The 55,000-nt window shown below is 40.0% G+C and overlaps 2 long non-coding RNA genes across 5 annotated transcripts; one reads left to right on the top strand and one right to left on the bottom strand.

Moving 5' to 3' along the window:
* Positions 1–12,787: 12,787 nt before the first annotated feature.
* Positions 12,788–18,242, bottom strand: LOC147846164 (uncharacterized). Its single transcript, XR_015481535.1, has 3 exons — positions 16,186–18,242; positions 15,100–15,477; positions 12,788–14,509 (listed from the first exon to the last, which is right to left on the bottom strand). It is a non-coding gene; the product is annotated as an uncharacterized LOC147846164 (long non-coding RNA).
* Positions 18,243–24,917: 6,675 nt separating this feature from the next.
* Positions 24,918–49,284, top strand: LOC141381339 (uncharacterized). 4 transcript variants are annotated; one of them, XR_015481533.1, is made up of 5 exons: positions 24,918–25,141; positions 28,756–28,892; positions 29,646–29,717; positions 29,823–30,079; positions 48,876–49,284. It is a non-coding gene; the product is annotated as an uncharacterized LOC141381339 (long non-coding RNA). The 4 variants fall into 4 exon arrangements; XR_015481532.1 differs by lacking the exon at positions 48,876–49,284 and adding an exon at positions 34,076–36,161; XR_015481534.1 differs by lacking the exon at positions 48,876–49,284 and adding an exon at positions 25,684–25,739 and having other exon boundaries at positions 29,823–31,724.
* The last annotated feature ends 5,716 nt before the right edge of the window (positions 49,285–55,000 follow it).

Genomic DNA, 55,000 nt, shown 5'->3' with positions numbered 1-55,000 from the left:
CTCTACCCCTAGTTCGCTCTACCCCTAGTTCGCTCTACCCCTAGTTCGCTCTACCCCTAGTTCGCTCTACCCCTAGTTCGCTCTACCCCATATAGAATATATAATATTATTTATATAATATAATATTATATTAATTAATAACTACTAAATCAGTTTACTTGAGGTATTGAATAATTGACCACATTTTGTTTTAGGATGTGTTAAATTATTTAATGTTCTTCAGTTACAAAACATCTGGTTTAAGGGTTAAGTTTGAGGGAAGGTTGTTATTTACAATTAGGTTTAACTTAAGGGTAGACATGGTTTAGTCAATTTTTCTTCAATGCTTTAAGAAATGATTTGTTGCTTGAGCACTTCGGTTAGGATTGGTTAAGAAACCCTTGTGGTTAGTGTTAGGTGTAAGACAGTGGTATATTCTGATCTACAAAAAAGTAGGATGAAGTGGATTCAAAATCTGGTTAAGACAATGCAAGAAAGACCTGAATATTGAGCAATCTTTGTGAAAGATCTATGATTTGTGTGTGGATGGAAATGATGCAACTGACATAGCATCCAAGAAAATGACATTGATCCAAGATAACAGGCTGGTGTTCAAAGAGATAAAAGGATTGTTAAACTGATGACAGTTTTCAAAAGGTTGCACTAAGGAAATCCAGATGACCAAGATGTAGATACAGATGAAACTGACACACAAAAGATCCAATAGATGATCTGACATTAAAATGGTCCGAATAATCAGCAAACCCCTTTTGGTTGGGTTAGTGCAGTTACAATTTATAAAAAAAAAAAGTATGAACATGATCCAAATACATGCCAAGCTTCCTGTTTAGGGGTGGGAGTTGGTTAGGGCCGTTTCATCCACATTAATTTAGTTACTGCTGATGTTAGGCCATATTTGCTGCTATATTTTTTCTACTTGCTTCTTAATGAGGAAACTAAGGATGTTAGACCTTTTTAGGTCATGCACTCCCAGCCTTTCTGGACTTCAGGTTCACACAGCAGTCTTGAGTCCATCCACACAGTCCATATGGGACAGGACACAGGTGAGCAAAGAGTTAGGTTAATTTTTAGGTTAAGATTTAAATGCCATTTCATTCTCCCCTTTATATAGAACCAAGCTTGATCTAAACTCATTTAAAAAGCAAAGAAAAAAAAAAACCATTGTGGTTGCGTGTATGGGTCACAGCAATATTCCAGTACAGAAAAAAGTAGATACACCATTCAAAATGCTGGGTAATAAAGATGATCCAAGAATAGTTTGATGTTTAATTCATCCCTACTTTTAGACTTAGTTCCTAAAATTTATAATAGCAGTCACCAAGCCTCTTTAAAAAAAATAACTGCTTAATGCTAAATTTTAAAAAGCATGTTTGATAGTCTAATTTATCAAAGATACTATAAAAATGTCATCTGCTCAACTCTCAAAGAAATAACTGCTTTCCCACTATCATGCCAAACCTTTGTAAGAACCCTTCAGTACAGTTACAGTGGTTTCTCCACTGAGCCTGGAACCATGTAACATGATTACAAACTGTTCTCAGCCTGGAATTTTAAGCATGGTTAGACAACCGTGCCAATAAATTCTTAGTGTTGATGTCAAGGCTGTTACCAAGCTACCACAGCTGGCTCAGAAGCATGCTAGCCAGACATCAACAAGTAAACACAATTTAATATAAGCAATTTAGACAGGTCAGGCAATAGTTTAAAAGGGTTTAAACCATAGAGCAGTCTCTGGAAGAGAAGTGAATAACTCATGAATAATTAAGTTATTTCATTGACTTATTTTATATTGTTTTTTTCTAACCAGTCATCTAAAATAATGAAATAGCCTATTTTTTATTAATGGCTTGCATTTAATAATTTGATTTACATCCTGAGCAATTGAGACCTTTAATTCGCCTCACTGACGCAAGTTTATTGCACGCAGCACTGTATTTGGTAGCACAAATCTCGCTCTGATCCAGGAGAGAATTAAACCAATGACTACATGCAGACTTTTTCCTGCTGCACATTGAATAAAGCAATTAAGAAATGTTTATCATCGAAGCCTATGGTAGAAAGTCAACTTTCAATCATTTTTGACTGTTCTAAAGCTTTACAGAGTGGCACTGCGGTCCAAGGTACTGTTGTATGATTTCTTAGTCTATATGCTCTGATAAACTAGTCACATCAATTAATTTAATAAACTAATTGTCGGTAGTGCTCTCAAAATAATCACTAGGTTTTGACATGTTAGAGCAATTTTCAGCATTTCAACTGTAGGCCATTATGTGATTCAGTTATAAACAAGTTTGACATTTATGGGGCTGTGTAACGCTTGTGTTGTTTTGTTCCCTGATCTTTAATATATAATGGGTAGCTATGCAAATATTTTCTAAAACTGTCAAGCTGATAAATAGTGCTTTATATCCTGATGCATTCACATTCGTTTATTTCACTTGCTGAGTTCATTTAATGTTTAATACTTAGCCATTAACAGGTATCAAACTCCATTCCAAAAGGGCCACAGCTCTGCACAGTTTAGTTCCAACCCCAATTAAACAAACCTGATCAAACTAATTGCGCCAACACGCTTACCCGTAGGTTTCAAACAAGCCTAAAGGACTCAGAGTTGGAACTAAACTGTGCAGGGCTTCAGCCCTCCAGGAATTGAGGTCGACACCCCTGGTTTAAAGGGTTATATTTTACCATCAAAATGTAGCATGTTATATAATTAACTTATAGATTGTAAAAATTAAAGTTGAGTGGCATTAAAGTGCCCGCTCACTTTTGACAAGGCTCAAGCAAAATATATTTCTGCTATTGTAATAAAATTTAGCCAGAGGCGCGCAACATGACCTCTATTAAAAAAAAAAAAAAAAAAAAGGTGCTGTAAAAAGTCAGCTATTGAGTTTAATTCAACAAAGGGAGCGGTTCACATTGCATTAAAGGCAACTACTGATGGGTTGTATAATGTTTCAGAGCTGTTGCAGTATGAGTGGAAAATAAAACCGTGTTAGTGCTGCCTGGCCCAGTTTGGCACAAAATGGAGCAGTTCCATTTAGAGAATTATTCAGCATGAGTGGAAGAGCAGCTAAAGTTTATGAAAAATTAATCTGGATGTAGAGATTCTCATAGCACAAAAACAGCACTCCTAAAGGCGCATTTATACTTCTGCATGAAGCACACAAGTATGCTTCAGCACAACCCGTGCATGGTCACACAGCCCTTGCTGTGGCAGTCAGACACTGATGCACACCTCAATGAATAGAGCAAGCTGTGATTGGTCAGCTTTGTAGCGCTGACAAGTGTGCCCTAACCTAGTCCTCATCTTCAGTCAGTAATTTGGGGGCTATTTCTGACAGCAACCTCTGTAAAGCCAGCATCTGCAAACCTCAATTTCTTCATCTTAATGTTGACAAGCCATCAATAACTGATGCAGAAAAGATTCATGCTTTCATGACCTCTAGGTTAGACTACTGTAGAGTTACCAGGCGGTTGCCCTGCTGGCCTCACTAACATGTGTTTTTTGTCCCTCAGGAGGTCTTCTATCTTTCCCTTTTGGAATTTCCAGAGGGGACCCCCCTAGAAGAAGGCACCCTCACCGGGCCCGGTGTTTTGGGGATATGGGACATTGAACTTTTGTAAAATATAGCCTATTTCATTGTGCTTTTCAGCTATGCACTAAAGCTCTTTAAATTTTACCACATCATAAAAACACACTTGTGTGAGGACACATAACTTTAAACTTGCAGTTTTCCCTGATGCAACTGTAAAGTGCTGCGCAGCTGCAGACAGAAAAAAAAAAAAAAAAAAAAAAGTCACCTAGTTTCTGCTTTCATTCACCCTGAAAATGCTCTGTTTGCAAAATTTGATTAATTTCATCATATCCAAATACTTTATAAATAATATTTGAACATTCTCCGGTGTTTTTTCGAAGAAAATCTCAAATTTTCAGAGAGGCTTTTGAAAGCGAAAGTTTAATGGCTTTAAAACAGTTTGATATAGTACTTAATTGTTATAGCTAGCTTTTGTTAGTTTATGGTTTTATTCATTTAATGCGATTTTATTATATCTGATATTTGTAATTGTTTAAATTATTTCAATATAGCTTAGGCTGTTTTATCTAGATATGACACTATTGTTTTGAGCCTACAAAAGTGACACTAAATTTGTAAAGTTTAATGTCTTTCTGTTGTATTCATAGTGTAGTGTATTCTCCAAAATAAATAAAAAAGCAATAAAAAAAAGAAAAGCCGCTCGGCATCAACAGAGCTATGAAGAAAGCGCTCACACACATACAGGCATCTAAATGCGCACAAACACCTTTTAAAATTGACAAAAGCCTTTACTGTCTGATGTGTCTTTGTGGTGTAAAGATTATTATGCGTTATTGAGAGGACACACCAAAGAAAAGTTACTTATAAATGAAAACTTTTATGCAACAGCCTTACATTTAAAAGAGAACTACAAAGGGCGATCATATGCAAAAAGACCAGACTATAATTTGTTTCAGATGTTTTCTTTCCCTCATTTATTTATTTGCTATGCGTTTGGCGCATGTACTCGTGTGCCCGCCTCTCCTTTCACTCCCCCCGAAGCCCCGGCTGGCCCTCTTTGGCCCAAGGTATTCGGCGGGCCGAAAAAGGACAGCCGCTGGCCCCAAGAAAGCCCTGAATTGGCCCAATTAGGCCCCGGAAGTGACAGTGGAAACGCGACTGGCCTTGGCTCACCCTGGCTCGCTCGCTTTAGGCGCGATAGTGGAAACACTGCTACTGATTCCTTTAAGGCCCTAATGACACACGAGTCTTCGCATCGATCATGAAGAGCCAGTCTGTACACCAGCCGGTGACCTCTCCCATCTGCAGCTTCTCCACAATGGGTGTCCACCATTCTCCAGCCTCCAGTGATTAGACGGCAGCTCTGTACAGGAAGTTTGGCCAGAGGAGGAATGGTCATGCCCAACTGAGCCTAGTTTGCGTTTATTTTTTCCCTTCGCTTCAGTCAGTCAGTAAACTGGCTCACTTGGTTTGGGGCTTGTGGAGCTGTACATGGACTGATTTGCTCTTCAGGGTTTAAACTTTCAGCAGTGAAAATTAAACCACACTGAAATGAATCTCTGAAAACTGAGCTGATTTAAACACCTCGTACCTGATCTGAAAATAAAGCATGCACATCCGCTTTAAGATCCTTAGCCTGAACAGATATAATAGATGGAAGTTTGTATTGATGTTCAAGAAACTGAAGCAGAGAACGGAGATGCTACAGAAGGAAGGATTCATTTACACAATGAGTGAATGGGTGGTCCAAGGTAACCCATATGCCCGCAGCACCGAGCTGCCCAAAGAGCCGATTTAATTTGCATAAACCTTATAAAGGAGCTACCTGGCAAATGGAGTTAAGGTTCTGAATGGATTTTAAACAAGTCAGATATTTCCCAGTGTTTACTATATTATGAGAGCACTGCAGATAATTACATGGAGTAATGTCTGGCAGATAAATTGTGGAAAATGAACATCTGCAGTCCGCTGTGGAAAGGAGGGCGGGGGGGAATAAAGGAACAAACCATAATTTTCATTGCTTAACAGAGCCTCAACCTGAGGGCTTTTGATTTTGAAAAGACTTCCACTACCATAAGGAATTCTTGATACTCAAGATTTGATTCAAATGGATAAATTTGAGATATTCTTGAAGAAGAAACTGGGACTGGTTAGGTTAAAATGTTAATAGATGAAGATATTGCAATACTCCCATGGAACTGAGGTATTTTAAAAGAGTCAAGTGTGGTTACTTTCACCAAGCAGTTCTGGGGTTAGACGTTCTAAGAGATACAGAAGATCTTATTTTCAAAACAAGCCATGTACACTAGATGTTCTGAAGGGTTAGGGTTAATTTTTTTCTGAAAAGTTCAGGGGTTACAAGTTTTAGAAGATTTGATTTGAAAATGTTCCCAGGGAAATATTGGATCTTAGGGAAAATTTGGTCACTCTGAGAAGTTGTAAGGTTATGAATTTGAGAAGATCTGGTGTTTTGAGAGATCCCTATGGAATTTCTGATCTTATTCGCTAACCCTAATCCTATTAAATTCTAGGTTACAGGTCTTCAGTAGATCTGAGGTTTAAGTTGATGACTTTTTGAAAAGTTCTCGAATGACTGGTGTAGGTGGTGTTGGTGAAAAATGTGCTGTTGTGTGGAGGTGCTAATCACCAGTAGAAGACTGGGCTTCATTTAAGGCCTGTTCGCCCCAAGGCCACCGTCCCTGCGTGCTGTCCAAGTGGACCCAGGGGGGCTGAATACTCACCACTCCCCCAAGTGACCTTTTGTTAACACCGCAAGGTTACCCAGGTCACCCGAGAAGAGTCTGTAGGGATCTCTATTTGGGGCCTACTCTGGCTAATCCAGAGACCGGACTCCCAAGGACCCCAGATTTCTCCAGGGAACATGAGAGCCCTTGCCCAAATCAGCTGAATCTAACATGTAGATTCAGGAAGAGAAGTTAGCCATGAACTGATTACTGGCTTCTCCTCCCCCTTGCTGATTTTCTCTAGAGTATCTCCAGTCAACAATTAAGGGGTTCTGAATGTCCAAGAACTCCCCCAAATTTGACCAGAGAAACCCAATCCTGACCTCCTACTCATTACATAAAATGATAAAATTTTAAGAGGTCAAGTCGAGGTTCAGTCTGGCGGATATATCACAATAGATATATCATCCTTCTACCAGACCGTTCCCCTAAGGTAATGCAAGAACCAAACCGACATCATCCTTAATAAGGACAACCGTTGGGAGCATTACCCTGAAGAAAAACAGAGTCTGGCCCGTTGACCAGGTGTTGAGACGCAGCATTTGGGCAATGGTGAGTGTTGTCATGACCATTTGTTTGTTTGTGTTTTTCTTTGGTCTTGTTTGCATATTTTCAGTCAGAGTTTGATTATCTGATGTTTAGGTTGTTTTCCCATACGTTGATTATCATATTTAAACTAATAAAGCTCTTTAAAATTGTGTTTTATTAGAGAATAATCCATATGCAAATGACTCATTACTATTCGTGATTTAGCACCAATCACGTTTGTTCTCTGTTGAGTGTGCTTTAGCTCAGTTTTAATCCCTTATATCTCAGTTGTCTTTTAATATTTTGTTTTCATTTTTCAGCATTTCAATCTGTATATTATGTAGAAAAAGTGTTGAATAAAAAAAATGTCATTACAGATAAAAAAATATTTTATAGGTTACCATCAATGAGGAGTAGAGCTGATTTAGTGGGGTCCCTCACAATCGCCTCATAGTTCAAGCTGTATATCAGCTGTCTTATTGCTAATTGATTTATATAAATCACTTGCAACTACAAGTTAAATGACAAATCTTGTGATTATATCAATATTAATATTGATTATCACACTGTAATGATCTGAGATGACTTGCATAATTTAGTAACTAGTAAATCTCAACAGTTGTGTTTGACAGTTGCATGCATTAGCATATAGATTTGCTTATTTAACATCTGTAGTTATAGAAGGATAAAATATTTAAATGAGATGTTGCAAGATATATAAAATACAAACTAAAGTTTAACAATTCTATTTTTTATATATCATATAATGTTCAAATATTATTATTGTAAAATTTTATTATGATGAGAAATCAACAATTAGATTAGTTAGACTCAATTAGAAAGAAAAAAAACATAAAAAGTATATAGATATATGATCATATAGATAAAGAATAAAGAAACTTAATGAAATAAACTAAATAGATAAAGCAGATCTGCAATATTGGCTAAGCATTTGCAACAATCTTCACAATAAATTAATTAGTAGCACGAATGTTCAAGCGATGGGCATTTACTATATTACATAAACATTTACATCATGTTGGCACGGGCTTTTACATTTTTGGCCAGAGTTTGATGCATTTACATGTATTAAGCAGCAGGGGTCGCCAGCTGGTGTCGTTTCATACAAACACTTTAAATCAGCCAAGTGTTTGCAAAGAAATTGTGGGAATTGTGGGGGATTCGATGCTTTGGAGAGATTAGTTTCTTCCATCACTGGGGGAAATGTCACAATATTCAACAGCCATGTGAACATATTAAGGCTATTAAGTAAAAAATAATAAAATAATAAAACCCTTCATTTGGTCTCTTCCACTTCCCATGATGCACCACAGCACATATACAAAAGGTTACTCCTGATGTTGCTCTGGTTTCTAATATGAGTAGAAAAGAACGAGCAACTATAAGCAGAAAGAGGATGTGACATAGTAATTAAAATAGATCTCTTTACTTAATGGGAAAACATGGAACAGGATTATGAAATCCGTGTCAGGAGTATGAGACAGTGAAACATGTATTGATGTCATGTGGTCAATTTATATAAGAAAGACAAGAAATGTTAACTCAGCTGATAAGTTTCGGAAATGCGGAAATAAATATCAAAAGTAAATTAGAATGTGCAGAAGAAAGGAAGGAAGTGTTTGATGAATTTCTGGACTGGAAACTGGACTGGAAAAAAAGATTATAGAGTAAAAGAAAATAATACAGAAGGGGGCAGTAATGCAACAAACAGGATGCTAGCTGCCGTTAAAACCTAAAGAAGAAGAAGAAGAAGATGATGATGATGATGAAAAAGAAGATGATGATGCAGAAGAAGATGATGATGATGCTCTGGTTTCTGCACTGCTTTCAGAAACTGCTCAGAGGACCCGAAACTGGACATGTTGACTGATTTGAGTGAGTTCAACCCAATGGAGCCAGACAAAGGCTGTTTTATTATCTCTTTTATCATGTTTGGCTCTGTATATAGCAGGACTGCACATTTTAAATGTTTTATGTGGTGGAATTAAATGAGTAAATGCACAGTAAATGTTAGTGTAATCCATTTCTGCAGTTGTCTAATTTTTCACTGTTATTAGACTGTTTGGTGTGAAGGTGATATACTAATGAATATTCCTACACCATGCCATTGAGGTGAAGTTAGTTTTATATGTACACATTCATTTATCCAACTGGTGAAACACTCCAGATATAGTTTACCATGGTGCTTTGAATATTAGTCTTGAAACTACACGTAAACATGACCTCAAACCAACATCAGCAGCACTATTTACTTGACCGTGAACACTGCTGTTCTCTGATATTTACTGGCTGCTCATATGATTTCACTATTTAGAATTTGCAAAGAATACTCTTCTGAAACTATATTATTAAGGAGAAAGTCTGAATGTGTGAATGTAAAAGCAGCTTTACCCCAATCGGCATGCGTTTGCTGACGTTCTGTTCAGAGCTGCTGTATTTCCATGTCAATGTTGGTCAGTTTATCCAGAGGAGTTTTAGCCATGATTGTGTTTCTGCTTTATATAGACTCATACTGTACACTCTGAAAAAGCTGCTTAATAACACCAAAGGTGGTTCTTTGGCTCGTAATGATAGGGGAACCTGGTTCTTTGTAGTAACTTAAGAGAAAGGTGCTATATAGTACTTTTTATAGTACCTTTTTGGTGCCATATAGCACCTACATTGTTAAAAATTATAATAATATATTTGCTGTTTGTTTGTTTGTTTGTTTGTTTGTTTGTTTGTTTGTTTGTTTGTTTGTTTGTTTGTTTGTTTGTTTCGTGATTTTGTCGGGAAATACCAGCAGCTGTGGTTTCCAGTAATCTACTGTTTAAACATTTTACATTCATAAATTCAGTTTACAGAATATTTATGTTAAAAATACATTCTACAGTGTGTATACTTGATAAAATAATTAGACAATAAAAGTGTTCCTTCTGAAGATCTCAGCAGAGGATCATTGAACAGCTCCACCAACATCAGGAGCTTCACTCATGACTGAGCTTTGACTTTATTTCTGTGATGTGAACAAAAGCTCTACATGACATGCTGCTGTTCATTTCACCATGAAGAGGTCAGCAGCTGCTTATTTTAACACTAGATTTATTTTGGTTGCTATAATTAATTGTGTTGATCACACTATCAGTATAGCATGAAAAGTCAAAAGAAAATAAAAGTCAGTCTCATGAGATTAACTATGACATCAAAGCTGTCATCACCTGCTTGTGTGCTCATTCAACATCTTGTAAGCTCGGTGTGAGAAATGATTAATATGTGTAATTGAAACCACTGGAGCTCCAGCAATCAATGGCTGTTTAACAAGCGTACATACATCATTCATTTCTGAGAATGTTTGATCTACGGCAGAACTTAAAAACACACAAACTTCATCAATTAGCCTTTTAACCTCAACAATAGTGACAAACAAAGAATAAAAATCAACTGAGAACAATACAAGACACTCTACTGAAATATCACAATCAAAAGAACTAAATAAAATAAAGGCAAAGAAATAAATTGTAAGAGCATTCAGCTGTATAATTTGTTCATGCTGCAATGCATGCTGGGAGTTTTGTAAGGAAAGGCAATGCAGCTTTTTACTTTTAGCAACCATGGTTAAAGTTCATATCCTCATTCTTAATATCTATTTGTCTTAAATGTGCAGCTAGCTCTCAAGGTTTTGTGTATGACTTTTAAAATGCTAGAAATTATATCTGTCACAATAAAATACGTAGAGTTTCTCATTGATCAAGAGCTCAACTAAAGGAGCCTCTGAACTCCCTGATGGTGAGGTCAAATTAAACGTTTTCAAGAACGTGTAAAAATCTGTTATCAAATATTTTAGCAAACTCAAAAAGTCAAACTGTGATCAATGAAGCTGCTAATGCTGTTGGTGGAGGTGTTTAATCCTGTTTTAATTCAGCTGATTTGCTGTAATGCTGCTGCTGTATGTGTTTATTTCTTATTCTCTCCTTCAGGGATTGTGCTGGTTAACAGTAGTGCTGTTCATCAGTGACTGAATTCACTCATGTGCTCATTTACTCTGTCTAGTGGACTAAACTAATCAGCTTATTTAGGGACTAGTGAATGAGGGTGTATGGTGAGATTTCAGACACTGAACTGGAATTACTTTCTGGAAAACAAACATTAGATCTGTCAGAGTTATTTTCTGCATTTTGTACAGAAATGAGCTGTTAATCATTGAACAGCTTTTCACTGTAGATTATACTTCACTGTAGACTTTTACCATTAAAATCACAGACATGTCTTACACTGTACTTTAAATTAAATTGTAGCTTAAAATCTTCAAAAACCTATATTAAATGCTGAATAATAACAAACAAAACACTTTCAACATATTTTACTTGATTTGGAAGGAAGGTTTTTATATTTGTATATTATATTAAGCCGTTTAATGTGTATAGCCATACACCCATGTCAAAATTAACACTGGATTAAATCTAGATATCTAGATGCTCGATATTGGTGTAGTATTGGTGTATAAGTGCACACAGATGTGTGTATTTTGAATTTATACAAGAAGAATCCACAGAGCTCAGAAAGTACTGTACCCCCAAACCCCACACAGCAATATAATACTTTTGGAATTGCTGTTAATGCAGCCTTAATGCTGAATATATATTGAATATATACTGAAGTATAAATAACAGCGTCAGACTAAACTACTTGAGTCAAATTATACTTAGTGCAAATATACTTCTTATTTTTACATATAGTGAAAATAGCATCTATCGTTATTTGCACTTACAGCAAGTAGCCACTGATATTCAGTCATTTATTTTACTTTAAGGAAAACAGATTACATATTATGATGGAAATGATTTGCTTGCAGCATTGCAGTAAGTAAAGCTCTGAACAGAAGCCATATTGAAAACAAGTAATTAACGGAAGCTGTGAATTACAAACACTAGTAACATTTGTTCTTCAGCTTCCGTGTTTATGACACATTTTTACAAGGAATTAATGACAACAAGACCTGATGTTGTGCACAATTACAGTGAACAGAGCAGGGAGTAATTAGCGGCCAATAGTGTGCTGCTGTCAGCATTACGAGGTGTGTGATGGAAAGCAGCATGCAGTGTTTTAGACAGGACTAATGGAGGGTCAGCGGCTCCAAACACTGACACAACACACAGCTACTGGCACTCAGACACCACAGATGTGGAAAATAGACGTCATTAATTGACTAAGTGCATGACAACGATAAGCATATTTGCTGCAATAAACACAATGAACTGCCAGAACCGTCACACGATTGGGTAAACAAAAATTGGGGAAACTCATTTGTATTTTAATTACTATTATAAAAAATAGCTGAATTAAATGTGTGCGCATATATGTCTGACCTAGAAGAACCTGTTTCATTACTCGTATGTGGTAATAATGGGCCAATGGAGATAGCAAACATTTATAAGCAGACCAAAACTAGATCATTTATTTGACTGAAATCTCCTTTATTAAGATCAGATCAGCTGATCATTTCAATTTTACATTTCATTACTGACAAAACGTGTTCTCATACAAAAACTCAATGTACTCCACTTCCTAATGTTTTATGAAGCCTGCCTCAAAGTTATTTTCTTGACCTCTAAACTGGCTTTGCATATAGCTGAACATCCACCAGGCCAGAGGATCTGAGGCTCTGCAAAAGTCTGCATCTTCATCATGCATCTGATGTTTAAGCAGTCGTAGCAAAAGACCTCAAACCTGACACACTGGTCAAAATCTAGTTATCAGGTACAAACCCACAAACCTCTCATATACTTAAAGATTTTCTACTTAAAGCTTTTTAATATTATATTTGTAGGTATACATTAGAGCGGTCAGTGCTGAAGCCAAATCTAAAGCTAATCTGAGAAAATAATTGGTTATTTTGGTCCAAAATTAGTACACCCACATTTATATGTTGGTGGAAAACTTTCAATCATTTAAAAATGTAATTGTTTTTCCTTTTTTCCCGGATATTTCACATGAGTTTGAATGTATTATCTTTCTATTTGTAAAGATGTTAGGTGGCTAAAATATTATTTTAATAAACACTGTTTAATAAATCTGATTCAAATGCACCAACATACATGACCTATATTCACTGAGCAATGGATGAAAATATTAAAATGGGCTGTACTCATTTATGCTGAACACTATGTCTTACATTTACATTTAGTTATTAAGCAGACGCGTTTGTCCAAAGTGGCAACTGAGGAGGCATTCAGTGATTCAACAAGAGGCAATACACACAACAAGAGCTGGTTTCACAAAGTACCTTCTTTGTGCTTAGATAATTTAGTGCTAGTGTAGGAGATAAGAGAGAGAGAAAGAGAAAAAGAGAGTTTCTACAGGTGGTTTCTTAAGCCCACTTACCTGTGTGTGGCACTCTCAGAATTTATAGTATTTTGCGTTGGTGTGTGGTGAGGTGGGGGAGAGAACAGGGGTCTTAGTTTCATTCACCAGGGTTTAGGTGATCTCAGAAAAGATGGGGTTTTAGTTGTGGTTTAAATGAGACCAGTGAATCTGCAGTACATGTGGGAATGGGAAGATCATTCCACCAGCGAGAAACAGTGAATGAAAAAGTTCTGGAAAGTGACTTATAGCCCAGGGCCGAAGCAAGCTGAACTGCCGCTCTGGTGAGGGAGGTGTCACAGACGCCGCCCTCTCTATTTTGCCACCCTGGCGCGAATATAACTGAGGACGCGGGTGGTGAGGGACGTGTCTCTATTTTGCTGCCCTCACTATTCTGCCGTCATAGGCGGCCGCATAGGTCGCCTCCATGGAAGCGCTGACCCTGTTATAGCCACATATAAATAGTATTTAATTCAAGACAGCTGTTTGTCCAAAACATTCCTGACATGCTAGTGCAGAATTTAGCTTGCTCTAGAACTGTAGACTCCTCATCTGAGAACTCTCCTCTTCCTCTGGGATAGGCAATATCCTTTGAGTTGTCTCCATGGACAGCTCATTATTACTTCTATGGTGTAGACTCAAGTCCTAATGGTGTCTGCCTTTATGTATCTCTTAATATTTGGGACCCTGCTGATGGAAAGCATCCGTCTTGGTTTCCTGATACTTTTGTGCTGTTCCTGAAATCTTTCAACAGCAGGAAAATAAGGGCCTGGCGGTTCTGCATCCCAGATGATGTACAGATGATTCCTCCCACTGTTGACCTCTGTTTCCTGTGGAGCACAAAACGGATATCCAAACCTCACACAGCACGATTGTAGATTCCTGTCTGGAAGCCGACCCTTGGGGACAAAACCTTTTTAAACAGGGACGACAGATGAAAAATAGCCTTCGGGCTAATTCTGGTGCATTGGCAGAAATGCTAATTAATGTACATTGTCCCTGCCAAATAAACAAATAACTAATTAAATAAATGAAGAATGCCCTATTTTAGGATGTCATGCAGAAGTCAGGCCTGATATGATTATGACAGTGGATGAACCAGTAACACTTTACAAAACAGGACTATTGAACAATTGTACATAGTTCATGTTGACTCACAGTGGAATAACTACTGCATTAGTAAATGATGAACAATAAATTAAAATGCTGTGCAAACATAGTTTAATCACATTAGTAAATACATTAACTTTTGTGAAAGGAATTAAGAAATGAGTATCAAGACAAGCATGCTTTACACTACTGTATCCACTGACCCTGGCAGCAAACCAGGTTTCAAGCCTGGCAAATAAAAAAGAGAAAAGGCAGATGTGAATGGAAATGCTTAAGGGGAGATCTGGAGGATGCTGAGTGTAGGATGGAAGCTACACATTTGTTTTTAAGTATTCAGCAGATGCTTTTATCCAAAGTGAAAACACACACCCAGAGCAGTGGGCCGCCAGGGAGTCAACACCTTGCTCAAGGTGATCAGCCCTGCAGTGGTGTTGAGTGTTGAGGAGAGCACTGGTTATTCACTCACCCACCAACAATCCCTTTAAATTACATGTCCAACTGTCTAACCCTAAACTCTCCAGGCCAGGGGTCATCAATCTTGGTCCTGGAGGGCCGCTGTCTTGCAGAGTTTAGCTCCAACTTACCTCAAGACACCTGCCTGGAAGTTTCAAGAATACCTAGTAAGACATTGATTAGCTAGTTCATTTGGGTTTGAAGGTTTCGAGCTGAACTCTGCAGGACACCGGCCCTCCAGAAACAAGTTTGGTGACCCCTGCTCTAGGCCAGGTGCCCTAACTGGCTGACCCAATTTTAACATAACAGTTATATAAACACATAAAACTAATCCGGGCTCACTCTGAAAAGGTAGTCCTATGGACGTTTCTGGAGAGCGTGAAATACATCCCGGGAGGTATGTATTTTTGCATTTTTTTGTTTTCACGAATTTACGAAAGGCTGCTGTGTGTGCTTTTTCTTATCTCAAATTACTCTCACGAGTGCCGTTTGTGTCTGCTGTTCTCGCGTAAACCCACCAGAGGCTGCTGTCGACTGATTGTCTGTCAGACTGACTGAATGACTGAATGACTGACCGACCAATCGATCAACCCACCCTCTGTCTTCCCTAAACACAACCAATTTTATCGATTGACCAGACCCCCCAATTTTTTCCCTAAACCCAACCAACGGTTTACAAAAGCCGTACAGAAAAAGAAAAGTCCTTGTCAGATTTTTAACACATTTTCAGACTTTACCCCAATCTCACCATGTTGTTTACTTGTTCATTTTATTTTTTGGTTTCTGTTTTTGTCTTACCTGATCTCTGGAACCGTATTTTCCCAGACTTGATCCTCATCATCATCGTCGAGGTCAACTCCTCTCTACATCTCCAGGCCACTGACGTACATGATGAGCTAACTGGACAAACTGGTTGTAGCAGGAAAGTTGTCCACACTGAGGTAAGTGGTCAACTGGTAAGTGCCAAAAGGAACGGCGTCATACCGCCCCATAGTGTTTGTTTAAAAAAAATTAAATGCAGCCAAACGTACCTCCGGCCACATAATTCGGGGTCTACGTTTCATGGGACTACGTTTTCAGAATGAGCCTGTGTTGAATAAAACTCAAATAAATCTTGAAACTGATCTGAGAACATCATAATTCATATTTTTTACATCGGCCTTAATAGTGCTGTGCCACATAAGCACAACACACCCTCAATACATATATGGACTCTTGTGATTTTGCAGTGAAAGCTAATCTTAGAAAATCAATGTAAATATTGCAAGTAAAGTATACTTGTTGATCTAATGCAACTGCACTGAGTTTTTAGATATAAATAATATTAATCTTGATAGAATCATTTTGTTATAGAAATTGTATTTGTTTTTTTTTGTTTTTGTTAGCTTCATCAAAGTGTAGTTTTTATCAGAGAAGATATGAGTCAATCAGCAAGATTTCTTGACATTTACGTGGTCTTGACTATGTCATCTAAAAGAAGTTACCGTAACATTAACTCCTTACTTTATAACCCTGGTCTAAATGTGGTTAAAAACATTTACACATTAAAATCATTCTCTTGGGAGCTCACCTGTGGTTTTGCAGTTGTTTGTTGTTCTCCAAGAGCTCTGTAGAGCACATTATCTCTGTAATGTGATGGTTGTGAGGAATTTTAAACCTGACACCTTACTTTAAACAGTGCAGGCTATATCATCTGGGTTATCTACCCTAACTTTGACTCTTTTCCTGAGTGGGATGCTGTATCATGTTCCTAGTGGCCCTGTTTCCTCAACTCCACCTTCATCTTTTCTAGACCTCTTCCATTCTACAATCATCACCGGAAAACTGGCGTCCAGATGTGTTTTTCTCGTGCTCTTCTGATCTCCCCTTGCAGAATCTGATATTCTGTGGAGCATTTATGAAAGACGGTGTGTTTCTGGTTACCGAAGCTGTGTGCAGCTGAAAGACAACACATTAGCATCGCTAATGGATCAACGCCCTCAAAATGGCTAAACAAGTCAAAAGTTGAAGCAGCCAGGTTTTCCATTCATCTGTAAATAAAACCTCCTTGGAGTACTTAGTTAAATTTAATCTGTTACTTCTGAACACATTTTAAACAACTGCTGCTCATATTAGATTAACAAGTAGCATAAATGGTGCTTGCATTAAAACATGAATGCTCTCTTAAAACAAAAAGTGGACCAACATCTCATGAATAAAGTAAAATATCATCAGCATTTATAATTTCATCACCTAAAATATCATCATCACGTTTAGTTGTTTGTCTTTAAACATTTATGGATGGCTGGTCTAAAAATGCACTACATATTACTAGTGCTAATCCACTAATCCATGCCGCAATGCATACTGGGTGCCAGCATAGTGCAAAACTCCCAGCATGCACTTCAGCATCAATAAATTATGCAGCTTAAAGTTCTTACTATTTCTTACTCTGCCTTTATTTCATGTTGTTTTGGGGGTAGTATTTCAGTAGAGGGTTTTGTATTGTTCTGGGTTGTTTTTTTATTTTAGTTTTATTTTGTCACCATTGTTGAGATTCAAAGACTGATTGTTGATCTCTGTGTGTTTTAAGTTCTGCTGTAGTTCAAGCATTTTTGTAGTGAATGGTGGATTTAGGCCTGAACAACAGTCATTGATTGCTGAAGCTCCAGTGGTTTCATGGATGCATGTTATTGAGTTCTCACACATAACCAACAAGATATTGAAGGAGAACACAAGCAGGTGAGGATGTTTTATGTCATAGTTAATCTCATTAGACTGATTTAGATTAACTTTACTATACTAATAGTGTGATTAACACAATTAATTATAACAATTAAAACTAGTATTAAAATAAGCAGCTGAAGAGCCCAACTAAAGCAGCCGCATCTGTGTTTTTAACAGAAGTTTTCTGTAAACTGAAATTAAAAACAGTTGATAACTGGCAACTACAGCTGCGGGTATATCTCCGTAAAATCAAGAAGAAAAAAAAAACAGCAAAACACTGTAAAACGTTTCTTCTGTCACCATTGTGGAGGATAGTAGCATCTGTGTGCAAGTCCAAGGAGAACTGAGAGGATCTGATGTATCTTCTTTAGTTTAAAAGTTACTAATGCAGGGAAGGTCTGTTTGTTTACATGTCACACATGGACACAATAATGCATTTATTGATTTTACATTGCTGTGAACTGAACTTTGTATCAGTTCAATAAATGCAATTGTTTTCCATAAATTTTAACAGTTCTATGAAATTTTTGTATTTTTTTTTTACAGAAAAAAATCCTGGCAACCACAGCTGCCCACATTTTTCCTTAAATTTACCGGATTTTTTTAGCAGTGTGCCAGCAGGAGGTCATTATGTGGAGTGAAGCCAAACTATATATATATATATCTTTGAGTCCATGCGCATTAAACTGACTATATTTCATGCATTATTTTATAAGATGTGTTATGTTAAGAGAAAGAGTCCTATTTGACACTCTTTCTAATCAGTTGTAGCCACGAGTGGCTTCTTTATTTGCATAAATCCAGATTCTGATACCTGACACTGAGCAGGTTTTTGCTTCCTTACCAGAAGATATTTGACCTGCATGGAAATAAGGAATGGCCAGCATGTCGATACACCCTAGAGTGAGGTCCTGTCATAACACATTAGTGCTTCACGCCTCTGGATTGGGCATTCAGGAGAATTGTACATGTCAGTCATGTCCTGTGATTGGATGTTTGTATAATTAAGTCCAACTCCGGTGGCCTGGTCACGCTCTAACAATGGCCGAGGCCCGACGGGGTCCAAAACACACAAACTGTTGAGCTGGAATGTGCCTGCAGTCCCCGAGGGCTTCTGGAGCTGCAGGACTGTGTGCTGTTGTGCTCTTTAATTACTCTGAGCTTACAGTTCCAGCCCCTTCCCCAGTAATAAGGCTACATTTTCAGTCAAAATAAGAATATGAACCTCTGTTTTCTTTGCTCTAATTAGCCCTTGATTGATATTGTCAGCACAGGACGAGGCTGACCAGCAGATTGGGGACAAAATGGGGATGAAATTGGCTTTAAAATCACCTAACGTGCAATTTGAGTTTAAATCATGAATGTAGATTATTACATGGGAGCTGAACATATCTGGATGATATTCTTTCACATTTTTTTCTTTGTTTTTTCTGAGCTGAAACAAAAATAAAATGCAAAATAAAAAAATATATATTTCTCACAGCAAATGATTTAAAGGATACAAAGGGTCAGGGTTAGTGCTTAGATTCATGGATTTTGGATTTCTGAGCTGTGTAAAAGGAAAACACTGTTCAGCCTGATTTAAGACAACCCACCTTACACAAGTTTTTTTTTAATTAAGACGTGACTGTAATTACCATGCCCAATGATTACACAACAAAATAGAACAGAATGAAAGTAAATGTGAAAACAGAGACAGATTACCGTCCTGTGGTGAGAATGATAGTATAATCGACACATTTTCTGTGAACGTGTGGAATTTGCCTCAATTAAATCTTCTGCGTTTGTTGAACATGCTGATGTCATGAGGCAAAAACTCAGTTGTAGTATCCACATGACCACACTGCACCCAGAGTTTCAGAAAATCTACACCCTGGTCGGAGTTTGCAGAAAGTTTCAGTTTCAGTCAGCTGCTTTTAATGTGGACAAATGGCTAAACTGCATAGAAAAAAATGATGGTTAAAAAAATACCCGTGTTCATGTGGGCAGGGCCTAAGTAAAAAACAAAAAAAGATAGTAATAATCTGCAAACAATTAACACAATCTGATCATGCATGATATTTTATTTTTAAAAACACAATCAAGAAGATTTTCTGGATAGAAATATGACTGTAAATTTTGATTAGAGAAGGAGTTCTGCTGTGCACTGGCGTGTGGAGAAATTCAGGAACAGGAGGAAATGATGCCACTGTTTGCCAGCTCCTGCCCTGAGTGTGGTGTGTGTGTGTGTGTGTGTGTGTGTGTGTGTGTGTGTGTGTGTGCGTGTGCGTGTGCGTGTGCGTGTGTGCGTTATGTGCGTGTTATGTGCTTTAACACTGGGCTGTACACACACACACCACAGGTCTGAAACATAATAATGCTCAGCTGCGATTTACACTCTGTTACATGTGAGGGTTTGCACAATGCTGAAGGCAGATTGAACACAAACAATAACACACACACACATACCCGCTTGTAAAGTAGTGGTGGGCAAAGCGAGGCTTCGTGAAACACTGAAACAGTAGAAGCAAATGTGTCGAAGCTTCGAAACGTTTCAAAACCTCACTCTACAGTGACATCTAGTGGTCATTTTTTTATATATTGCACGGAAACAGCTTCAGCAAAGAACGATTGAACAAATTGAGGGATTAAACCCCACTTTGTTAGTGAAATCCTTCAAGTAACATAGTACAGTGGTTAAGGTGTCAGACTTTCATGCAGGAGTAGTAGGTTTCGAAGCCAGTCTGTTGCAGTTGTTTTGAAATGCTTTAATACCAGTTGGTAATGCTTTGCTCTTGTATCGTTTTGTTTCAACATTGGTCTGATATCCGAATAAACAATTTGTGAATAAATATGTCTTGGTTTTGTCTTAAAACAGGGTTGTTGCTAGATCAAAAACGGTGGCCTGAAGTTATCAAGAATTATTTATATTATTCATTAAATATCCCATTTATTGTATTTTATTAATGTCTACCCAAACCCTAAACCCAACCATACTGTAAAAATATTTATTATTGTTTTACAGTTTTACAAAAATGATGATAAATTGATGGCGTAACTGTAGCTGTATCCTATTTAGGCTACACAAAACAGAAACATGATTAAAATACATAAAACCATGATTTCAGAGTATTTGTACAAGTCGGGATTCGAACCCAAAACATCATGCTAAGCATAGAATCAATTAGCAAACCCACAGTGCTCTAAGCCATATGAGACAGAGATAATTTGGAGACCTTGGCAGTCAAATTAGGATTCGCCAGGTCTCGAAACGTTTCTAAGCTGATCGATGCTTTGAATCGCTTTAGTCACGTGACTAGGTGTTTCGAAACACTTTAGTCACGTGACTTGGGTGCTTCGGATCATGCTTCGGTGCAGTGATTCGAAACACTTGCGCTTCGGGATCTCGACACTGTGTCGAAACATCAGTTTCACGTCAGCCATCCCTATTGTAAAGCTCATATTTCTCGAGCACCCTTAATGAATTAAGCTGTCAGTGTTGATAGTGCTGCTGTAACTCTGTTTTAAAGGCAGTGGGTCTGGGTTGAGTTTGCTGTTTACTTGTTTTTCATCAGCTCCACTGAACCAGGACCTCTCCAGGTCGACACTTCTATCCAGAACACCTAGTATCCCCCTTATAACCGTGTCAGTCAGTGCTCGGTAATTGTAAGTAAATCAAGCAGCCACCACAATGGCCTGTAGTTTGCTTAGTTAAAATGATGAATGTGCTGTGCCGCGGGCTCAACAGGAATATTGTTCTCAAGACATGACGCAAGGCGCACACGTTTATGCTTATTAACAAATTTCTTTAGTTACAGGAAACAGAATTAGTCTGTGCATGCATTGAGTTTAGGAGCAAAAGTATCTGATTAAATAATTAATATTTATTTAAATAATATTTATGTTGTAGTTTAGTCTTGTCTTCCTGTTTCCTTTTGTTTCATTTCATGCTCAGTTTACTCATTCTGAAAACATTAAACATTTTGGATCATATTTTATGTTTTATTTTGACTGAAAATACATTACTGTGGAAATGACTTTATTTTCACCCTTCAATAATCATTATTCTGATTAAACATTGGTGTTTAAGCTATATTACAATAAAACTAATGTGATGTTTTCAATCTTTTTCCAACTCTTTATTAAAATGTGACAGCCCTTTACTTAGTGTAATCGTAATGCATTTAAAAATAAAGCAAGACTAATTTACATTAGTCGAAGCGGCACCTGCTGTAACGTGTGTGTTGACAGGATTTCAGTGAGAGCGATCGAGCCACAGAAACAGTGGATGTGTTCTGCAGAGAATATACATGACCCCTGTAAACGCTGCAAAGACCACCAGCAGGCTTTTCCTGTCAGAAATTAATCTCAAGGGTGCAGGAAAAGCCTGGTCAGCCTCCAGGGTAACGCAATGAATTCATTAGCTGTGGTTTCTCTGGCCTGGTGTTTAGTATACTGAGCACTAATGAACAAAAAAGGTCCTTTGTAGCAAATGAACTAACAATAAAAACACTATAAAATAATATGATCACACTGACAGAAGCCTTAATTGTTGAGCTTTTTTTTCAATTGGTTGTTTTCCAGTTGGTTTTCTGAGTTGAAGCAAAAATACTGGTTAGTTTTCCATTGCAGCATCTGATGTCCCAATATTTTAAGCTTTCTAAGAGGCACGTTTGACTACAGGAGCTATGCACGGGTTTACTAACTGAAGTCTAATTGCATGCTCCTGCATAGCTCAAACCCCTACAAGACACACCTTAGCCAGGTAAGCAAGCTCTTACTAGTCTTGCTGGAAATGTCCTGACAGCTTCCTCCTACTCTAAACCCAAATCAAATCAAATCAAATCACTTTTATTGCCACATCATCAGCAGCACGTGCGTGTGCTATGATGAGTGAAAAGCTTAGGTGCTGGCTCCAGACAGTGCAAAACACAGACAGTGCAAAACACAGACAACAACAACAGCATACTCCCAAAAAAACCGGACAATGTAAAGTTGACAGCGATATGTGCAATGAATAGGTGTCCACATAGCTGTAGGCAGTATTGTTTCAAGTATGGTTTGGTTAAAGTGCAGTGCATGCTACATACTGATGGTGTGCAGTGAGGGGTATGGAAGAGTCTGTGTGTGTGGGGTGGTTTAAGTGTTCATCAGCCTGATAGTCTGAGGGAAGAAGCTTTCCTTCAGTCGGCTGGTGCATGACCGGATGCTGCGGAACCGTCTGCCTGAGAGGAGCAGAGAGAAAAGTCTATGGCTTGTGTGGCTGGAGTCGCTGATGATTCTCTTGGCTTTCCTCATGCACCGCCTGGTGTAGATGTCCTGGAGGAAGGGAAGCTCACCTATTACTACACGTCCAGCAGTTCCCAGGAAAATAAAGCTGTCATGGAGGAGAACCTGGAAATCCCCCCCCCCCCCCCTGACTTTCTTGATGAGTAGCCTTTTATCTGGTTTCAGTAATTCGCTCATTTATTTCACATCTGCATTGTGTAAACCACCTAAAGTGATCCTAGTCAAGTATAAAGGTAAAGTATGGGAGTGGGGTGAAATACACTTATTTTCTCTTATTTATGGGCGATAAACAGACTAAAAAGGTCATTCAGCTTTTCATTGTTGCTTTGATATCGCTTTCTTTTAATTAATTTCTTATTTCAAAGCAAAAACAAGATTATTTGCTCATCCCATTGACAGATTATTTTGCTTGTTTTGGGAAAAGACTTACTTGACTCATTATTTCTGAAAACAAGACAATATTTTTCTTGTGTAGAAAATGTTTCTAGGTCATTTTTTTAGATATTTGGACTGAAATAAGACAATGACTCTAAGTAAGATAATTTTTTCTGCAGTGTGGTAATTATTAATTGTGTTGGTTATGTAATTTAAAGGCCAAAAACCACAAACACCAGCAAAAATCTAAAACGTACAGATGAAACAATAGATTGAGTGAACAGACTCAGTTAGAGTAGGATTAAGGATTTGAACAGTGCACTTTGCAGTGTTCACTGTTGAGGGTGTCTGTGTGCTGGAACTCCAGCATCTCCTCAGACATCATGGGAATGGAAAATCTCTCCAGTGGCTTGAAAACTCACATCAGTGCGTGAGTCTGCCCTCTGATCCTGCCTCTCTCTCACACCCCTGCTCTCAGACGGCAAAACACACACAGATTAAACGGGCCCTGGTGGCAAACTTTGACCCTTGCCATTCTGAACGATGTTGTGGTCAGAAGATGTCAGTACACATGTTGTAACCTTGCTCAAAATGTCTGGCATGAAGAATCCAGATCTGGGGTCTGATTTATAAGTGTGGTGTATGCACAAAGTGGCAGTGGAAACATGCTTACGCCACTTCCCACACAAAAGTTGTTATCTACGTTCAGAACTAAGATCTGTTCTGTAAAGCAGATACACAAAGGTTACCATGTGGACACAGTAAAATTCAACACTTCAAACACAATCTTTCACATTACGCTAAATATTGTCTTTGTTATCTATTTCCACCTGCGGATGATCATGCTGAGGACTCTAGATCACGGAGTACTACTCGATCAGATGTAAGACCTATGAAGAGATTATGCCAACCCTATAAGATCTTCAAGGCTTGGCATGTTACATGGCAAACAAGCTCTTCAGATGCTTCGTGACAGCAATGAGGAATTGTCTTTTTTCAGAGGAAGAGTTCGATCTCCAGGAAGAAGGTCTGTTTGTGGAAGTGTATCCAGCACTTTCACTTGCTTATGTGCACCATTCTGTTAGCAAGTAAACTACTCAGTAGTGGATGAGCGGACTATTCATGCCATTCACCTTTAGTATTTTCTCAACTTTCTCTGAGGGTCTGAATCACTTCAGTATTCATGATCGTGGACACCCCCTGGCATACGGCCTCTCTAACAAGAAAGTGTCTTGCAGAAGTTCAGTCACCATGTTGCTTTCTGTGAACGAGTGATCAGGGGGATTTTTATGACCACCAGAGTTTAGTTTTAAAATCTCAACCAGTATTTAGAGTACACATTTAGTATCTTTAGTTTTTGAAAAAACACATACTTTTCTCAAAAATGCAAACCCCAAACTTATTTTAATGGCACAGTTTGCGCTGAAAACGCTGTTATGCGAATGTAAAAAGTAAAATGACTTTTGCAGATAATATGTTAAGAGGAAATTCAAAACAGCTCAAATATCACAGTATGTCATATTTTCTCCAGGCCTCCAAAAGCCCCTCAGACCCCAGAGGGTTAAATAGTGTCGTGCTGCATCTTCAGGAGAGCTGAGTTGGCTTTTATCTGCTGTTCTCAAGGAAATTTCCCAAGATTGCCACAATGCCACACACACACCATAAATGATTTGGCCACATTTTACGCATGTGTACATTTATATTTGATAATGTCCAATGTTATCATTTATGTTGTGGTTTGTGTATAAGTTTGCTGGTTGATTTGAATGTGTGGTGAAAGGACTTTTATTATGACAGCTTCCTGGGTATAGCAGGTGAATCTGGCGGCCATTTTAAAAAAGAAAGGTGTTTGGTACTCAGCAGGTGTTGAAGAAAGCTTGCTCTGCTTAAAGTTTGATCTGCTAATAGCTTCTGTTACACATCACCTGGAGGATTTTGTGTTTTGTGTTCTCTGTTACCAGTGAACAGTCTCTGACAGAGAACTTGAGCGGATTACCCTTTTTTGTTTTGTTTTGTTATTTCCACTGCAATCCAAACATCTCAGAGAAGAAACAGCGGGTGAGACTTTTTCTTTCATGTTTCTTACATCTCAGTTTTAGTTTGGATCTTTGGACTTGGACAGTGTTTTATATTGTACACACACACACACACACACACACACACACACACACACACACACACACACACACACACACACACACACACACACACACACACTGGACTAATTGGTTTCATTGACATCTTGTATTCACTGTTTTTGTTCTAAGGGATTGTTTGAGTATTGTTTTTGTTGAGATGTTGAACTGTGAGGGTGTGGAATGACCTCTGTGAGACGCAATTCAAAAGTAACTAATGATCTTTGAAGGATAATAAGGTTTAATTTTAAACAGAATTTCTAGCATTTTACATAATTGGTATTTTGATTGAATTGGAGCACCGTATCCTAAAAGAGAAATGGAGGAGGCAGAAGCTGAAACAAGACAATTCTGTGATCAGGAAGACATTCCCATTTAAACACACAGTGGTCAGGTGATACACAGCCATTTCAGCATTCTTCAGGGGTATTTGTAATTCCTAATATATCTTCTTTGTAAATGTAGATATCTACAGCACTAAAGACAACAGCACAGCACCAAAACACAGAGCCGAGACACAGGTGAGCATCTGTCTGCTGCTTTATTGTGTAAAAACACCCTAATGTCAAAGGTACAGTTTTTATTCTTATTGGAGCTTTTTATAACGATGAATATAATAACCCGAACACATTACTGAAGCAGCTTTACAGTAGTAATGTCCATTTCAGCAGATCACAAGATTTTTGGGTCAAAACCCCCTACTTTAACCCAAAAAAATGTACTTTTTGCTTTGAGCTTTGATGGTCAATCATGACAGGGTTTTTTTTTTTTTTGCTTGAACCATAATGAAAGTTATCTGGAGATGGTGGTCTAGAGGCATTGATGAGATCAGCAATTAATCTTTGCTGCTGTAGGCCCGTGATTTATAAATCCTAACAGAAACTCTAACTTCACTTTCACCTTCGCTGTCCGGTTTGGTTGTTCAGGACGTGTCCTTTTAATACTAGAAGTCTGTATGTACTGCATGGCAAATCATATTAAAGCACCCATGGGCATGTTGATAATGGGAAAGTACACTAGTTAGCATGAGTGGTGTATCTGCAGGTTAATGGCAGCTGTGTCAGATTGTGACAGGCTCTGAGCGAACAGTGTTTACTCGGGGAATAATGTCAGCTCGGCTTCTGGCTGAGAAGCACATCTCTGCAGACGTCTGGGGACCGTTCATCATTCATTAATCATCCAGATCATGTGTTTTTGCACAGCATCACTGACACACGGTGGCTGTTATTACAGTGTCAGGGGAAGAACGCCATGTGTGTTTGAAACCTGCCTGATGGACATGGACATATTCAACACATGGATATCTTCATCCACTGACACTGCGAAAGGTGACCGATATTGAGTTTCTGGAAACCCGCGCTGTATCTGATTATATCCAAAAGCCCAAAAAGACAGAGACTCTCAGAAAATCAAAAACAAATAGTCTCTTGACTGAAGAGACGCAGCTCTGGACTGATCTCATTTTAAAGGCCTCATATTACGCTAAACATGACTGGATTGTATTTGTTATAATCAGACCTGCTAAATAAAAGATTTTGATTGACATTCTCCCGCTGTGAGAAAGCCCCGCCTACTAGTGCCCATCTCTCCATCTCATTAGCATTTCCAGCAGGCCTGAGTGAGAAGCAGCCGTCTGTTCATTCGCCATTAGAGTGTTTGAGCTGCTGCAGATAATGTCAGCATAGACTAAGAGGATTATAGATGTGGAGTTCTAGATGAACAGCGACAGGAGCCACATAGACTGACAGAAGCATCAACACACACTCACACTGAAGCACACACACACCTGACCAGCACTGACAACACACACACTGCTGTTTACATCTGCCGCACAGTCGTCTGTAGCTCCGTCCTCTTTTAAAAAAAGAGCTCAATCTCATTTGCATTTAAAGCGACAGTCTCCAAAACGCCACAATTAGGATCAAAGCCTGAAAGGGTCAGTTTCAGAGAGTTAGAGAACATCATCTGTGTGCTATTCTCAGCCTAAACTCAAACACACACATTAGAGACAGCGCACAGTTAATGTTATGTAACTCGCGTTATTTGTGTTGCGTTTTCCCTAACACTGATGATCAGGATGTGGACTACGAGGGAGCTTGTTTCCCTCAATTAAGACATGGACTCTCCTGAAAACATGATTAGTGAAACTTTGTGGGGTTCAAAAGTATTGGCAGTGTGTTATTTTGACATGTAGATTATAGTGTGAACGCCGCTGATGATCTCACACATGATCACAATCTAAATGCCATGAGCAATAATCAATAATCTGGCATCACAGTCTGTGTCAGACAGCTGTTAAACACAAAACACATCTTAGAAACATTAAAGCTTCAGACTGGAGTGCTGGAGCCTAGTCCAGACCGGCTACACTCATTCCTGACTTCGCTTTTAATGAGGAGTTCCACAATATGGTTAGTTTGAGCTTCTGTTTATCTTCAACACACAGGGCACATTTCAGACTCTCCACTAGAGGGCACTGGACACTTGGAAGACATCAGAATTATTTATTTTGTGACCCTGTAGTTTTTCCAAACACTGCTTATGAGTTTCTTTCTGCTGCCGAACTCCAAAGATATTTTGAAGAAAGGTGACAACATGTAATCATTGATTTCCTTAGTAGAAAAAACAAATACTATAGAGGTCAATGGTTACAGGTGTTTTGCTTTCTTCAAAATATCTTCCTTAGTGTTCAACAGATTAAAGAAATGCATAAAAGTTTAAAACAAATAAAGAGTGAGTAAATAATGACAGACCACTTATTTTTGGTTCAACAATATGACTTTAACAATCAAACATTTAAAACAACTGAGGAAATGGCTGTGCTTGGTCCTGAATTTTTTCTTTTCATTTGCTTTAAATTAATTTCAACTTGTAACTTTCTTAAATGTTTGATTAAAGACACCAGTCAATTGAAGTAATCCTATAAATAAGAAACAGCAGCTGCCAAATGTAGTTAATAGTCATTGATGATGGCTGTTTGTCTGAGTCACACCGCAGTTCCACGGTGACTTAAAGAGATTATTTTAGTTTGTGTCAAAATCATCACAGAATAGCAACTTATTCAAGAGCTGCACACATTTAAAAAACTCTTTATCTACTCAAATGCTACAAGTTATATCCCAGAGCAGTCGGCTGACTCAACCTCATATTGCTTGCGTCACACTAGTGTTCACTGTGGGCAGAACATCTGAATGGTTTAACCACCCATGAATGTCCATGCAAGCGTCCCTCTTTCCCCTGATGAAATGCTTTAAATGGTACTTTGAAATGTCGATGGAGATTCCTTCAATTGAACAAGGGAAGGGAAGTTTGCGAGTCCATTTCTTAAGGTTTAGTGGATTGCAGTCATTGTCACATGTGCAGTGTGTGGTGCCCTTTCGCTTTATCATTTACATGGTGTTGCATAGTGTGAACATCACAGAGACATAAAAACACTTTCAAATCATGTAGTCTGAACAGCACAGCGATCTGCAGATGTTTAAAGTCAAGTAGAGTGAAGTCAAGCTTTCATTCATCCATCATCTTCTGCTTATCCAGGGCCAGGTCACAGGGCAGCAGAAACCCAGACTCCCCTCTGCCAGACGCTCCTTCAGGGGGATCCGGAGGCGAGGGGTATAGTTCCTCCAGTGTGTCCTGGGTGTCCCCTGGTGAGAAAACCCTGAACACTGCACGAGGTAGGTGTTGAACAGACTGTGAATGTGGATGAGCATCAGCTTTTCTGCAAGCTCCCCCCGAAGGACAGAGCTCATCACCCTGCAAATTAAACTTTTTTCATTTCGTTTTGGACAATTCCATGACATGTTTCTGTTCACACAAATACAGCTTGTGTGAAATAGCTCGGGCAGGCCATAGACATCTGTTTTTATTTTATTCTGATGTTTAGAAACTAATTTATGCAAGAATTCCATTACATGACTGTCAAAGTCATCAGATTGTCTTATTTGCTTTTACACTGCGTGATTACCTCGTTCAGTGTTTGCTGTGTTCACACTGTATGACGGATCAGAGACATGAGGATACACACTGCAGGAGCACAACAGAAACAATCACAGACAACTTTATCTCTCTTGCAAGCACACGCAGGAAGTGTTAAGGAAATAACCCTCTCTTGTCTTGATTAGATCAGAGTTGAGAATGGAGGTCAACATTATTTATAGTCTGTTTTCTCAGTCTGAGTGTGGAAGGGGAAGTCACATTTATTTTGAAAAATTTATCCAATTGGGGATTTAATAAATTACACAACTGATTATCAGAAAGCAGCAGAGAATTCGATCTACAACCTTCAGAACTCAACATATTAGCCTGAAGCTGAAAAGAAAGTTCAGGCAAACTATATATATATATTACATAAATATCTCAATGCTTTCATTTTTTTCAACAAAGAGCAGCTGCTTCAACCCATTCCTCTTCTTTCTTTGTTGTAAAAGTGCCTTAAGTATTTGTGTGGGGTCATGGTGCAATAGTCCATCTTCCTCCAACACCTTGAACAAAGCTGCAAGGTAAAGAGATGTTGTTTAAAGTCTGTCATTTAGTCTGCACTTGCTCACACCGCTCTTAGATCTCGCACTCCTATGAGACTTTAGATCATCTTGTTTTTTTCTCAGAGAGCTGGCGATGGACCCCTGATGGAGTTCCCAGATCTGGTCTGGCTGTCCATCTGTAAAAGCCATCACGCCGGCGCTGCTGTCCCACTTACCATCAATAAGAGATATAAGACTTTCTTCAGCATGAGCCATGAGCCCTGCGAGAGCGCACTGGGACATGGAGCAAACAATATTATACTCGCAGACTAATAATTTATTCACATAATGTGCTTCTGGATTTACAGAGACTCACTGACTACTGCTAGATGGCTGAAAAGGTAAAGTTTACCCCAAAAAAAGAAAAGATTCCTGTTAGTCTACTCCCCCACATGTCATCCAAGATGTAGAGGCCTTTCTTTATTCAGTGCAGTGTTAGTGAAGATTCTGAGCTGAATCTGTGATTCATATAAGGGTAGGCTCCTCAGAGTTCTCTGCGCATGTGCAAATGTAGTCTGATTGTAGTTCTGTTGCTGTGAGGAGGATTGGGTGAGGACGGGAGCTTGGACAGAAGGTCAGGTGATGCAGTTTATTGATGGTTATTGGTGATTGCATCACCTAACCTCCTGTATGAGCGTGCTCTTGTTCCCGCAGCCCTCGCGCATTCATCATCAAAGATACCTGTTTGGCCAGGCTGTGGATTAAAGCTAGTATTGTAAATAATGTTCAATTTCTTACACAGAGCAATCATTTCGCTTCACAGACATCAGTGTGTCATCAGGAGCCATGCCTATTGATTTGCACCTGTTTGTGTGTGTGTTCATTTTTGATATCAAAAGACTCTCGCCATCATCTGCCAATCAACAAAGACCACAGATTCAGCAGAAAATCCTTTAGAATTCTTCTGAAGAAAGTGTCCTATTCCTTAAAGCAATAGCAAAGATGACTTTCATGATGTTTTTCCAGAAGCGTGACACCCCTGAAACCGTGTTCACACTTTAACTCTAGAAGATATGCTAATGAGTCATTTTGTGGCATATGCATGGAAAGGTGTAACAGTAAACCCAAAGTGCAGTTCTACTGTAAGTGATGGTTTACATGTGAATGAGGAAGCTCAGTATGGACTCCAACTTCAGAAGAGAAAACCAATGAAGCCTGAACACAATCTGTACACTACAGGTCCACAACCACCGGGCCACATCCCAGTACCAGGCCATGATAAGAGCTTTACTAGACTGCAAGAACACGCAGTTCTCCATACGAGATTCCCCTTTATTGTGGGTTTCCCCTTTAAGAAACGATTCTTATTTTCTATTTATTCAAGCACATTGTAGACCAGACACCAGAAGAGCAGCACTGCTCCAATACTGGAATTATAGACATTTTCTAGGATAATACATGCACCACAATCATCATCTGTTTACTTTGCTTAAAAACATTGTGGCTCCTGTCTTTGAGATTCAGCAACACCTACCAACTAAAATATAAATATGGACACTGGTCTGTGCTATGAATGAGTTTGCAGACTCCGGCTGTAAACCACAGAATGTTCAGCAGTCATTGCAGAAAGCGACAGCTGATTACTCCTTTGCTTTACTTCACTCTTTGTGCTGTCATGGTCCATTTCATCTCAGAACTATTGGCTTCTTTATCTTGGCACAGCTTCCCCAGAATCTCTTACCTGCCTTTTAGGCATTATTAACTCTATGAGGGCAGGTGTGTGTGGGTCAGGCAGACCGGAGGAGAAATAAATAGAGGCTTTCTGTAAGTTTAAACTCCTGGCCAACTCTAGAGTGAACGCTTGACAGGGAAAGATGGTAATGGCTTTTCTTCAGTGAAGGAACAGAGTGGTTTTAAATGGCCTCGAGCAAACAGTGGACTGACTCTGACTGACTTCAGCGTGTAGTGTAAGTGCGTGTCATGTCCCACTTACCTGTAATTCAGCTGTGGTCATCTCGTAATAAAACAAAATGAGCTGTAAAGAAAGGCATGTTCCAACCTTGTATTATTAAAATGGAAAGGATACGGTGGCCATTTTAAATGATTTGGGACACATTAGGACATGACATGCAGAAGTAAGCCAACAATACAGTCAGATATTTTAATGGTCTTTAATTAGAGGCAATGCAGTGGTGCAGTGGGTAGCACAATCGCCTCACAGCAAGAAGGTTGCTGGTCGAGTCCTGACTGGGTCAGTTGGCATTTCTGTGTGGACTTTGCATGTTTTCCCCGTGTTGGCATTGGTTTCCTCTGGGTGCTCCGGTTTCCCCCACAGTCCAAACACATGCGCTATAGGGGAACTGATCAACTACACTGGCAGTTGTGCTTGAGTGTGTGTGTGTGTGTGTTTGAGTGTGTGTGTGTGTGTGTGTGTGTGTGTGTGTGTGTGTGTGTGTGTGTGTGTGTGTGTGTGTGTGTGTGTGGTTATTTTAGTACGCTTATCTTTAGAGATGCTGTGTACGGTAATTTCTGATATTAATTATATTTTCTGACATGTATGCAAAACATATTTTAATATGCTTTGTTTGGGGTGTACAGGAGAGCCAGTATATGTATAACTTGTATCTGTATTTGGCTAAAATCTGTCAGTTTGTGGCACGATTGTTAAATTACAAGATTGCACTGTGTTGTGTTCGTAATTGTGTTAGAATCTTTTCATTACAGCAACATCTACATCTTCACCTGTAACACCGCTTTCATTTTCCCCAACACTAAGCATCTGCTGCCTTCAATTCCCCTGTTGCTTTGTTGTAAAAGCCTTTAAGTAGGTCATAAGTGTGGGTCTCTTCAGCACTGCACACCTCACATCTCAGACAAGCCTGCACAGGCATTTAGCAAATGATGTAGAAGACAAATCAGAGAGTCTGAGTAAACAAGAGTGATTATGAGAGAACATCTTGCTCAACAAGTGAACCTTATTCTGAGAGGAAGGAGATTCTTCAGCTGTGTAAAGAGTTCAGCTTTAGTTTCTTAAAAGTGCTGCTGTGCAGTTTCTATCTCTGATAGGAGATTTGGGAAAAGGATATGTATACACTTCAGGAGCTGCCGTCTTCTGCAAGCCGAGCTGAGCTGCATGTGTTAGAGACACACCGAGGATATTTGTATGAATTGGGTATCACTGATGCATGACTTATGCAAAGTTGATGCTGTATTATTGATTATTGTACAATGTAAAATGGCCTGCTGCAATAACTGTAAATGAGAAAACAATTTATAAAAATATAGAGGAGGAACCCTTTCAATTATCCGTACCTCACATTAAACATGTCCCTGATTTAGATCAGTGAGTAGCGCTGCATATCTCAATATATACGCAAATCCAGCATCTCAAGAGGTGGAAGTAGTGACTTAAAGTAAGGCAAATTTAATTAGGCATCTTCAGAATATCGTACACTAATCACAAGCAGTGCTCACAAATCAAAGGAAAAAGGATGTGTCAAAGCAGAAAACCTTGACGGATGTGTTTCAGAGGTTCAGTTCGTCATCTAGAAAATACATTTCTAAGACCATTTGACCCAAGCTGTAAATGATGTGCCGTGCTTCACAGTAGTGATTTGGAGCTCGGATGTGTGCCCCAAGACCCATTTAGTTTAACAGCACATTAGCTGAATGCTAATTTTCAAGTCCAGACGCTGCCAGACATGCAGAAACTGAGAAAAGAAGAGCTGAAGAGAGACACTGCCGCCTCAGATCCAGCAGAGAGCATTCCTCATGTAGAGGCAAGTGGGACATGAGCATGGAGATGATGATGAGCATGGTGATGATGAGCATGGTGATGATGATGAGCATGATGATGATGAGCATGGTGATGATGAGCATGATGATGGTGATGTGCCAGTGGTGTTCTTCAGAAGGACTCATTCTTCTTGCTCAAATACAAATGTAAATCAGAGCGAATTATTCTTCTGTCAAAAAACAAACATCATCATGTAATGTTGAAGATAAAATAGGCATCCAGTTAAATTCAATTAAATACTTGTTTGCATACTAGTGCGGTATACTGATGGTGTGTCTGAGAAAGTGTTGAGTGTGTGAGAAAGGTTAGGCATTTCTCAGCTTTGTCTCTACTTTTACTCTAATAAATGTTAAGTGAAACAGCGGGCAACATCAAACCGCTGTGAGATATAGTCAGGGCAAGATGCTGACGCATGTTTCAGAGTTTGCAGAACTGAATTACACAAGCTTTTCTTTTATAAAGAGTAATTCTTCTATTTTTTCAGTTATTCATGTTAACCCGTGTGTTCATTCTCTAATCATTTATTTATGTTAGCAGTGTCGCTGTAGTGTTTTACTGCTTTACTGAACCTGTCTCTCCACTGCTGGTCTTCTGCCGTCAGATCCTGTACCTCAGCTCTAAAGCCGTGATGGATTTGATTGTTTTGGTGAATGGCAGCTCGTCCCACATGCCCTGCTGTGTTAAGAGCTGTTGTGTTGAGGTTATGAGCGGACGGAGAGACGTGTGTCGTGTTCAGAGAAGGTGACGGATAAGCAGGCTGTCAGGATGAATAATGAGCAGGCCAGCAGGTCTCGCTGTGGGTGTTAATAATCACTGGAAACAGAAGCGTCTGACAGCGCATTCACAGGTCGGCAGATGATCTGAACATAAACGCCTCTGTTGGCATGTTGTTTCTCTGCATCATGTCATGTCACAAACGCCAAACTGTCTTAACTCTAAATGAAGACTACTATTAGAAAGACGAACAGATGTTGAGTATGAAGTTATGGTGATTATTTCCTCTCCCACGTGCCATTCTGAAACCAGTTCACTTAAAACAAGGCTCACATTGTGGCAGACAAGCGTAAGGTTATGAACATTTATTCACTGACGGCAGATGATCTGAAGTTCCTGGAAGAGTGTGTGTTATTCAACAGTTGTTATCTGGGAATAGCACACCTCAGAATACCTGATCGATGAGAATCAATAACTCCAGAAACCAGGCTGAAAAACGCGTTCTGTTTTGTTTAAAGCATGTCTGTGTGGAGAGGTCAGGCTTCTGTTCTTCACATGATGGTAGTTTGCAGGTCGGTCTTCACCAAGCTTGAACTTTGCAGAGCGTGTTGTAGGAGCTAGCGTTTCCAGTGCAGCACATTCACATGCGTATGAATGAGAGTCAAAGGAGCCAAAGTGCAGTGTGTGTCTTAATGCTGATTTGATTTGGCTTCTGTTTTTCCAGCTGTTTTGAGGTCTCTGAGCATGTCTGTCTGTGACTGCTCCGCTATACAGTATGTGTGCTGACAGAATGTCTCAGAGTTATAGATATGACTTCTGTCACCTAATACTGAACATAATCTGACCGGCTCTCTGTCCTCAAATCACACTAGATCATCAATCATGATGTGTGCATGACTGGAGCTCATGCAAGCAACCCGAAATCATTTGGTGACCTCCTGTGGGCCAGAAGAACTAAAAAGGGCACTAAAAAATGGAGGAAAGTTCCTTCTGTCATTATTTTTCACCTTCCTTTCCTTTCACATTATATTAATATAAGTTGATAGAATGAAGGAGATGATGATGATGATGATGATGATGATGATGATGATGATAACTAAACATTTATTTGATAGAAAACAGAGAACCAAGAAGTTAATTGTGTTGTTTTCATGTTTAAATTAGTGAATTTTATGTTTGTATTACATGGATGAAAGTGCTAGCTAGTGCTGCAACATATAAACATCCGGCACAGTAGAGTTGGCTTGTGTAATGTCGATTAAATTTCCCTGAAAGTATTTAAACATACGAGCATGCTAAACCACTGATCTATTGTAGTGTGCGAAATCGACATGGAATGACCTTTTGAATAATAAAAAAAAAAATGACAGAAACAATCAAGTGATGCTAATGTACTGTCTCACGCGCTGTTTTAAATCAGTAGCAGCACTTTAGTGCACAAACATTAAAGCCAATAGAGTAAGATGACAACATTTAAATCAGATGTGAGTTTGATATCATTGCAGAGCACAGACATCTAGTGTACAGAAGGCAGTAAAGTTTGTCATGTTTTCTTGTGTGATGGAATATAACAGCACTGATGATTGTGTGTCCTGTGGAGAAAGAACAATACGCTTATTTACACACGGCTGAGCTTGCATTGTTGCAGACTGTAATCCTGTGAATATGTGTGCTAACTGAGGCCTGTGTTTTCTTTCTGTGGTTTTTCCTCTACCTGTATAAACCTGTCATGATCCACGATTCCCACATTCAGCCGGTCTGATGAGCTGATAACAGAGCGAGTTTTGGCAGGAATCTGTGGTTCCCCTGCTCTGAATTCAGTACATTCACACATTACACAAGAGCTTGAGCATAAAGGACGGAAGTTTACAGAGAATACACAGTATATAACATTAGAGAGCAAAGCAAGTATCATTACTCGAAACCTCTCGTTGTCTATAAACCTCTCAAATAAAGCAGATCGATTTCATTTCAATCCTCAAATCTATTTAGCATGAAGAGTCAACCTCATCTTGATCAGACTCAGTGAATGTTTGTGTTCCCTCTTCAGTGTGCAGTATTTCAGCAGTGTTCACTCAGTGGGCAGCACTGGACTGTCACTACAGTATCATCATGGCAGCTCCTGCAGAAGAGTGAAGAGTGTTTAGAGGATTCTGAGCTGTAAAAGTGATTCTATAGCTGGCACAAATTGACCTGAAGATCTTTATCTGCTGTTAAGAAAGTGCCCGGGTCAACAGGAGGGTCAAAGACGCACAGACAAACACATATGTGTTGTGTGAGGACATCATGCAATGATCTTTCAGATTTTACAGTGAAAACTGTGGAGGCTCGTGATGTATTTCCATATTTCTCTGGAAGGTCAGTACTTGTACTCAGCAGTCAGATATTTCCTGATGCAGTGCTTCTCAATCTGTTTTACATTAATGTCCTCTCTCAATCAACTCCAAGCTCAACAGAATCCCTGGTACATTTAGGAATTAGAGAAATACATTTAAATTAATTGCAAGTCAATAAGTTAATCGCTGTCCCGCAGGAGGACCGCTGAGGCCCCCTAGTGGACTGAACATTATTATAATCAGACTGTGTGCATGCCTGCAATAATGGGCTTTGGAGGATTTCTACACACATACAGACTGAGATGGAGATCATGTGTTCAGTGTAAGACCTGATCAGCAGACCAATAACTCAAGAGCCCTCAGATTATCAGCATGCACACACTACAAACTGTTGTACACCAGGTGAAACACACAGCTGGGCTTTTTTATTATTTAGTTTTACATGCGATAAACACACACACACACACACACACACACATAATTGATAGAATTACACGTATAACATGGATAACAGTGGTCACACTGCACAACAAGGTTTCAACAACACAAATAGTGCACAATAATTGGTATGCAGATTTATTAATTTAATTAAATGAACATCAGCGAATGCATTATTAACATCCAAATGCAAATGCATGCTTGTTAATATTAGCTAATGCACTGCGAGGAAACGTCAACAAACATCAGTGACTTTATCATCATTAAAGATTATAGTCTGTTCATATTAGTAAATACATTAACTAACAATACCTATTAAAAGCTTAAGTTTTGCCAAAATTAATACTAATAATAAGGTAAAAGAGACTTTTTTTTGGTCCAGTCAGGGAAAATAAGCAGGGATAAACAAACAAGCACTTGATATGGGCAGACAACACACTAAGCAGTGCATCGCTGTTTGGAGTCAACATTATCATGGTGGAAATGATCAGAAATGGTTGACAAAAACTGTAAAACTCATCTGGATTAGCACTGGCTCCATGGCAGACTCCTGATGTGCAATGTAATACTCCGGTAAGACTGGTTAAGGTGAGGAACAGTGTCTGATTTCCAGCTCTTAGCCAGAGTTACGGTGCCATGTACAGACACATTATTACCTGACAGAGAAACACAATACCGAAATAAGGCAATATCTGGGTCAGGTGTAAAAACACATCAGAGAACAACCCAAACCTGCCGCATCAATAATCATAATGTTATGGGCATATCTTAAACCAGTGGGTCAGAGAGCAGATTTACACAGGACACATATCAGGAAACCCTACAGCTGAAGCTGTCCTCATACATCAGCTGCAATCCTGAGCATTTTATCATGAACAACACACACAAATCTGTCCCGCAGTGAAGCAGGATTTTCTGAAATGCATCTTATTATTTTGTTATACACCTAGAGTTGTGTAAATGCAAAGAAACACACATACACAGTTGAAGTCAGAATTATATTAAATCAGACTCTGGGATGAGAGTGACTGGCTGCTGCAGAGGTTAAAGCACATACACAGGCTGTGTGTAATCTTCATTTAGTACGTCATTAGCGTTTCTCTCTGTGAATGGAAATAAATGCCCTTTTGATTGAGAAGCACACATGATTTGTTGTTCCACTTCTTCATACTGAATATAATAATCATGCTTCAGGCTTTAGAAAGCTCCAGCACCTCATCATTAACTCGGATTATTTGAGTGACTTTTCCTGTTGCGTCTGAAATATGAGCTCGCGTTTCATTTCTGATGAACGACAGCCGACTCTGAGTGTAAAATAATAGACAACTGAAGGCTGAACCCCATGTGCTGCTCTGTCTGCTCTATACACCCTCCTACAGGATGCAGAAACTGCCTTTACACTGCAACCCTTCACTACTCCTCATAAACCATGCATCATACTGAAGACGGTCCTCTGAAAAGTAGAATCAGAAATGATGAAAGGCCCACCAGCAGACCATACAAGAACAACTGTAAAGCTTAGCTCAAGCAAATGAAATAAAAGTGTAAAGAGCAACAAAACACAAGACCTCAGAACCAAGCAATACACTAATGAACAGAAGGAGACGGCATCTTAAAGAACAGAACAACAGTTCCCTCTCTCTGATTTCACACTGAACAGCAGCCTCCACGTCTCTGATGTGGCCGATGCTTTAGAAAGCACTTGAACTGGATTGTGAACTGGATTATGTACTGGATTATGAACTGGATTGTGGGAGTTCCTCTATGAATAAAGTTAAAGATCTGCAGGTTTCACTGGTGCAGGGAGGATGAAGAGTGGGAACCAAAGGAAAGAAAATGTCCTAACCTGGATCAGAATTGAACAGTATTATTTATATTTTATAATATTTGAAACTAGAAACTTAATTTACTTTATTCTTCACTTCATCTTATTGAAAAATTCTGTCAATCTTTCAGGTTACTTTAACAAAATAAGATGTGTTGTGCATAATGTTATTTTAAAATCTTTATTTAACTTAAACATGTCTGTTTTTATGGAATATAAACTCATTTTTAGCAGATTTGAACCCCTTCACCCATTCAGATTTGAACCCCACTCACTCAGTCCTGGAGGGCCGGTGTCCTGGAGAGTTTAGCTCCAAACCCAATTAGCCACACCTTGACCAGCTCTAATCAAGCTCTTACTAGACCCAGGGAGGAGTGTTTAGGCAAGTTACAGGCAAACTAACAGAAGATGGCAGGGTCTGATTAATTTTCTCTGCTTTAAGTGGCATTGATCATCTCTCCGTGTGCACCAGATGCATCAACACTGCATGTTTCTGAGAGTATCCTGCAATTCTTGGTGTGGTCCGCAGGTGGGTGGGCTTGACAATCCACCTGTAGGACACACTCCCTCATCTCCATATGCATGAAGAGAAGAAGACTTGAATATTTATGAGCTTATCACAGCATGTGTATATACTGCGACGCTCTGATTATTTAAAGAGCTTCTTGTCTCCTGACCTGTGAGTCGCTCTGGATGAAAGCATCTGCTAAATGAGTAAATGTAGGTGTATTTTGACATGGATGACACTCGCTGGATTCCTCAAGCTGTGATGTATGCAGAGCGAGTGATTCTGCACATGCTCTTCAGTCGGTGTCTGTGTGTGATGAAGGAGACGGCTGACTTTCTGTCTGTCTTTGGCAGCGATGCAACATCTCACAGAGACAAAGAGGCTTCTGTTAAGCGCATCCCATTACACTGATATCACAATCAAACCTCCACAGCTGCACAACACACACACACACACACACACACGGCTGCACTGCTGTTTTAGGGCCCGTCCACACAGAGGTGTGTTTAGCTGGATATGTGGAAATGTTGTATCATGTTGGCATCAGATCTGACATTTTAGGTGTCTGAAATCATTATTTTGAAAGCAGCAGAATGGATACATCTGAAAACACCAGCAAAAGAAAAATATTCATGACACAGTTATGATGGTGATAATCCTGTATGATAGATTTATATAACCCTGGAGCACTTCCCAACTACACTGCTGCGACATCACAGTTGCATTGCATTCTGGGACATGTAGGCACATTTAAGCTGACCAAACTGAGGGATCAGAGATATGTCCATGTAAGCTTCCCTCATTGACTTGAAAGTGGCAGCAGGGAATCCCCCGTGGGCACAAGTGAAGGAGAATGTTTGTGCAGTGCATTTCTAAAAGTGTAGTGGATCGCAGCCACTACACGTCTCACTGAAGGACCCCAAACTCTATTGGATTATTGGAACAGCAAAAAGGATTTATTCACAGCTGATCAAGCTAAAAGTTCTCGCAATATTATGAATATCTGATGTGTGAAGCTTATTAGCACGACTTTTCAATCAGCAATCCTTCATCCATAAGGATGCCACCTCTGTCCTGTGGGAGGATGGATCAGTAGAAGGAAGAGCAACTCGAGGAAGAGGAGTCTGAAGTCATGACCTGCTGTTTAGATATGCTGGACCCATTCTGAATGCTCTCCTGTTTCACACTGAGATCTGGTAAGTCATATTGTTATTGAACATCACTGGGTATTCTGGCCGTACCGTATAGCCAAAAGTTGTTAAAGTTAAATCAACCCCATTTATGTGGCTGTGATAATGTCCATTTAGCCATACTTTAATCTTTATAGGATCCACACACCAGTGACAGAGGAAAGATCTGTAGTGTTGAACAGGAGTCTGCCAGTGTTGATGTGGGACTGTGTGAAATCCAGGCAGCAGTGACTGCAGATCAGTGTGAGTTTGGCAACTACTGGCCGAGTGTGTAAATGGCATCATGTCAGAATAAAGCAGCTGAGATCCATTCCAATAAAACTCTCAGATAGTAAAGGAAGCAAGATTGTGGAATGTGCAGGTACAGCTTGACTAATGGAGCTTGAGGCTGCAGTGCACATCACACATTACTTATTTATCCAGCATTTGACTTTAAAAGTTCTAATTGAGAGCTGTGTGTTGTTGTCCATCATGTAATGGTGCATTGAACAAATTGAAACGTTGTGCTGTTTGACTTGAGATGTTTAGATTTAAGATAAAGCAGACTAGGATATGCATAGCTGCAATATTTCATCTCGGAGCAGTTGAGTGTTCAGTGCCTTGATCAAATATCTCCGCTCAGATGTGGTGCTGTTTCTTCACTCCTCCAAATGCAATCCCTGTAGCCTAAAAATCCCTCAAGGGAATGAAATTATAAGATTCTTACACTGGTACAAAGATCAGTGTCTATATCTAGATTTACCCTTACAGAATGTCTGTGTCTGCCTCTTGAACTATACCAGGAGAGATATTCAGGACTTTAGCTGCTAAATAAGAAATAAGATCCCCTGTCTGCAGTCCAATTTAACCGTCTATATATTATCAACTGGCCAGAACTGCACTTCTCTTTAACTCCAGCTTGCAGTATCTGCTGGCTCTTCACATCTCGTGTGTTGTACATTTCCTCAGTGGATTAGAGTGCAATGGAGCATTCTGCCACAATCCCCCAGTTTACATTAGTGTGGTTTTTAAGGCTCAGGCTTATTGGAGCTTGTTGCACACTGATTATTACACTCATGAGGAACTAGAGACCTTTTACATGACAGCTGCAGTGGTCTCTGAAACATTACATTGACATTGTGATGCACAAGCATGGTTTAGTCGAGCAGATCAGGAGTGTGATGTTTGAGTGTAATCCGTTTATCAGTAACCGAGAGGCTGAACAAACTAGTGGCAGAAGACACAAGTGCCCCAAGACTCAGTGGATTGAGATGTTGGTTTTACAGCAGGAGGTAAAGAGCTTTAATCAATCCTACCCAATCTACTTCAGTCAATATGGAGCAGGTGATTGGTTGTGGTCACCCCAGTAGCCAATAAATTTGCTTCACATCAGTTTAAATGCCTCAGTTTTGTTGAATTACCAACCTGCAGTACATTTCGGATCTCCAGCTGCACCTGTGTGTGGATATTTAATCTTTTATGTGTGTATGTCTGCAGTTGATGTGTGTTATATTCTCAGACTGTGTATGCCAGGATTTGCACCAGTAATCAATGCAGCGGCGTAGCAGACCTATTCCATCAAGATCAACCACACAAACATTGCCCTATACACACATCCAGTTTCATCCACACCTGTCTTATTAGTAAGCAAACATGAACAGCACACATTAAAGGGTCTGGGGTACAGAGGGATTGTAGTGTGTACAGTTAAACTCAAAATAATGAACTTTCCTGTGTATGTCGGCTTGGTGAGATTACAGTCAGCTCTGATTACAGTCACAGACTGCTATTGATGACATATCATTCAAGACGTAGGATGCTCCGGGTCACACTCTTCATGATACTTCAGTAATCAGACTTCTGTTGGAGCAAAAAGTAGAACACATGCCAGCAGTAATGTTCAAACAGCCGTCATCATGACCAGAGTGAGTCTCGTGTGTGTGAAAGATCATGGGAGTCGTGGGTTTTGTGGCTTCTGGATTTCCGTTGCTTTGTTTGGCACTCTTGGAGGTGTGATCTTTTGGCCCCAGCACATGCACTTCCTCCACAGTCCTGGCGCACACACACAGCACACACACCCTGCCGCCTCTGACCTGTGACAGCGCAGGCCCCTCGCTATCGCTCAACTCTGAACTTCACTTCGCTTCCATCTAGACAACAATGAATGGGGTTTTGTCCCTGCTTAAGATAAATGACTCTCTCAACAATGTGAGTGAACTCCAACTTTCGCTCTATTCATAAAACGGGACACTTATCTTGAGCTGTCCTAAAATCATTGATTTCCCCCAAAGCCAAAGGAAATGGAGGTCAACTGCTTTTCTCATGCAGAGCAGCCCAGCTGAGCAGTGCGAGTCTCCTCAGGAAATTAAACTCTTGCTCCTGATCATAACCAAGATCCAACTGCTCCAGAACTGGACAAAGTGGCATTGTTTGCTTGGGAAAAGGAGATTAAGGTCCAGTCGCGGTCTTGATGCTTAATGCTATTATCCTGCGGAGTGCAGCAGTGGGTTGATATCCTGCAGTTTGGTGTTCAGGTAATGACACTGTCAGCAATGACTGCCGCTTTCACACTCCGTTATATTACAAACTTCTAGAAACAATTCCCTACAGAATCAGTAGCAGCTTTCAGTGGACCACATCTGGTTTCAAATACAATGTCAAATAGTCTCACTCGTCATCACTTTTCAGAAGGACCAGCTAAATCTATATTAATGTACATTAGGCATATGCTGGTGATGTGATTGGTAAGATGCAATGCTCTCTCAGCAGATTTTCCAGCCAATTCTGTCAGCTGATCTGCTACTGATCCATGACTTCGCACTCATGTGTCCTCCAGAAGATTCACAGTGAATGACACGCTGTGGTGAAATCCTAAATATGCCAAGAATCACTTTCATTATTTTTACACAATTATACTTGTTGACAAGCGATGTGTGTTCATAGCCCGCGCTCTTGCACTAGACGTACTTTACTGTGCTGATTGTGTTGTTGAAAGCTTACTGTATTACTGCATGTGGTAAACTCTTTGCCTCCATGATTTCTGGGTGATTGTGTGTGATTTGCGTGCATCAGGGATTCACCATGAATCTGCGGGAGACTCCCAGAGCGTCTGTTAATATATGTGCATATTTAAAACACATTGTCATGAGACAGGTTTTACTTTTTCTCACAGTAATCTTGTTTCTTGTTTACTTTGCTTACTCTGCAGATTATGAAATGTTTATATATTTGGATTTGAAACGAGGTAAACACTAGGACAGAAGCCTCTTGTTGTGCTTGAGGATCAGCTGAACTTCACATTATGAGCTCCTGCAGATCGGCTGTATTCAACTTTTGGAGGATTTGACCTCCCTATCAGGGCATGCTGTACAACTCCCATCCACAGTGGATTATTCCAATGCTCTCTTTGCTGAACTCCTAACCAGTACTGTTAAACCTCTGAAAAGCTCTGTATAGAGTAACAGTGCAGACAGGATTTACACTGCTACTCTTATATTCACTGCACAGCACCAGATGAGGATCTTTAAAGAGTATTTTTGTGAGCGAAGCTAAATGGAAATATAGATAACCCATTCTACAGAGATTGTCTTAATGCAAATGTATGTTTCTAACTTTTACATTTAGGCCGTACTCACACTATAAATATACACAAATATCAAATCAGCCACTGCTGACGCTCATAATCACTCATGATGTGCTGCTGCTGCAGGAATGAGGAGCTGTGCTGAAGCTGCAGCTGGGGTGCAGTGAGGGGTTTGAGTCTTTAGTAATCTATGGCAGTTTGCGTTCACTGAACAGTAAGAATGATTCATTAATTCAGATCAAACAGTCCCTTAAAGTCACGTCTCGTCTTCAGTTTCAGGCTCAGGCGTGCTTTGCACACACTATAAGTATACCGCACCAAAACCCAAGTGAACCGCGCTCTGGTACACCTCTTCCAACCGGGCCAGGGCTGGCCAACTGCACCGTGCCTGAGCCCGACTCTGAGCACTCACACTTCTCAAACGATCCAGGAAACGGGCCTGGACACGGTTCAGATAATTAGATTACCCATTGACTTTTTAAAAACACATACACAACAGATCAGAGACTGATAAAACCAGATTTAAAACTGATCCATTTATCTAAAAGCCACATTTTGTGTCCCTGTTACCCACTTCAGTATTTATCTTTATTCATTGCATGTCTTTTTTCAGCATATGTAGTCAGTTTTACAGAACTATACGTTCGCAGGACTTCACAGATTTCACTGGGTGGCCATCTAACTTTCTGACCATCATTTCAGTGATTCATTAAGTCATAAATAAACACAAAACCAATCAGCGTGCAGTGGAAACATCTGAAAACAAGCCCTGCAGTGATCCTGACTTTAGCAAAAGAGCAAATACAGTATCCGTTTCACAAGATCAACATTAAATCATGGAGAATACAGAAACTGACAGACAAAGAGCTCAACTTCTGACTGAACATCCACACAGTTCACAGCTCACTGTCAAAACTGTCAGCCGCCGCACATTCAAGAGCTGTGGACCAGAGCTGAGGACACACACACGCGCGCACACACTCTCTCACACACACACACACATACACACGCACACGCACACTTGATTTTAGCCAGTTTGGAGCTGTGCACAGTGTCTGATTAGTGCAGGCGACGAGGGTTCGAGACGTCAGCTTCGATACGCTGCAGCTCCTCAAGATAATCCAGAAGCTCAGGCAATCAGTGGAGAGCAGGCTGTCATGTGCAGTTTGGCAGTCCAAGAATATTTACAAGCTGTACATTTATAATGTATAACAATCTACTCTTTATCACCAAATACTCCTCTGACACAGTAAGCACGACGCTAAACATTTCATGCCAAGGTCCTCATCATGAACACGAGATCTGAATTCTTTCTACCTATGATCCATTACAGGTCAACATCAACACAAGTGTTTCCCAGCTGTGTACTCGTGTGGACACTAGAACTGTAGATTTTACCTCATGATGTCAGCATTCATTCATTCATTCTCCTTGGCTGTCCTTTTATTTATAAGGGAACGCCACAGCAGAATGAACCACCTACTATTCCAGCATATGTTTTACACAGCAGATGCCCTGCCAGCCACAACCCAGTACTGGGAAACACCCATACACTCTTATTTACACACACACACACACACTCATACACTACGGCCAGTGTAGTTGATCAGTTCCTCTATAGCGCATGTGTTTGGACTGCGGGGGAAACCGGAGCACCCGGAGGAAACCCACGCCAACACGGGGAGAACATGCAAACTCCACACAGAAACACCAACTGAGCCAGCTGTTACTCGAACCAGTGAACCACCAAACCACTGTGTCGCCCAGAGTGTATTCGTGAACATATTTAATTCTTTATTTGTTGTGAATCCACCATAAGAGTCATTATTGCCCCCTGTTGGTTTGGCATCCGCTTAATATGCATTACAGTGTGTTTTGGGCTTTTCATGTGAATGGAGATTTAACAGTAGCGGGGACCACTCTGTTTATTAAAGCACCTGTGTACATGTGAACATAGCCGAAGGAAGAAAAGTGATTTAAGTGACTTTGAACATGGATGTTAGTGTCGGATCGGCTGGTTTGAGTACTTCTGATCTACTGGGATTATTATACATGGGCATCTCTGTCATCTATAGTCAAACTCAGTTCCTGGAGTGACTCTGTTAGTTTGATCAGGTGTGTTTTATTAGGGTTGGACCTAAACTGTGCAGAGCTGTGTTAGACACCTCTGATCTATAAGAGTTTACAGAGAAAACTGGAAAAGGAAATATCAGAGTATCATCTGTCAATAAAATGCATTGTGGAGGTCTGAGGAGAACAGGATGAACCAAGGTCAGCTGAAGAACATCTGTGAACACACAATAGGAGATTTCTGAGATGCGATACTGTCTAGTGGTCAAAATAGCGTTAAATCTCATTGATTATCACTTAGAAAACACCAAAATACTCTGTGTGCATATATATATATATATATATATATATATATATATATATATATATATATATATATATATATATATATATATATATATATATATATATAGAGAGAGAGAGAGAGAGAGAGAGATTGATATTTATATTGATATATATATATATATAGATAGATAGATATATATATATAGATATAGATATATGAGTTGGGGGACAGTACAGTGTGCATAGACCTATTCTGAATTAAAACAGCTCCAGTTGGAGAATTGACATAGTTCTCAGAAAACACGGAGACACAAAATACAGTGAATCACACAACAGGTCACCTGTAGCCTACCTGCCTGCTTTACACTCTCTGGCCAGCAGGTGGTGTTGTGAGCAAACAAAGCCTCCAGAAATAAACCCTCTTGTAAATCTTTTCAATGCTTCACACAAGGCTTCATCACTACCAAACGTGTCATTTATTAACAAAATAAACAAAAGGTAACATAACCCCACGAGGGAGGAAACCATAGCTAACATGACTGCACAGCGTAAAATAAACCTAAGACAACAAACAGGAAACCAGAACACGAGCAAACAAACCTACACAAAACAGAGCACACAGGGAACTTCAGCGCACAAAACTAAAGAGGAATAATGAGGGAATCGGCTCAAATCAGCAGCACCAGGGGCAGTGCTGCACTATACATATTAGTGCAAAATAAAGCAGACTGCACATGACTCTGCCTATTGCTTTATTTTAATCCTTTATACCGCTTTGAAAGATGGCAGAAGCAAAACTAATCTGGTTATTTATTATTTATTTATGTTCTATAATGTGCACAGCACTATATTGCAGAAACATGATGAAGGCTGTCTCTCCAGGAGCAGGACCTCTGTTATATCTGTATTTACCTCAGACTCTGTGAGCGTATCGTCTTTCAGCTGGCCTGAGTTTCTCCGGCACGCTCGAGCTCCGCTGATCTAAACAAACACTTGCCGGAACAGTCTTTACCGACGGGTCTGTTCACTTACACATGTGCTGCTGCTCTTACTCAGCGTGTGTCTTGCTTCTAGACAGATTAGTGTAATCTATGGCAGATTATTGGGCTTGTTTTGAGGAAAAACTCACTTTTATTTGACTATTTCTGGAAACAAGACTATATATTTTTTTCTTGTCTAGAAAATGCTTCTTGATTTAAGAGTTTGTTCATATTTGGACTAGAAACAAGACACAAACTGAGTGAGAAGGGCATTTTCAGCAGTGTGATCTTGTTATGTCGTGCCTCGGCCCAGGGAGCTGAAACTCTGCATGATGTCTCCATCTTCTCTTCCAGTTTCATACAGTAAACCCTGATGCATGTTGCGTTTCAGTGTCTGTCTTCTCTGTTGTGTCCTGCAAAAGCACACACTACCCACTTGATCTTTTTATAGATTTGTGACTGAAAGGTAGAAGAACACTAATTGCTTTGTTGAAACACAATCCCTATGTAGTCACCATGTCACTGACTCCTCCACTTACAGGAGGAAAACATGGAGGCGTATTTCCCTACAGTCCTCAAACCAGACTGAGACTGAGAGCAGCGGTGATTATTCAGTCTGTGTTTTGTGCTGTGTCAAACGGGCTGAAATGGCCACCGCCAGGACAATCAGGGTCTCAAATATGTGTTTGGAAATATCCAGAAATGTTTGATCCATACCGTTACTTTGCTGAAAGCGGAACAGTGAATAAATAAAACAGTCATCATTTACAGGACCAATCATTACTTAAATACACTGCTAAACATGCTTTTCCCAGAGTTTGTGTTTCAGTTCTAGGCCATATATCTACAAATCTCTAAATCAAGAAACATTTTCTGGACAAGAATACAATATTCTGATTTAAAAATAATATCACAACTTTGAAAATCTGTATTTAACTGAAAAAAATCAATGTGAAGAGTACTTTACAAAAGAGTACTCATGTTTTTCAGTAGAAAACAAGTTTATAGATGTTCAATATGACGCGCTCCAGACACTGGAGTGACTTTGACACAAAAGTTGTGGGGTTTTTTTAGTCACCCTACATCCTCAGAAATAAAGGTGCCGGAGCTGTCACTGGGGCAGTACCTTTTTAAAAGATACTTATTTGTACCCAAATGCACCTGAAAAGTACTTTTGAGGTACCATTATGGACCTGTCGGATACAAATATGTACCTTTTGAAAAGGTACTTCCCCAGTGACAGCTCCTGCACATTTATTTCTGAGAGTGTGTATACACACACACACACACACACACACACACACACATTACATTTAGCTGACGTATCTACAGTGCTACTAGTTCTACTAACATGTTTGTCATCAGTGAAAGCCTGGTAAACTCCAGAGGAAATATGTCAGAAATATGTTATTTATTGAAGTCATCTTGAAGTAATGTGCTGAGATGTGGACTCTCCTGCCATCATGTGGATCTGCTTGTGTTTGTGTGTGCAGGTCTTCAGTGTTATAGATGAAGCCGGTGTGTTATCCTGAGAGTGTGTTGGACGTGAGTTCCTGCTGCAGGTTAATGATTGAGCCGCAGGCTGGGATTGAGCTATTTATTACTATTAGTCATTCACAGCTCTGAATTGTAAAATGTGCAAGCGGTTCTTAACATAATTAAACACTTCAGCTGTATTTTACAGAGTTATTTTAGCAGGCGCAACTTTTATCAGCGCAGGATCAGGAGTTTCTGGAATAAATGCACAGAACTGTTTTCCAAAGCTTTTAGAGGGAAACAATATAATCAACATCATTATTCAGCGCAGTGTTATTCTCATCAGAACTCTCATCACATGCAGATGCCATGTACAGCAGCTTTGGTTTTAGTTTTCCCTCAATAATAAAAACCTTCATCTAAAAACTGCACAGTGTTCACTTGTGTTAACTTTGACTAATTTTTACATTAGTTGCATTAAAGTGTAACAAACATGCAGAAATCAGACCCTTTTCACACCACTGAATATGACTTTTCCAAAGCTGATGTATTTTAAAAGCACTTTCAACAGTTGACCCTCAGCTGATGAGTGATTATGAAGTGTGTTTGGCTCGCTGTCCTGGGAGAGAACCCTGAGCTCATAAGATCCTCGAGCCCAGGTCTCCCTCCCCTTTGAGCTCAGGTAGATGTGGGGAACTCCCCTGCTGTAGTAGCTGATGAGCAGATAGTGATCGCTCTTAACAGATAACTGAGAACGTGTAAACTCCACACAGAAACGTCAGCTGGCTTGGTAAGGACTAGAACCAGTGATGTTCTTGCTGTGAGGCAACAGTGCTAACCACTGCGCCATCATGACACCTATCTAGAAGAGGAGGAGGAGTAGAGGAGGAAGGGGGGATTCTTCAGGATGAAGATGGCTGTGATATGGAGCTGAGGGTGTTTATAGTGGATTAGGACTCGTCTGATTGGTCAATCATGAATTGAGTAATGCGGGACCAGCTGTGATCAATCATAAGCACCTGATCCTCTCCACATTAGTGTTTAAATAGACGTCACCTATTGTGTAATGTGTAACTTGACATCATTTCTAAACATGTTTGACATCTGATTCCTGCAGTCAATGAAGCGCTGTGTGTCCTTTACCTCTGCTGACCGCTAACAGCTCCTCTGTTACCTGAGGTGTATTAGCATGACAGCAGGCTGCGGCCCAGGACAGGAGTGTGTGTGGGGCACAAATCAGTCTGTGTGTGTTTGTGTGTTTGTGTGTGTGTGTGTGTGTGTGTGTGTGTGTGTGTGTGTGTGTGTGTGTGTGTGTGTGTGTGTGTGTGTGTGGTGTGCGTGTGCGCGTGCGCGTGCGCGTGCGTATGCATGTGCGTGCGTGCGTGCGTGTGTGTATGTTTTTGTGTGTGTGCAGCTGGTCTGTATATGTGTCCAGATTTCTGCATGTATAAAGGCTGATCTGCAGCTCAGCTCATGCCAGCAGACACATGTGTTCAGAGGCATGGAGAACACACACAACCCTGCATTCAGCAGCAGATGTCTGAGACGGACACACTGTTGATCCGCATGTTTGGTGGAGGCACTCTTTAAACACTCAACACATTGACCAAAACAGCTGAAACAAGAGCGTCTTCATTCATCTCTGACAGTCTGTAGATGCAGAGGCTGAATCAGCATCAGGAGAAAACTGTGTTTATAAATACAGCTGAAGTCAGAGTTCATTTGAAGAAGATCTAGTCTAATATTATGTGCTGTCATCATGGAGGAGAGGAAACACATCAGCTATTAGAGATGAGTTATGAACACTGTTATGATCAGAGATGTGCTGGAGAAATCTGCTCTGTTAACAGTAATTGGGAGAATTATTTATATGTATAAGAATATCTTTTTACTTTGTTGTTGTTGCAGATGTTTAGGATAAACTTGTTTGGTGTAAGACTCTAAATAGTCTAGCTTTTGTTTATCTAACCAACCTTCAGTCTCACTACAGTCCCACCCGCTCTCCAAGAGTCAGGGCTCAGACAAACAAAGTCCACTAAAGGAGGTCGAGTGTTTTCATATATAGTGGCATAAACAAAATAAACTTATCTCCAGGAAAAACAAGGCTATTTAGCTTGTTTTGGGGGAAAACAGGGCAATATTCTACTCTAGTCTAGAAGATGCTTCTTGATTGAAGAGTTTTTAGATGTTTGGACTGGAAATGAAACCTCTCTGAGCAAGATAATGATGTTTGCAGGGCAGCTTTCTCAAACGTCTCTGTGGTGATGCTGAGTAAATGATGAGCTGTGCCTTTAATAATCTGCATCTGCTTCAGACTCTTCAGTGAAGCGAGGCACAGTGTTTCCCTCACAGTGGACCCGACAGAAGACATCTTAATACCGCAGTAAAATCTCAGACAAACAGGGATGGCACTGCATGGGCACACATGTGCGAGCCTTACAATCACAGACCCACTGCCCAAATGTCAGTCAAGTCTCTCCTGCTGTGTTTAATAAGCAGATAAAGAGCTCTTTATGAGCCGCCGTGTGTGTGAGTGTGTGTGAGTGAGTGTGTGTCAGGCTGAATGCGTTGCAGCTGGGCTCGGGCAGCGGACGGGGACGGCGGCACCAGGACACACACCCGCCGCAGAAAGGCCATCTTTGTTGGGCACAGGTGCTGCTCTTCCTGTGTGTGATTGTGTGGCTGATGTTTTATGCATGCAGCGTACGCTTAACATCATCAGCTTCCCATCAAACGCCACAAGCAGAAAGAAAGAGCGCCAATGACCGAGATATTTCAAAAGACATACAAAATAAACCATTGTCACTGTGTTCACACCACACGCACGCACATGCACATGCACACACAGACACATACATGCACACACACACACACACACAAACACACACACACACTTTATCTCTTACTCAGAGTTTCTGTCTTGTTTCCAGTGCAAGTTTCTAAAAATCCTCATATCGAGAAGTGTTTTCTAGACCAGTGAGGTCTTGTTTTTACTGTTGCTATAAGATTATTGAGCTTATTTTAACAAAAACTCTCTTCATTTTGACTCATTATTTCTGAACACAAGACTATATTTCACATTTTACTCTGCTCTAGAAAATGTTTCTTGGAAAATCATTTTTCACCACCAAATTTTAATTCAACATTCTTTGGCTGTGATGAATGCCTCAAGGTAGTGTTTAACGTGAATTCATAGAAGTGGACGTAAAATAACTGCAGTGAAAACACAAATAGGCACTGAAAGTGTATTACAAAATGAACAATAGATGACAGAAATCAAAATCAAAATACGTTATTGTTAATAGATAGCTCGCTAAAATGACTATCACAGGGTCTGACCAAAGAAATTGACATTTTTATCCATCTGAATGATTTATCAAACAGCAAAGCACAAACAAAATGGGATACTGTTATTGTGCTCGAGTTTTCATTCAGTCCCTCAATTGGACTATACTGGTGTACTAATAAAGGGAATAGTGACTGAGGGTATAGACGCTGAGCATGGACACAGAACTAGCACTAGTTATACTTTGGAAGAAAGATATAACTACACCTCAGAGCTCCTGACGATACCCAGAACAGCAAAGTCCACTAAAGGAGGTCGAGTGTTTTCATACATGGTGGAATAAGCAAAATAAACATTTTTTTTAATTAGTTTGTTTTAAGAAAAAAGTCACTTAGTCTTTATTAGAAATATTGCATCAAAGCTATTTCCTTCTTGTCAAGTAAATAGATTTAAGAATTGTGAACACTAAAACCCAACAAAATAAGCTAACTCAAATCATTTGATTCCTAAGCCTAACCCTAACCCTGACCCTGACCCTGACCCAAACCATTTAAGTTCAAAAACTAATCCTAATAAGTACTGCGAACTTAATCCATTTGAGTAAACGAAGCAATTTGTCCTCAGTAAAACCCGATAAATGAAGAGAACTTAAACCAACTGAGTACTGTAAACTCAATAAGTTAAGCCCACTCTAACTGATCTATATGAGTGCTGTGAACTTACTCTGTTTAAGTTGAAGTGATGAGGTGTTTAATGAACTCTTCACCTTCAACACTGAGCTCAAAACTCTTTTCAGATGAGTAGAGTTAACTTTCAGTCAAATTTGAGTTCACTGCACTGGTTTCTTGATATCGCTGACTGTTGGGTTCTACAGTGTAGATGTTTGGTCAAAAACTGATGTTGTTTGCGGTGTATTGGCAGCTTTACAGCTCGCCGTGGCGCTGCGCAGTCGATGCTAACAGTGACCTGCGTCTGAAAGAGCCTTTCTCTGAGCACTGTAGATGTCTATCATAGCTCTACGCCTCAACAAAGGTGTCCTGAATGTGGTTTTGTCAAGCTTTTGTGAGCCGTCTTAGTAAGGAATTGATACTTCCTTCAGCATACGTGTGAACAGTGCAGCAGAAACAGCCTCTGCTCCCATGAGAAGATGCCTTTGCTGGTAATTACAGAGGGATTACAATAAGCCTCATGTGTGAGCGTAACCTCCCCGAGCCTTTGTTCTCTAACATGGGATGAACTCAATACAATTAAGCCATTTTGTTTCACCCTATGAGTTCTCATTAGCATTATCTCCTCTAGCGGAGCTGCTAAGTTCTCACCGCTCTCCATGTTGCCATGGTTTCCGCAGCCGCCGGGAGTCTCTGACCAGACGATCTGGAGTCAGCAGAGCTTCAGCTGCACACTGCTCTCCAGCCCGGGGCCGTTCTGTCCGTTTAACCCCCCTGTTGACTTATAGGTCAAAGATGACCCGGGCAGCGCTTTACAGCAGAAAACAAACGAAACAACGAATTTAGAGAAGTTTGGTGACTTTGCTTAAAATGACCCCAACATCAGAAAAACACCAGCATTCTCATGCAGGCTGCACACATGCAGGGGACATCGGGTTTCCATTGGCTCCATATTGACCCACCAGATATACAACCATTTACACACCACAACGACAACTGACACACACACACACACACACACTACAACACACACTACCCCAAACCAACACACACTACAACACACACTACCCCAAACCAACACACACATACACACTACAACACACACTCCCCCAAACCAACACACACTACAACACACACTCCCCCAAACCAACACACACATACACACTACAACACACACTCCCCCGAACCAACACACACTACAACACACACTCCCCCAAACCAACACACACATACACACTACAACACACACTCCCCCAAACTGATACACACTACAACACACACTCCCCCAAACCAACACACACTACAACACACACTCCCCCAAACCAACACACACTACAACACACACATCCCCAAACCAACACACACATACACACTACAACACACACTCCCCCGAACCAACACACACTACAACACACACTCCCCCAAACCAACACACACATACACACTACAACACACACTCCCCCGAACCAACACACACTACAACACACACTCCCCCAAACCAACACACACATACACACTACAACACACACTCCCCCGAACCAACACACACTACAACACACACTCCCCCAAACTGATACACACTACAACACACACTCCCCCAAACCAACACACACTACAACACACACTCCCCCAAACTGATACACACTACAACACACACTACCCCAAACCAACACACACTACAACACACACTCCCCCAAACCAACACACACTACAACACACACTCCCCCAAACCAACACACACTACAACACACACATCCCCAAACCAACACACACATACACACAACAACACACACTCCCCCAAACTGATACACACTACAACACACACTCCCCCAAACCAACACACACTACAACACACACTCCCCCAAACTGATACACACTACAACACACACTACCCCAAACCAACACACACTACAACACACACTCCCCCAAACCAACACACACTACAACACACACTCCCCCAAACCAACACACACTACAACACACACATCCCCAAACCAACACACACACACACACTACAACACACACTCCCCCAAACCAACACACACTACAACACACACATCCCCAAACCAACACACACATACACACTACAACACACACTCCCCCAAACTGATACACACTACAACACACACTACCCCAAACCAACACACACTACAACACACACTCCCCCAAACCAACACACACTACAACA

Source organism: Danio rerio, chromosome 3 (assembly GCF_052040795.2).
Source record: "Danio rerio strain M-AB ecotype USA chromosome 3, GRCz13ab, whole genome shotgun sequence".
Classification (NCBI taxonomy): domain Eukaryota; kingdom Metazoa; phylum Chordata; class Actinopteri; order Cypriniformes; family Danionidae; genus Danio; species Danio rerio.
Note: the sequence above shows the minus strand (reverse complement) of the source record. Positions and strands in the feature narration are given on the sequence as shown.